Source organism: Misgurnus anguillicaudatus, chromosome 21 (assembly GCF_027580225.2).
Source record: "Misgurnus anguillicaudatus chromosome 21, ASM2758022v2, whole genome shotgun sequence".
NCBI lineage: Eukaryota > Metazoa > Chordata > Actinopteri > Cypriniformes > Cobitidae > Misgurnus > Misgurnus anguillicaudatus.
Genome location: NC_073357.2, coordinates 45,577,973 through 45,650,061, shown reverse-complemented (window position 1 = coordinate 45,650,061; position 72,089 = coordinate 45,577,973). Strand labels below are relative to the sequence as shown.

At 37.4% G+C, this 72,089-nt stretch overlaps 5 protein-coding genes across 8 annotated transcripts in view; 2 read left to right on the top strand and 3 right to left on the bottom strand.

The window, feature by feature from the left end:
• Positions 1 to 27,872: 27,872 nt before the first annotated feature.
• apip (APAF1 interacting protein) lies at positions 27,873 to 30,300 on the bottom strand. Of its 2 annotated transcripts, none has more exons than XM_055209277.2 (7): positions 30,098 to 30,300; positions 29,800 to 29,891; positions 29,633 to 29,681; positions 29,418 to 29,535; positions 29,209 to 29,344; positions 28,876 to 29,043; positions 27,873 to 28,784 (listed from the first exon to the last, which is right to left on the bottom strand). In XM_055209277.2, the coding sequence occupies exons 1-7, from the start codon at positions 30,149 to 30,151 to the stop codon at positions 28,685 to 28,687; spliced, it is 717 nt and encodes a 238-aa protein (XP_055065252.1). In that variant the 5' UTR covers positions 30,152 to 30,300; the 3' UTR covers positions 27,873 to 28,684. The 2 variants fall into 2 exon arrangements, with proteins under 2 accessions (XP_055065252.1, XP_055065248.1); XM_055209273.2 differs by having other exon boundaries at positions 29,800 to 29,897; positions 30,098 to 30,299.
• Positions 30,301 to 31,592: 1,292 nt separating this feature from the next.
• Positions 31,593 to 37,748, top strand: cd44a (CD44 molecule (IN blood group) a). Its single transcript, XM_055209268.2, has 7 exons — positions 31,593 to 31,819; positions 32,703 to 32,868; positions 32,997 to 33,136; positions 35,426 to 35,794; positions 36,500 to 36,574; positions 36,664 to 36,742; positions 36,847 to 37,748. Exons 1-7 carry the CDS (start codon positions 31,750 to 31,752, stop codon positions 37,028 to 37,030), a joined length of 1,083 nt encoding a protein of 360 aa, XP_055065243.2. The 5' UTR covers positions 31,593 to 31,749; the 3' UTR covers positions 37,031 to 37,748.
• Positions 37,749 to 37,872: 124 nt separating this feature from the next.
• slc1a2a (solute carrier family 1 member 2a) lies at positions 37,873 to 49,190 on the bottom strand. 3 transcript variants are annotated; one of them, XM_055209257.2, is made up of 12 exons: positions 48,666 to 49,190; positions 47,068 to 47,198; positions 44,349 to 44,501; positions 43,446 to 43,696; positions 43,205 to 43,337; positions 42,991 to 43,117; positions 42,522 to 42,755; positions 42,167 to 42,361; positions 40,595 to 40,729; positions 40,199 to 40,418; positions 39,571 to 39,626; positions 37,873 to 39,399 (listed from the first exon to the last, which is right to left on the bottom strand). In XM_055209257.2, the coding sequence occupies exons 2-11, from the start codon at positions 47,195 to 47,197 to the stop codon at positions 39,609 to 39,611; spliced, it is 1,596 nt and encodes a 531-aa protein (XP_055065232.1). In that variant the 5' UTR covers position 47,198; positions 48,666 to 49,190; the 3' UTR covers positions 37,873 to 39,399; positions 39,571 to 39,608. The 3 variants fall into 3 exon arrangements, with proteins under 3 accessions (XP_055065232.1, XP_055065228.1, XP_055065223.1); XM_055209253.2 differs by having other exon boundaries at positions 37,873 to 39,626; XM_055209248.2 differs by lacking the exon at positions 39,571 to 39,626.
• Positions 49,191 to 58,725: 9,535 nt separating this feature from the next.
• Positions 58,726 to 66,424, bottom strand: pamr1a (peptidase domain containing associated with muscle regeneration 1a). The gene is made up of 11 exons (XM_055209227.2): positions 65,981 to 66,424; positions 64,855 to 65,031; positions 64,570 to 64,695; positions 64,345 to 64,459; positions 63,952 to 64,169; positions 61,526 to 61,717; positions 61,137 to 61,328; positions 60,983 to 61,049; positions 60,671 to 60,900; positions 60,160 to 60,500; positions 58,726 to 59,945 (listed from the first exon to the last, which is right to left on the bottom strand). Exons 1-11 carry the CDS (start codon positions 66,114 to 66,116, stop codon positions 59,361 to 59,363), a joined length of 2,379 nt encoding a protein of 792 aa, XP_055065202.2. The 5' UTR covers positions 66,117 to 66,424; the 3' UTR covers positions 58,726 to 59,360.
• Positions 66,425 to 71,973: 5,549 nt separating this feature from the next.
• The window catches only part of fjx1 (four-jointed box kinase 1), a 1,498-nt gene continuing 1,382 nt past the window's right edge, over positions 71,974 to 72,089 (top strand). The window contains exon 1 of the mRNA XM_055209262.2: positions 71,974 to 72,089. This exon is cut by the window's right edge and continues 1,382 nt beyond it. The gene's annotated coding sequence lies outside the window, so the exon portion shown is untranslated.

The window sequence follows — 72,089 nt, the reverse complement described above, 5'->3', positions numbered from 1 at the left end:
ACAAACACTGGACAACCACAATTAAGAATGGAAAATTTTGACATTCATTTTAACATGTACGGAAAAAAACAAAACATTTAAACAGCGGATAGAAGAACGAACAACGACAAGACACAGAGAGCTTACTGAGACTGAACTTGACAAAATAGAGCATGACAGCTACGAAGCCAACACACAAAAAAATACAGAATGGGCATTAAAACTTCTCAAAGACTTCTCATGCATAATCAAAGTTTACTGGTAAGGGAGTGTCTTGCGTTTATTTTGTGAACATAAGCGTCTCTTTTATCATAAACCATTTTGACGCGTGTGCTGCAGGCACTTACTTTGACAAAACAGGTGATGCACATGGTTTAAATGACGCAACAAACACATATTTTGAAAATGCAAGCAACACACATGACACTCCAAACACTTATTTTGAATAAGCGCCCCTCGGATGAGCAGTCACGAGCCGCCATTGGTATTCAGTGTGCACGGATTTGGATGAATTTAAAGAAAATTTAATTTTGAAAGGATGTCTGACTTTATTTATTTGTGTTTTTGCTGATGTTTTGTTATTTAAAGGTCATTACCAAAGTGGCTAGGTTTGAAAATCTTTTTGTGTTTTTTTTCTGCATCTGACAAGCAGCTGCTATTGAGATGTATGAGCATGCTATCAGATATTTATAACTCCAGATATTTGAAATAACAAACATATCCCTGTGGTGGTGACATCGAGGTGTATCACTCTCTGTCTCTTCCCCCCTAAAGCAGTGAATAAGCTTCTGTCTAAATAAAGCAGTAAAGGAGCCTCACCGAAGAGCTGAATCAAGATTCAAACTGAGAAATGACTAGCTAGAGCCAAACCATACTGCTGATAACAAACAGATATCAAATGAATGTCAGCATACTTTAGAGAAATAATGAATATCATCACTTAATTGTGTGAAATATTGCCGCATTATTAGGCTTACCTGCTCTAAATCTTTGCTTCCATTTAAGAAAAGCACACACACTGTTTGCATTTGCAATTGAATAAAAAGATATTTTTAAAGACCACTGTTCTAGATCCCCATATAGTCAGACATCAGATGAAATAATATTTTAAATAAATCTCTTGGTCTAAGAATACAAATGTTGAACTGAAATTTTATTCACATAGAGTACCTTAAAGGTGCCATATAATTAAAAACGGTATTATGCATAGATGAGTAATAAGAGCTCTGTAAGGTAATGACATATTGTAAGCCTCAAACATTATTGTTTCCACCTTCTTATCTAAACCTCATGCATGCAAAAGCACTGAAAAACAGGCCAATCTCAACATAACACCAACTGTGACGTTACAGTTGAGATGTACGCCCCAACATTAAATTACAAATTAAAGTTTTGACTGCCGAAGCTAGTTTTAGATATGCTAGTTAATGCTATATGCTAGTTCTACAATTGGCGTTGCATTTGCAGGTCCATACTGAAAAACACATACTAGTAACCACTGAGAAACGTCCATTTTCAATCTCTGAATAATTAATTATTCCTCAAAATCTGTATCTTCGTCTGATACAGGCTCAAACATAAGGGGCTCTATCATACACCCGCCGCAATGCGCAACGCAAGTGTCTTTTGCTAGTTTCAACCCTGCGCAATTATCATTTTCACGTTTAGCGCCACGTTGTTTAAAAAAGCAAATGCATTTGTGCCCACTTTTGCGCCCATGGCCGTTCTTATCTAAAAACTAGGTGTGTTCAGGCGCATTGTTGACGTGTTGCTATTTTGAGGCAACAAAAATAGACTACGCCATTGACCAACAAAATATGATTTTTGTTATTTAAAGAGCGCAGTAACTTACAACAACGCGGGTTTGCTTAACACATACATGAATGTGCAGCAGCACAAAAATGCTTTTAAATATGAAAGATTAAATGATTGAATGTAAAAGATTATTATTGAGTCTGTTGGACATAAATGAGGACTAATTATGAGACGTTAGAAGGCGCAAAGAGCAGCTTCACCTGTAGCTAGCTGGTAAGTAAATAAATGCTTTGCTTTAAACAAATGCATCTATTTTTAAATGTTTTTAAATGCTACCTTACGGATTTATTGTATATGATGACTCTGTACCTGTGGATATGGTGAGATGAGAAACATTTTAAGTAATGCTTTGTAAAAATCCCATGGTGCTGTTCGAGTGCTGAAACGCTTCGGCTCTCCGTGCGTTTGTAAATTCTTTATCTCTTCTTTGTATTTTTAGAGTACAAACCTTTTCTTCCACATTTGCAAATTATTTTATGTGATTACAATGATTATGTGGGATATCAATACATTTACAGCAATTAAAAAACTGCTATTTGTACTTCTATGACTGAAAGCAAACAGCTTTTAAAGGTTTTAATCCAAAAAAATTAAATTTTAATAAAAATGAAAACAACACATTTTTTAACATTATTCTTAAACTGAGGGTCTTTTTCCTCCGCTTAGTTTTTCAGTGTACAAAGTTTGTCATGTAAATAGGGATTAGATATAGCGGCAACGCAACTGGCTTTTAAAGGGGATGAGAGATAAGACTCTCATTGGTTTATTGCACGTTACGCCCAAAATACACCCATTACTCATTAGGGAAATATGAAAAACCCTTTTCGACCATGCGCTCGGAACAGAAACCACTTTTCCGGTTGTTAAATTAGCAAAAGTGGTATCAGACATGTCCATTTAAACCGTGCGCCATGCGCTTTAAACAATGTGTTTCGATCGCTAAAATAGGGCCCAAGGTCTGTTTGCACACACACAGAGCTAATGAAATGACCCGCTCTGAGAAACAACCAATCAGATCAAAGCTCAAAATTATTATTCATGACCCTTTCAAATTCGGTACTGTATAGACCATTTCATTCTTAAGACAAATCCTAGGATTGTAAATTTTTGCACTTAATAAAGTCCTTCATATTGGTACCAAAATATATACCCTACTTTGGCACTCAAGGTGCCAAAGTATGCACTTATACAATACGTTACATATGTTCTCATGTAACGTATTGTATAAGTGCATACTTTGGCACCTTGAGTGATTGTTTCCAGATTTCTTGCATTTACATTTTTTATTGACATTTATGCATTTGGTTGAATGCAGCACATTCAAGGTATGTTGTGATCCCTGGGAATCAACCTATGATCTTGGCACCACTATGCACTATACCAGCTGAGCTACAAACTCCTCATGCACCGAAATAAAGGTACAGTATAAAAGGTGCCAGTGGGACAGTATCCAAATATGTACAATGTAGGGTATATATTTGGTACCAATATGTATCTTTGAACTATTATGCACCCTTGCAGTTTTTTTTAAAGGGTACCACCCCACCTCAGTGAGTCAGTGACAGCTTTTTACCTTCTCTTCTGAGAGTATTTCATTTAAAGAAAAAGCTAAATATTCAATACAGGAATACCATTTGTGTAATGGTATAAGCATTCAGCCATTTTCATTTGGATTAAAAATAAAGATGGATGTTGAAAGAATGAAAGAGTTCCTGAAGATTGCCAGAATGGTGAACTTGAGGAGAAGTGGAGGAGACAGAAAGCAAGCACGTAGGACCTCCCAAGGACAAAAGTTGTTTAAAGCACATATCAGTTTGTGGATTCGACTGTGATGCTGTGACTGAATTACGACGTGACTGCGTCTCACTGCTGTGACAACAACCTTTTGCCTTTGAGACCACAATTGTGTTAGGAGCTGTGCTGAAGTCATTGCTCTGACAGAGTGGAGGGCTTCATAGTAACAAAGCAGGACCGAAAAAAAGATCTCCACAATACCAGGCGGCAGCATTGACAAGCCTCAGTAACAGCCATGCAAAAATGACAATAAGGGATTTTATGCACTGCCTTTGAATCTGTGGATCAAGATGTCTCAAAACACTGTGTGCTTTGCAGAAACATTGCATTTATTTTGTCAAATTCAGCAGCCAGTGCTGTCTGGAGACCACGCCTGCAGGGTACTCTTCATTTTAATATGTAAAACACAGCTGTTGGGTCTGGTCCATTGGCTCATGTTAAACAATTTCACAGTATAAGCTGAGCTTTCCCAAACGTTGAGCAGAAGATACATTAGTAAATTGTAGAATGAAAAATGAATCAATTAGTATAATACAGTTAATTTGTTTTCCATATTCAGCCAACTTCTCAGGTTTTACATACAGTAGATGGTTTACGATCAACATCCAGTAAAATATGTTGGTTGCCAAGCAAAGTTTACCCTGTTTATCCAAAGGCTGACAGACTGAGCAGAGGGCTAATTTTAGGAGCTTGTCTGAGAGCTATTCTGTTCAGAAAGTCAGCAGACAGGAGCACAACCTGTCCATTTTAAAAGACTAAGCAGGTAACATGATGTCTAGGATGGTAATTTGTGCACAATGCCCTATGTCATGATTTAATCCCAATACGTCAAAGCCTTTATCTTAATAAATGGTAATGAAAAGATGCCCAGGAGAGAAAAATGAGCACTCATGCTTTGATTCACTTTGATTTTTATCTGTGAATGATAAGCTTTCACAACACAGCCGCATTTCCCAGATGGAGCCAAATAATGGCCAGATGGGAGCTTTTTGATGACATCATTGGATTTGGTTATTTAAGTGTGCTGATGTCATGCGCTGAAATGATCAAGAATTAGTCAAATTAATAAGAAAAATCTTAGCACACCATCAACATTCTCCTGTATAGCTCAGTGGTAGAACATTACATTAGCAGCGCAAAAGGTCATCATGGGTTTGAACCAAGGGAACACACATGCCAATTAAAAAAAGTGTAATGTAAACATGCAAAAATTTATTTAAAAACTAATATAATTTAAATTAAAAAGTCCTGTTATTCCTATAAAAATCTGCTATATCAAAAAGGAAGAGCATTTAAAACATACATTCACCTAAAGGATTATTAGGAACACCATACTAATACGGTGTTTGACCCCCTTTTGCCTTCAGAACTGCCTTAATTCTACGTGGCATTGATTCAACAAGGTGCTGAAAGCATTCTTTAGAAATTTTGGCCCATATTGATAGGATAGCATCTTGCAGTTGATGGAGATTTGTGGGATGTACATCCAGGGCATGAAGCTCCCGTTCCACCACATCCCAAAGATGCTCTATTGGGTTGAGATCTGGTGACTGTGGGGGTCATTTTAGTACAGTGAACTTTGTGACATGGTGCATTATCCTGCCATCAGAGGATGGGTACATTTTGGTCAAAAAGGGATGGACATGCTCAGGTAGGCCGTGGCATTTAAACGATGCCCAATTGGCACTAAGGGGCCTAAAGTGTGCCAAAAAAAAAAACATCCCCCACACCATTACACCACCACCAGCAGCCTGCACAATGGTAACAAGGCATGATGGATCCATGTTCTCATTCTGTTTACGTCAAATTTTAAATTTACCATCTGAATGTCTCAACAGAAATCGAGACCAGGCAACATTTTTCCTTCATCTTCATCTGTCCAATTTTGGTGAGCTCGAGCAAATCGTATCCTCTTTGTCCTATTTGTAGTGGAGATGAGTGGTACCCGGTGGGGTCTTCTGCTGTTGTAGCCCGTCCGCTTCAAGGTTGTGCATATTGTGGCTTCACAAATGCTTTGCTGCATACCTCAGTTGTAACGAGTAGTTATTTCAGTCAAAGTTGCTCTTCTATCAGCTTGAATCAGTCGGCCAATTCTCCTCTGACCTCTAGCATCAACAAGGCATTTTCGTCCACAGGACTGCCGCATACTGGATGTTTTTCCCTTTTCACACCATTCTTTGTAAACCCTAGAAATGGTTGTGCTTGAAAATCCCAGTAACTGAGCAGATTGTGAAATACTCAGACCGGCCCGTCTGGCACCAACAATCATGCAGCGCTCAAAATTGCTTAAATCACCTTTCTTTCCCATTCTGACATTCAGTTTGGAGTTCAGTAGATTGTCTTGACCAGGACCACACCAATAAATGCATTGAAGCAACTGCCATGTGATTGGTTGATTAGATAATTGCATTAATGAGAAATTGAACAGGTGTTCCTAATAATCCTTTAGGTGAGTGTATTTATAGTTGTCTTTATGGTCATTTATAGAAAAATCTCCATGTCAGTTCTTTATAAACTTGAATTTTATCTTCCTGGTATTTAAAGTGCAGCAAGCCTGGACGACATGTAGACGACAATGAAAGCAGTACTGTAATAATATGGTATCTTGTTTGATACATGTTCACTAGTTATTGTTGCCGAATATCCATTTGCTTTAGGCATTCATCAAGAGCAGGTTTATTTTTTCTTCCAGTCTGCCAGCATCTGCCTCGACAAACATCGTCATTAAAGTTTGGCTGAAAATGGTCTGTGTGATTTTGGATTAACATGAATATGTATTTAACCATTTGGCCTGTCAAGATGCTTTTATCCAGCCTGACGCATAACATATTGAGCCATTCATCAGTACTCTGTTAAATGAAAATCTGCAAGGACAATTGGTTTTTTATAAGTTGTCATTTGATTTGGTTAATTATATGATTTACACATTAAGTACAATTCAAACCATACATGCTCAGATTCAATCCATAATAAGTTCCTGTAGGAAAGTGAGGAGAAGATAAACAAAACAAAAGAAAAGGCTGCTGTCTACATTTTAGCCCGGATGTGTCTCTGGAAAGCTTTAGGCACATGCTTTTAAGCGCCCCAAAGATACAGTTTTGATGGAACACTGTTATTTCCTAGTCTCACCATGTTCCGTGTCAGACACTGTTGCTGTAAATCTAGTACAACAGGGTAGATGTTACACTGCAGATATTGCCACGCTGTTTGATCTGTTGGCATGGTTGCTAAACAAGACCTGGAGCTGCTGCTTTTTAACTCTTTTGTTAGCCAACAATATATTTTGAAATATGGTTTATGTAGGAACAAAATGCTACTCATTTATTGCATGTTGGGGGATGTTGTCACACTATATGGGTTAACATACCATTAGTTGTAGTAATATGTACAGTAATCTTCCCCCATAGATCCTTTTGTTGGCTTTTTACCTACATTTAAGCAATAAATAAATAAATAAATGAAATATTACATAACAATTCTGTAAACAGAACACATATCAAATATATACCACCCAAAAATGTGACCCTGTCGGGGAAAGCTAGGTTTAAGTCTGATAATCTAATTATAAGATAAGTTTAATTCCTATCTTTGACATGGTCTTACTCAGTCAATATTAAAAAAGGTTACATATTCACAGATTGTTCTTTATATTATAGGATGATTTTATGTAGGAAGCAGTAAATCACAAAAAAATGACTTTAGCTGGATTTTCACAGAGCGGGTCACAAATACCAAACCACTATTTTGATCAATACGAAGTCCGCTTGGCTAGATCTCACATTACTGAAAAATATTTAAAATCATTATAGCGTATGTAACTTTTTGCTAAATATATAAATGTTTTTATTATATTAATTTGTTAAAGGAACAGTATGTAGGATTGTGGGCAAAACTGGTACTGCAATCACAAAACTTGTGGCTAAAACTGGTACTGCAGTCACACAACTGGTGGTCAATACACAAAATGACAACATAAACATCAGTTGAGGGCTGCAACTCCACTTTTTAAATGACAATATCCTGGCCAGACCACTTTTGTGAGTGATATAAGTATTTGAAATGAAAATGATTTCTTAATGTCTAGTGACATATTAGCTCAATTTTATGATTAATTGATATACATTTCTTACATACTGTTCCTTTAAAATAAGAACAAAATATAGCAAAAAATTTACACTTTTGGATAATTAAACAGGGTTTCCATCTCGACATAGTAAGCAATGGCTGTCATTTTACGTCTAGGTTAACTATAGACCTGATATAGTCCGGCATTGAGTATCCCACTTCTAGCCAAAATAAACTTGAATTTGGTTGCTTGTTGTTTTTGTCAAAATAGCTTGCAAGATATTTCATCATGTAGGCAAAGTCAAGGTGTATGACTTCATTTATTTATTTCATTTCATTTATTTTTGGGCTATGGTTTAATGTCTATTAAAGGCCAACTATGGTCTGATTCATAATTTAACATTCCTTTGGTTTGTAGGTGTGTATTAGTACAAGTTAACGATATGCAAAAGGCAAAGTCGGAGTGGGACTCATTTTCAGCCCTGGAGTTTCATGTCTTAGACCGGCACACTTTAGTTCACGAATCACGACTGACTATATTGAAATAATATAATTAAATCCTCTGTAGTTTATAATTCTGCAATAGTGCACTGTTCTCTGCAGCCTTGCAATTCATTGTATTTTTCAAAAATATCATTTCCAATTCAGTGCAAATACAGTAGCCTAAAACAATTTTGATTTTTGCCATAATCGTGCAGCTCTACCATAAGGTATTTAAATATTATTCAATTAAACTTATTCAACAACTTCTGAAAAGAAACAAATGTGTTTGTGTTTTCCCTTATATTTCAATTTGTAATAAATGGTGGGTCTTGAGATTACCTGTTGGGTTGAAAAAAGTTTGGAAACCCCTGATAAAGCAAGATTTATCAAGTATGTAGCAGAAAAATAAAAATCCTTATCTTAATCTGTTTAGTAGTACGTATATCCTTTATATTGCCAAATAATGTATGGTAGGCCTCTCTTGTGTCAAAAAGAACAAATATATAATGGACTTTCAACATTTTACTTGAGAAAACATCATATTGATATTAAAAAAAAAATCCCCCAAATAAACTGATGAGTTTTCCATGAAATAGATTTGTTACTCTTGAAATAAATAATGAATAACTATTCATACATGATTCATTGTTACATCTATAACTTAGATTTAAAAAAATACGATTTGTAGATCATTATCCTTCTAGAGGCCGTTCATATCAAGTCGCGCTAAAGTTTATTTTAAATATAAAACGTGCGGCAAGCGCACTCATATATAGACGCGTCTGAACCAAAACTCATGTTCACAGGCACGCGCTTTGAAAAGCAAAAGAAAGCTGCACATCCTTTGTTGTCCGTGCGTTTTAGATGTTTATGGACCCTAACACAAGAATTACTCCATGGTCGGGAGTCGGGGCACAGTCAACTTGGGCATAAAGCGGTGGGGATGTATACCAACCGCAAATTACGCCAATGGGGCTGCTGTGAGTGCTGTCAGCATAGGGACACAGCAACCTTCAACCTGGTGGCATAATAACACAGCCCCTCGTTGCCAAAAAACAGACAAACAATCCGGGCCTGGCAAAAGGTCCAACTCCAAGGTAAACGATATTGTGAGTTAAGATTCTCTAAGCGAATCTGTGTGTTGATTTTTGAAATGTGTTTTCAAACAAACTGAGCGTAGTTAACTCCTCCCCCTCCCCCTCCCTTCCGTGCTTTCATGAACGCGCCCAAACCCAACCCCCAAATCCTTCTTGGCGTTTATTGGTTAGAACACTTTGTTATGGTTTCTGGTGTAGGTTTGGCCAGTTTGTTATTATTGCAGTTTGTGGAGGCAAGGCTGTCTACAGAGATCGCGTTTTTGACAGTTTGATCAGCGGACAGGAAGCAAGCAGATAGTGAGGAGATGTTTGCTGTATGTAACAAAAAATGTTTTATGGTCTAAAAGGCGTGAATTCGCTTAGAGAACCTTTAACGTTTCCAACATAAATTTCTTTTCTTGGACTACAACAAAAACACGAATTGTAGACAACAGTTTTTCTTTCTGGGCCTGTTGACTAACAGCCTGTAAATTAACCCCTGTTAGCATATAGTGAGTGAATCTTTTAAACATGGTAAGGAGCGTCATATTTCCGGCTGACGTCAGAGGTATTCAGGGCAATCACAACAAACTGATTAGCTGGCCAATCAGGGACACAGCGCTTTTCAGATCGGTGAGTTTTGTACAAAATCAAAGCGTTTGAGGAAGACAGGATATCTGGAGCTACAAAAATGTACGATATGTGAAAAATAATGTGTTTTTTTGTACCATAAACCACGTGAGCACATTGTATTATACCAAATACACAAAATAACATTGTTTTTAGCAATAAAATAGGTGTCCTTTAAAATTTCCATTACAGCCCAAATTTTGCCTTTTTTAAACTAGACGTCTGGTCTGTGTTTGGATGGCTATTAGACGTCTTTTAGACATAAAATTGCTTGTTGGGGATGTTCAAAACACATAACCACTGCTAGAGTAAACACACCTTTGTGTAATTGTCACCATACCAAATGGTTAGTGAAACGCAGCACCTGTACATATGCATACTGAGTAGAACGAAGCATATGATTAAATATTAATATTATGATAATTGTATTATTAATTTAGTAAATTTCTTTACCATTTGTGGGCCCCTATTAGCAAAGCAAATTGAAGTTAATATAATATTGCGTGTGTTCCTTTGCTTTACATTCACATTTACAAAACACTTCCTCTGACATTATGCACAATTACTTTTTTTGTTAGGGTTATATGAATATTCATGAGATCCCTCACTTTCAATCTTGTTCATGTCAGTCAGATGTGAAGCTCAATGATTCACCGCTCGGAATATGATAATATCACAGAAATGAATATTCATCAGTGTGGCGAACACACGTGTTTTATAAGCGGAGGAACCGTGTCAGCTAAAATTAGCCTCCTGTGCAGGTAGCCAAAATCCTAAACTAACAATATTAAATCAGGTCGCTCGTGTTCCCTAATGTGAGCGAATTTGCAAGGCTTGTCTACTGCTTGTCATGCGAAGTGCACTGTCCCTTCATCCACAAATGACATAAATTCACATCCGCAAGTATAACAGAGCACAGACTGCTGGAGACTCAATCTTCTTTCCTCCCCCACAACAGATTTTCTTGACTTATCTAGCTACTCAACAGTGATATGCACCAGTGACTTCTATAAAGCCCCACCACACAATGGTCTGCACCACATTAGTATCTCATTTGAAATGGAGGCACAATGAAAGAGACGCTGTATGAATGTGTGTGTGAGGATGGTGCCGATTCAGAGATGTTCTCCACCATCAGCTGAGGTTAGTGAGTGTTATAATAGCGTATCCTGCAGTGTTTGCACACAACCAAAAATTAAAGCAGTAGCATTGTTGTGAGTCAGGACATGCAGTCCAGTTGTTGAGGACATGATTATAGGTAATGTACTTCTTTCTTATAATACATTTTAAATTAGCTTGACTTTATATTTGATGGATTTTCATGATCTCTGACAGCTCTGTACTGGCTTCAAAGTAGTAGTTCAACCAAATATGAAAGTGATCTTATTATTTACACACTCTCGTCCCATCTCAGATGTATTCTCTACCTCCTGTGGAATTCTTTACCTCAGTCACATTGGCAGTGTCACAAAATTTCTGAATTTAAATCATTACTCAAGACTCATCTTTTCTCTGAATGTTATAATCTGTTTTCCTAGTTTTGTTTGTTCTGTCATGTGTGAACTATTTTTTCTCTTTGCTTTATTGTCCAATTATTTTTGCTTGTTGTTTTTGTCTGTCATTTTAACTTGAGCTATATAAATATCACTTATTATTTTTATTATTAAGTTCCAATATGGGGGGAAGTCAATATTGTGAAATCTCATTGGTTTCTGCGAGTCTTGTGATGAAACATGTTTATGATAATTGGTGTTATGACCAGTGTTGGGGAAAGTTACTTTTAAAAGTAATGCATTACAATATTAAGTTACTCACCAAAAAAGTAACTAACTGCGTTACTTAAGTTACTTTTCATGGAAAGTAATAATTACATTACTTTTAAGTTACTTTTTCTTACTTGGCTGAGGCTTGATCTCTTTCAGGCCTTGCAGGTGTTTTTATGATCGCAAATGATCTCCATTTCTGACTCAAACTGTTCCTACTCAGGCGCACAGATTGCATAATTTGTTAATATGATTAGTTTAATTCAGTACATTATTTTATTTTTAATTTGAATTAATTAAACTAAAAAAGTAACTCCCATTACTTTTTAAAAAAGTAACTCAAATATTAATGTGTACATTTATAAAGTAATGCGTTACTTTACTCGTTTCTTTAGAAAAGTAATTTTATTAAGTAATGCACTTTACTTGTAATCCGTTACCCCCAACACTGGTTATGACCACTTTTTAACCTTTAAGCTAAGTACAACAACCTCCCAGTTGGCTTTCGTGGAGGTTTTGAGCGTCGACTGACTTTTTTCAGAGTGTTCCACATCATCGACTTAAATAAATCATGGTCACCTTTTTGGGGGTGATTCAGCATGTCGAATCTGTTGTGGTGCTCATCTTGGAATAGGATATTTCTGATTGGCTGTTCGCCATAGCCAACCAGTGCACAAGAAGAAAAACAAAGTGACGAAGCCAACAAACAATGAAGTCAAGGGTCAATATCATTTTTATCCATATCCCCATATCATATTTTATGCTCTCCCACAGGACCCATGGGACTCGATAAGGATTCTTGTGGTGCGGGATTCAATTTCCAAATAAAAACGGTAGCGGTCAGAACTCTGGTGTACTTTAGAAAGGAGCGGGCGATCTGACAATAGCCCAATCCCGACATCCTTTGACAGAACAGTGTATCTACACTTCATTCAATCTAACTGACCATCTGTACAGCCAGCTCTGAGGAGCAGTTGGGACTGAAGCCGTCGTCAGTCAACAACATTCTTTTTTTTTGCACGGATGTTTAAAATAGTTTGTCAAAAAATATTGCATTTGTCAGTAGGCCTGGCCAAGTATCTAGTTTTGGTTTATGTCATATATTGTTTAGAAATTTGAGTGATATGTCCTATTTAATTTTTTTTTCTTTGTTACGTTTTGCGTTGACTTTTTTTATTCTGCCCTGTAAACCTGACAAGATGTATCTGCATCCCGGTGTTCCAACGCATTCAGCCATCATGGTTGGTATTTGGAGGAGAAATGCTAAAACGGTTGTCTGCACATTCTTTTGTTAAACCGATGTCTGTTAAATAGTTAATTTCTCTTTGCACTATAGTTACAAGCCAACGTTTTCCTTCATTCATATTTTGCTAATAATTTCAGTGACAGACGTCATATTTTATTTATTTTTTCTGTGACATTTTTCTCTATTCTGCGAACAGTACAATATTAAAATATATTTTATATTGATGAATAAAGATAAATAATGAATAAAGATAACAAAAAAAAAATGTTGTGTAGCGTACATTTTATATTTGTTATACACATCTAAATTTAAATGTGAGATTCTGAAAACGAGATCAAAATTTTACGGGATCCATCAGGTCGGAAAGAAGAGAATTGTAAGCACATAGCGGGTGAACACAAAGCGAATTTTAAGCAGGTGCGGAAATAATAGAACCTTGCGGTAGGGGATGAATAAAACAGTCCCGTGCAGACCTCTAGTCTGTGGTGAGAGAAAGATGTGTGTGAAACTGGTAAGCAAACACTGTTTTATTTATGTTTTGTATCCTATAGCAGTCATTGGCATTTTCTCAATGTCAAGGAACTATCATCGGAAGCCAGAATTTCGAGGACGCTACGTTATTGACATCCGTCGAAGGACTGTTCCAATGTTGAGGATCCTCGGAAATCCTATGCGCGCGCAGCAATGAAAGCACACATTTTTACTGACGTAATGATGTGCACTTGCTAACCTGTTCCATTTACGTGTTCTCCAAATCAAATTCTAAAGAGGAGCCTCACCTAGCCTCTGAAGGAAGTGACTTGTAAGGACTAGTCCTGCCAAGGAGTATCCTTGACATTGAGAAACGGCCACTAGCTCTTCCAGTTTCCCGTTTTGAGCAATGAATCTCACTACTGCCACCTGCTGGTATGGAAATCTATCTCATCTTATAGAGGTGCAGAAAGGAGGTGCTACTTGCCTGTTATCCCTTTAAAGTGTCATCAGTTCATCATGTTAAAGTTTCATTGTAATGGATTACTGGAGACCTACTAAAGAATTGCCTAGCATATAAATGTTAATGTGGGCCTTAATCAGAGAACTAGTCGAAGAATTTCAGAAGATTATATTTCAGTATCTCATATTCTGCGGCAAAAAAAGTTGTGGTAACACTTTACAGTAATGTATAGTAGTACCTTAAGATGAAATTAATCCCAGTCAACAATTTGAGTCACGATGAGCTCACAAGATACTCATAATGTTGTAACAATGTGTGGGTCACAGTGATCTTAAAGTGTAACCACACTGCATACTCACTGTGCGCTCATGCTATGGTCACTATATGAAGTCATGGTACACTCACTATGCGCTTATATCATGTTCACAATGTGAGGTCATGGTACACTCAGCAGAGGTGTAAAGTACTTGAGTAATTATACTTGATTACTGCACTTAGGCATTATTTTTGGGGATTTTTACTTTACTTGAGTGCAGTTAAAAATCAATACTTTTACTTAATTAAATTTATTAAGAAAAAAAAGTACTTTGTACACCTTACAGTTTTGTTTACAGTCAAAAAGTACTTATTTTTTTAGAGATCACTTCATTCATTTTCCCCTGCTCTTGCCAAACCAATTGAATTGCGCTGATGGCCAGTTTAACGTAAATGTTATTTATTCTGGGGTCCTTTGGACCACACTAAGGAATTGGCCAACAGTTCATCTGATGATGAAGATATTTTCACTTCTTTGAAGCCGACAACACACAAAGTGTGTTCCTGTGTGACACGTTCCCTGCTATTTGCAGCCTCTCTATCAAGATTAAGACCTAGTTCACACTGTCAGTCCAAAACTGATTTTGGTGCATATCCAATTTGACAGATTTGCTGTCCATATTGTATATCACAACTGTTCAGATCCGATATGTGCGTCCTGTTCCGCCATTTTCCGGATTATCTGCACCGTTTCTATGGCAATGACGTCGTGCTGGCACGACAATGTCCCTCAACGTCTGACGTGTTTACGTTTTACGTAACGCGACAGCACAGCGCAACCGAAAGCTACACAAATGCAATCAGGGCGCTCAGACTAAAATGGATTTACAGAAATGCGATTTAAAAAGGATTTCAAACCACCTCTGGATGTAGCCTGAAACGTATTAGAAAAAAATGGATTCCACGTGGTTTTTGGCCGTTCACACGTTCTAAATGTGATTGGATTCCTATCGGATATGCACCAAAATCGGATTGAAAGTGTGAACAAGGTCTAATACACCTCTTCCTGGATCGGCTGCCAGTGAAAGGCTTGATAGAGCTTGAAATTTAAGTTAAATTTTTACAACTTTGAGTAGCATGTTGCATACTGAAATTAGGTAGTAGTCTTATAGTTTGATAAATAAATACTATTAAATACAAACAGTTCTAAAGCAGTATAAAACCTTGTGTGTGATTCGTTCACTTCATGTTTTTAGAGATTAAAAGCTTAAAACAGAATTTCTAGTTTTCATTCGTCCTGTACAATTTACACGTCATACTTTTTTTTAATTTACACTCAGTACTTACCCTTGGATACTTACCCATATCCAAACCCCATATCCTTTCTGCAAGGCACGGCCTGTTCTGGTTTAATAGTCATTTAAGTCAAGGAATATGCTTAAAATCAAGTGTAGATAAAAAGTCATTTATTATTTAATCATTAAATCTGCACAGTTAGAGGTTTATAAGGTAATAAGAGCTAAAACTGCTTATCTGTGTCTCTGACTCATATATCATCATTCCACACCCACATTTACGCTCATGACTCCATCCATATTTGTTAATTCTCCTACTTACTCTGCACCTTTTGATCTGTTCCCTCTAAATTGGAACAAATTGAATCCAATTCATTATTTGAAAGAGAGAATATGTCACAAGCCAAAGGATGGCACCAGTCCTAAATCCACAAGCTTTATCACGTGGCTGGTCTCACCTCACTGAACAGGAAGGACAGTAACAGCGGTACAGGTCTGTGACCCGGCTGCGTGCACAGCGTGAGTTTAGAGGAAAGCATACTGCTTTCTGATTAATGAGAGTGATTTGTCAGCCTCTCTTGTATTAATATTTTCCTTGCTTTTTGCTTTTTTACACTTTCCTGTTTTAATAATTGGATAGAGGCTTGCTTAATGTGCAGTTGTGATTAAATTCCTCTCAAACCTGTTTTGATAATAACAAACTGTCCTCATTGTCCTCCTACGTTGAAAGCTACCCAACCGTGGCAAACATGAGACGCTGGTCAGGCTCAGCGAAAAAGAGGAGAAAGGGTTCGATATAGTTAATATTCATGTGCCAGTGTCAAAGACAATATGCCTGTCATAAGCCAAACGAGAGGCTCTGTGAACAGCTAATCTAATGTTGTTTATTATCATTCAAGCTGTTTAGAAAGCTGAGATAACAAATGCATATGGAACAGTCATTTTTAATCATTTCACTTGATGTTAGCTGGTCTCATTTGGGTTGCAAGTATCTAAGGGTGTGTGCCTGAGCATCATTATTTACAACAAATGAAGTAATTGAAAAATTATGTAAGCTCACTGGCTCATCAAGGACAGGAAATGGATTCATGCGAATTATCTTCTCGCTCGCTCCTCTCCAGCATTTGATTAGAACGTGCTAAGAGCTGACACAGAAGCAGATGAAAGTTGGTGAGACGGTTGCAAGCACTACATGGCCATGCACCAAGTTGCATCATGAATCGCCAAATACAACTTTCTTGCAGACCCGAGTTGGTCGTTCCATATTTTATTTAGCTAAATAGCATTCAGAGGCTTGTTATCCTGGAATACGCAAAACCCTGACTGGGACATTTTTGGGGACAAGTTCTGATAAGAAGCGATATGGCTTTGAGGGATATGGCGGAAAAATATATTCGCTCCGGCCTTTTCTGGCGAGATTAAGAGAATGAGTCCCATGGTAAGCAAAAACAAAAATAACCACATGAAGTGGACATAACAGTAAGTACAAAAACTCCTTTCTACTGTCAGTAAGCACTATCTCAGGGGGCTCGAGGGGAGAAATGATCTGGGCTTGTAATTCATCTTGAGGTGACGTATTTATTTTCGTTTGTGCTCTCTGTTTTAAGCTATGAAAACACACGTAACGGATCGTCTCTTGGGCTAGAACCAAAGTCAGGGAAGTCGTCCTATCAGATATTTATCACCGCTATACTATATATCAAATGGTTCATTTTGCTCAATGTGCCTATGGAATTAATTGCCTAAAAAGTCATTAATTAAACGGCTTAGTCATCTCCTTACTCTGTTGGAATATGCATGATATATTATTAGAGAAAAAATGCTGACTTCAAGGATACTGTGGTGTCATTCAACATTTGCATTTCAATTTCTTTTTCTCTCTTGGGAAGTTTATTAAGATGTCCTGCTGATCAGAGCATTTATGCATGTGCAGCATATAGGAGGACTGTTCCATCTTTGATATGGTGTACATGAATCTCAGCATTTTAGATGCAGGACTATGTTGCAGAGCTGTGTAACAGAACTCCCCAGAAGGCTTTTTAAGTAAATATGTGGTGATGTGGTCAAAGGCTAATCACAGTAAGGCTATATCAATGCTCCTGTGACACTTCTTCTATGGACTGTCTGATTTACAAGGCAAAATGGAGGAGCTCTCTGCAGGGGCTTGCCCATGTAGCCATTCCTTCATGTCCTTTCAAATAACAGAAGGGTAATGGCTTCCCAAAGCATCTCTGTTTCGTCTGATTAAGACTTGGCAAACTACAAGATCTAGGACAATCTATTTTCCCGTTCATAGCACAAGACTGCATTAGGGAGAAAAAAGGGGGAGATAAAAGAATGTGGTAAGATCAACAACAATAACGTTGTATCTGCTTAGCGAGGGGCTCTGATCTCTCTATTGCAAGAGTGATATCCGTCTCTTTTAAAAACGAGAACAATCTGACCCATTAAAAGACCTACGCCACTATATGGGATGTTGTTAAAAATAAGGGACTCTGGAGGGAAGCTCCCAACGGAACAAATAACTTATGTCACCTTCCTATCACTCAGTGAGTTCCCCATTTTTCACAACCTGCTAGTGCAATTTGCCGCAGGCAATAACTATACTTGGCAAATACTGTTGCTGCCAAAAGTCACAATGCAACTCTGTTGCTACACAGAGATTTCTTAGTAATCCAGCAGTTCAGTAATGATTTGCTGAAATGTTTTAAATTCATGATTAGTAATAAAGGAATGTTGTGCAACTAAGATAAAAGTCTTGAAGTGCATAAAATTCCAAACATACAGTCTTCAGATCAATATCTTATAGCCAGATCTTTGAAAATCAGGATGAATACCCAGTAGTCTCAGGCCAAGGAAGTTGTTTTAATGGGAGACAAACCACACTAGATTTTTGCTATCTGGAAGGGTTAGAACCAGAAATTGTAATTTATGATAATTCTTGAGAAAACTAAAGCTAGGGCAACACCAAAAGATTTTTAAAATCTTAGAAATCAAAAACATGATGAAAAAAATCTACAATTAAGTTTTGTTCTTATAGCGTGTGGATTGCCGCTATGGTCATGACAGCACCTCACACATCTTAAAATTTCCTTAACAAACAACAAGAGTCTTGAAGGTCTCACAGAATCTTGTTGTCCTCGAGGTTCCCCCCACACAACAGGATTTCTGATAAATATTCAACATGTCGAATATTTTTGATTTGCGATCGGAGCGCCTCCAACGTGCTTCCGAGCAGATTCAGACGCTGGTAACACAATGCCCCTACAAGAAAACCTGAAAAAAAATCAGTTCAACCATGAAGACCATTGGGAATTTACCTGAGATTGTTGTAAGGGGGAAAATCTTGCAATTCAGCCCATATCTTTTGGTGTGTGCCAGGCTTTTGTGATCTTTCATCAAAGGATTACACAGCGTTCCAAATGATTATGCACATGCCATTTTTGTTTATTTTTCCAACAGTCAGTAAGTTTAGAAATTTTATTTTTCAGTGCCGCATCCATACATATTATCTACAAGTCTCGGACTATTGATCTATGGGTTGTGATAGGTTACAAGTTTGCGATGTACAATAGAAAATCGATTTCAGAATGAGACTGTGACCAATTTTATGTAGAAAATACTCGGCAATGGTGTTGAATGATGAATTTGCACATGGTTTGTCTTAAAGGATATTAAACACACCACATAGACATATAAACAACAATAAAAACTAGATTTTTACCACAGGGGGTCTTTAAGAAAACCACTTCTAGTCTAGCATGCGGGGAAAACGCACTGTTAATGGTGTGTGCAACGTTTCAGTAATAGATTGCAGCACAAAACCTACATGAAATGCACTTCTGCGCTTTTCATATGGAGGAAATCTGCTCATTAATGGTACCGAATTGAGATTCTGTCAGGGCACCTGCGTCCTTGTTAAGAAGTGAATAGCAAAACTAACAGAACATCATGAACAACAAATTGGAAGGCAGGCGCAGAGACAGAGACACCAAGACTTATTTGTCTGATGTTATGTAACACACGGTTTATTTCAATCCTGGTTTATTTCGGTGTCTGGAAAGTCATTGCAAAATGAGAGTGGTTTCCTATCCAAGCGCCAGGACTCGCTCTTGCGGCACACAGTAGCAGAACACTGTGAACACAAACTGTGATTTCTGTATGATGCAATGACTCTTTATTGAATAACACAAAGGATAATGAAATACCTTCACAGAAATATTGAGTTCTGTGTAGAAAAAGATTAAATGCAGAGATTAGCTAAAGACATTATCTTCCACACGGATATTAATTCAAATTTATAAAAAAGCTCTTCTTCCCAATGTTGCATACAGGGGTGAAAAATACGTCATCCCTGTGAGTGCCGCAGGGATGAGGTATTTTTGTAGGCCAATCCGGAAGTTAAAGGACACGGCTACAAGAGAACTACATCCAGATTAGCTAAAGACATTATCTTCCACACGGATATTAATTCAAATTTATAAAAAAGCTCTTCTTCCCAATGTTGCATACAGGGGTGAAAATACGTCATCCCTGTGAGTGGCAGCACTCAGACATTTTTAAACCATATATTATAGTATTGAAACACTATGGGCCTTTTTTAACGATTCTAAGCGCACTGTCTAAAGCGCACAGCACAACGTCTAAATGGGCGTGTCCGATGCCACTTTTGCTAATTTAACGATGGGAAAAATGGTTTGTGCGCCGAGCGCATGGTCGAAAAGGGTCCTTTTTTTTAATGATTAATGGGAGTATTTTGGGTGTAACGTGCAATAAACCAATGAGAGTCTCAGCTCTCATCCACTTTAAAAGCCTGTTGCACTGGCGCTATATCTAATCCCTATTTAGATGACGGACTTTGTATACTGAAAAACTAAGTGAAAGAAGAAGACCACCAGTTTAAGATTAATGTTAAATAATTGTGTTGTTTTTGTATTGAAATTGTTTTTTTAATTAAAACCTTTAAAACACGTTTTCTTTTAGTCATAGAAGTAAAAAAGCAGGCTCTCCGCACGTTTCAGCACTTGGACAGCGCCATACTTTTTTTAAGCATTACTAAAAAATGTTTCTCATCTCACCATATCCACAGGTACAGAGTCATCATATACAATAAATCCGTGAGGTAGCATTTAAAAAAACATTTTAAAACAGATGCATTTGTTTAAAGCATTTATTTACTTACCAGGCTGCAGGTGAAGCAGCTCTTTACGCCTTCTAACGTCTCATTACGCCTACTAACGTCTCGTTGTCGTCCCGTTTATAGGCGCATATTACTAATGCGCTCTTTAAATAACAAAAAACATATTGCGCCATTGACTTTAGACCAGGTTTTAGTTGGTCAATGGCGTAGTCTATTTTAGTTGCCTCAAAATAGCAACGCGCTAACAATGCGCCTGAACACACCTCGTTTTCAGACCAGACCGCCCATGGGCACAAAGGGGGCGCAAATGCATTTGCTATTTAAACAACGTGGCGCTAAACGTGAAAATGATAATTTCACAGGGTGGAAACTAGCAAATACACTTGCGTTGCGCATTGCGCCGGTTGTAAGATAGAGCCCTTTATATCCAAATTTCAAAAAAGTTTCTAAAATCAATGAACAGCACTAATAAAGCCACATTCTTACAGATCATTAACTAAAAAAAGTTGGTTTAGGGTTTAGTTACTCTTTAAAGCTTTAAGCAGTCCTATGTGGTGGTGGTGGTATTATTGATGTGTTTTGTGTTGTAGAATAAAACATGAAAATATCTTGGGCTTGTGTTAACCCAAGATCTTATTCAAGGTGTTTAACTTAAACACTATTCAAAAAAGCCATTTATTTCGGGAAGATGGAACAGGAAGTGCTAAAACGCTAACTCGCTCCAAGGTTTTGCCTATAAAAATACGGCATTTCTGTGAAATAGTCTTTAAGACTGTTGCTGTGCCATTATACAGTAATTAAAGCTACAGTACGCTCTATAAACATTGGGACATTAAAGACAAAATTGCTCTGTTTGCTGTGGAGACAAGAAATTTTTAAGATGAATGTGAGACAAAAATACAGAATGTCACATTTGACTAACACATACATGCTTTTCCACCAAACAACAACAACATCATCCTGACTTATGTGGGTTGTCACCAAATGCACTGCAGAAGCAATGAATCAAACTGATGCTACACATCCTCTGCTTTTAATGGGTGAACAATAAATGCATCAAGACACAGTTCATCAATTAACACGTGTAAGCCAATGTGATTACATTAGATTAAAGAAATACAATCTAAACATGTTGTTCTGTTGAGTTGGTAAATGTTAAAACAGGTGAAAAATAAAATGTGATATTCTGTACTTTTGTCATATATTTACCTTTTAATGTTTAAATGTTCAAACTTTTGGCTTTATTGTCCCGGTACTTACACTCTAAAAACAAACGGTGCTATATAGCACCAAAAGTGGTTCTTTTCTCGTAATCATAGAAGAACCGTTTTTAGTGCCATATAGCACCGGTGAAGCACCTGTGTAGAACCATATAGTGCTATGTAGAACCATATGTGGTGCTTTAGTGGTGCTATATGGCCCCTATATGGTTCTACACAGGTGCTTCACTGGTGCTTCACCGGTGCTATATGGTACTAAAAATGGTTCTTCTATGGTTACGATTCAAATCAACAGTTTTGGTGCTATATAGCACCGTTTGTTTTTTTAGAGTGTATAAAGGGCACTGTATATTAACAGATTTTACAAAACCCTTAGCTAAGTCGATGTCAGCCAGGAAGCAAACTAACAGGGCGACAGCGGCAAGGAACCAAAACATCAATAATGGTGAAAAAAACTTGTGAGAAACCAGACGTAGTGAGGAGGGCCGGCTGCAAGCTGTAACTTTTGGTTAAAATTGAAGCTTAGTGATTTTTAATTTTATATTAAAACTGTCAGATCTGATTTTGTGGAAGATGTGATGCAACTGAAGAAGGATTTAAACAGAGATTGTGATAGAGGCGTGAAAGGCATAAAGTAATAAGTTATACATTTATTTTAAATTAAAAGTATCTGGTCTGATATTTGAGGTAAATGTCAAGTGGTTAAGGAATGTTTAAACAGAGATGATGAAAGAGGCATAATGGTACTGATTGCAGCTATAACATCACACTGCTATTACGAGTAATCCTGTAAATATTGTTTTGGAGAATCTAACTTGGCTGGAAGTTTACACAGAAAATTAAAGCAACCAGGCAGGCAAATTTAAAAGATTGTGGAGAGATTAATAAAGAAGTCTCATATTGCTATTAGTAATTTAAACATCACTCAATTTCTTCTCTCTGATGGACTAACCTTTCTAAATGCCCTTTATTATTATAGCTTCAAAATATTCACCCCGACAGACGCTAAAGAAAGCAGCGGACTCTTTCAATAAGCTAATATTAGAGCTGGAGCCAAAGTCTCATTGTTATTCTAGGTGTGCTCTGTGTCTCCCCTCAGTTCAAAACCTGTTCTGATAGGAATCTCCCAGCAATAGCCAGCAATTTCTAAGAAATACAAAGGGAGCGGCTAGGGAAGCAATGGGCAGGTATAAGACAGGAGATAAAAGAAAGAAAGAGAGGAGGAAAAAGGCCAGTCACCAAAGCACACAGTTTACTTGTCAATTCAAGTTAATTTGATTAAAATACAGAGACGTTTATTGCAGTCTTTACTGTGATATTAACTTTTGTGGTATAATTTTAGTGTGTTATTTTTCTTAAAATAAATAAATAAAACAATTTAGTGCATCTTGTCTAGTTGCACAGTTTGGATGGATTCATTCAAATGACTCATCAGAAACATGAAGATCGAATTTGGATTAAGAAAGCCTCAAAGCTTAATCTTAACATGATTCAGTTGTTTGTTGTGTCTCCATAGACAGCATGTAAAATACACAATGCAATATGAAACAGATCTTGATTTTTCAATTACTTTTTTATTTTCTAAACCAGGTAAAATTTTCACATACTGTTGATGCCAGGATGTCTAAAGGCCACATGGCCAAAAACTCAGGTGTTGTTTACAGCACACATTGGGATTATTCAGTCTGATCGTATAAAACATGCTGCCTTGCGCGCAAATTTATTCAAGCTGCAAGTCTAGCATGGAAACCATGGACCAATTTTTCCGCTGAAATAGGGAACCAATCACAGAACGGGGAGGGGCATAAGCTGGTGAGCTGGTTTTAGCTGGTCCCCAGCTTGGTTTTAGCTGGTTTTGCTGGTGTAGGAAGCTGGTTTTGCTGGTGTAGCAAGCTGGTCTAGGTGTGTTTTGGTCACATTTTAAGCTGGTCTAGCTGGACTTAGCAGGTCATGCTGGAATACCAGCTGTCCCACCAGCATGACCAGCTTTGTCAGACTGGGAGGACCAGCATAAACCACCTTAAACCAGCTAAAACCAGCTACCAGCTTATGCTGGTTTTAGCTGGATTTTTCAGTAGGGTATGCCTGTACTGTGGTCGTCACAGTGCCACTAAGATTGCTTTTCAATATCAATATACAGCTATACATTTAGTTGCATATTGCTTTCAGCTGTGTGTACACGTACCCGATAAAAGATGTTGACGCTTGAATTTATGTCGCTCTACATACATCATCTGTTATATATAGTTGAAACAATTGGCTATGAGCTATGTACAGAGGCATTTGATAGACATTCGTAGCACCCAATAAACTGCTCTGGGCATTCATAAACCACGCCTCAAATACGAGAAAATGAGCACGTGTCGTGGTCTGGTGTTAGCCAGGCTAACAAAAACATACAATTATCATTAAAAAAGAACAACTATAACGAATACTCACCCCTATCTCGCCCCTTAGCCCGTCAGAGGCAAAAACAAATCATACAAAAATATATGAATGTGGTGGTACGATTTAGCCCCCTCGTAAAATACATACAAATTGCCATGAGATAGCACTGAGATATTAAACTCGATGTGAGCAATGAGGATCACCTGCAATTTGACTGCTCTGAGAATCAGAGTCTCAGTGACAGATTTTTAATAAAATCACAAATCGTGAGGATTTGAGATTGTTAGTTTGCATACTTATCTGAACAGCTTTAATGATCCGTGTTGTAGCTTGTTTTACTTTTGTGATACTCGGGATAAAAGATGTCACTCTTTTCTTGTAATTGTGAGGAGGACATAGCTGGTTAAATCAAGGCTTTGAATCGATGCAACCTGAATCAATCTGCAAATGAGCATGTGTGCAAAACAAGCAAAGCCTTTGGAAGAACCTGGGATGATCAATGTCTCTAGAGACGCCGCTCAGCGAGAGCTGAATACTCGATTTTCCACTGCTAGGCACTGACGAAGCATAGCCGAAAACGTATCGTGATTATGCCATTAGTGCATCCCAAAGCCTTTGCCTGATGCACCAAATTTCTATTTTTTTTTTATAGCTAAACACAAGATGACCCCATTAGAGGGTCATTTCCTGCTGTATACTGTATTTATTGTCTACCTTGCAACTTGTGAGACATTTCAACACATTTTAAAATTGCTAACAAACCAGAAGTACCACTCATTTATGCATAGATACTATATTGAAGTAAAGCAGGTATATATACATTATATTCATTTACCAGAAATTATAGATTAGAAGAAGACAGGCAGAATCATAAGCAGTATGCAGTAGTGAATAAACTTAAAACTTTTTCAAATGTTATTCAGACTATTTACCAATGTTTAGAAGAGGCTGTAGCACACATGCACTTCAGGCCATTCAGAGCTTTACCCCATCCATAAACCTACTCTCTATACAATTCCTACATTAAAGGTATAGCGGAAGATTTTCGTTTTCCCGGTGGATCACCACTGTTATTGGTCATCCCAGATGTCTATCATTCTGATTATATGTTGACGTATAACCGTCGTACGTGCTCGCCTCTAGGTTCGCTTTCTGCACATGCGCACTTTCACGTGTATGTGTGTTGTGCTACAGTTTCAACCATTCATTGAAGGTCGCGTTCTCACTGTTTTTTTTTTTAAAATGTCTGAGGGTCACAAGACAAAAAAGTGTCTACGAATTGTATGACAAGAAGAGAAAGGACTATAAAGAAAGAAACAAGACCAGAGTGTTTATGGGAGACTATTTCACACGCTGGCGTGAGCTAAAAGGACAGGTTGGGCTTCCCACGCGAAGTTTCTACTGGAAAGGTACATTTTGTCATGCTATTTGGAGAAATCCATTTAAAATCACTGCTAGTAAAAGTTGATGTAAGCTATGATTAGCGATGCTAGCCCTGGCACAAGTCACGAACCGCACAGACACGGTAAACATGCCGACAGCAACTTGTAAACAGAGCGAAGAGAAAAACTGAGCTCCTGCATGCTCTCTCTCTGTCTCTGTCTCGTGCACGCGTTTAACAGGCGTTCCCTCTCGGGAGGAAGGAGAGTTGCGTGTGCATTTTTTTTAAATATCGAGGGGCGGTTCTTTTAAATAATTCGGGAAAATCTTCCGCTATACCTTTAAATCATCCAAAAACTTTCAGAGAAGGTCATGTGCTCAGATCAATAGAAACAAATTGTCCAAATTACCTGCATTTACACACAGTCAAGTTGGAAAAACACAGAGGAATTAAGTGGCTCAGGGTAACTGCAAGTGGCTCACCATTTAAGATAATTTTTTGTTTCATTTCAACTCACAGCAGACATTTTCAGCCTGTTGATATACAGGTTTGGTGGTCTCATAATCTCTTGGCCAGGATATTCAGGTGATTAGCCACATTCCTCCTGCTTGGATCCATTCAACAGTGCAATTTTCCCCCAGAGGAAAAAAAAAAAAATATATATATATATATATGAGAGAGAGAGAGAGAGAGAGAGAGAGAGAGAGAGAGAGAGAGAGAAAGAGAGAGAGAGAGAGAGAGATTCATCTAGATAAATGGTGCTCTGTGGGAGCTACACACAAAAACAGAAAATCATGCTTGACCCCCTGATTGCCTACAATACATCCTTGCTGTTTTCAACAAGTGGAAACATTTTCCTTCATCTCTGTAGTCTGAAACCACCATGCATGTTCAAGTATCAAATCTTATTTTAAGCTGGATCTAAATGTGTTCATGTTTGGATTACTCAGATAGCAGAATAAATATAAAAGAAAAGAAATAAAAACTCTTAAATATGCCAACCAACCCAAATGCTCATTTTGTTCTACACCTGTTTGAGTTTCTTTCGGTTTCTGTTGAACACAGAAATATTTTGTCACACACATTTATAAAATACATTTTCTTTTTGGGTTCAACAGAGTAAAGAAAGGGTCAGTAACTGATGACAGAAATTTCATATTATTTATATACTGTAGAGACTGATGTGCAGATTTTCATTTTGACTCACTCTAAATTCTGCTAGCTTTTTTAATGTTGGGTTAGAAATAAACCTATGCTTGGTTGTTGTTAACCCAACCATGAGTTGAAAACCCAGAATTGCATTGAAACAACGCAGCATAGCTTTATATATTAACCAAACATGTATTCTGTCCAATATTTACCCAGCATTGAGTTAAAAATAATCCACCAGAATTTAGAGTGCAAAGACAATTCAGAAAAATGAAAATTGTGTCACAATCTCATTTTCATGTTGTTCCAAACCTGCACGAATTTCCTCTTTCTAACGAACACAAAGAAAAGATACCCCGATAAATGATGGTAAGAACACAACTGATTATAACCACTGACCTCCATAGTAAGAAAACAAATATTATGGAAGTATTGTAATAAATGATGAAATGTTTTTGATAAATGACAGTAAGCAAGCAAGTTGACAAGACCCATTGAATTCCACCATATTTGTTTTTTCTACTATGGAAGTCAATGGTTACAATCAGCCGTGCAGTTGCATCATTTATCAAAATATCCTCTATTGTGCCCATCAGAAAAAAGAAACTCATACATATCCAGAACAACACAAGAATGAGAAAATTATGACACAATTTTCATTTTTGGGTGAACTATCCCTTTAATGTTTTTTGGTCTTAAATGATGTAGTCATTTTAATATTTTTAATGAGAACTGCGATATGATTTTACTAACTCACATTGTATCCTTTAGGTCTACAGGACATTAATATTCTTTAACTCTTTCACTTTTAAATCTCAATCAAATCAGTGCCAGTCTGCTAGTACTGCAAGGAAAGTTCATCAATTGTGATCACATTTTGATTGCATTGATAAAGCTCATATGTGACTGATCAAACGTGCTTAATAGCAACCAGCACTCCTTCAGAGATGTTAACTGCAGCTGCAGCATATGGAGGAGCCCATGTAGCCACTCAGGCGTCTTGTATCACCAAAGCTATGTTCAGACCTAACTGGTCTTGAGCAGGCACAGACAGCTTGTGTTTTAAAGGACCTTTGAGAATAATGTTCATGCAAATGGATGAGTAGAAGCGTGGCAGAAAATGCAAGGCTGTAAATATATGGTTGCATTTGCTCCCTCATATAGAAGAGAGCTTTAGGTTCCTACACTAACACAAAATACCTTGTCTAATATTCAATTGGCATGTATGTTTTAAAATATGCTCGTAGTAAATGAATGAGTAATCTTTAAGGTTTTATTTGCATCAAGCTCTTGTGCAAGAATTTTTTCACTGTAATAAAAAGTAGCTGAGACAACACTGCCACCTCCTGGCAAGAACTGTCATTGGTTTGATTTTCACAAATGGGTGCCTAGTAAAAGCTGTTCCTGACACAGTGTGCAGGCAAACCACGCCCTTAAATGTGTGATGTGTAGGGTATTGTGTAATGTTGAGTGTGTAGATATACAGGTGGTGAAATAATACAATCGTGCAATGACTGAGATATGGCATCTGGAAATGTTATGCAATGTTTAATGTTTGCATGTTTTTGAGCGTAACTGCATGGTGGTTGTTAAAAGGCTCATGGTATCCGTGTTGACTTGCCATTTTGACTGTAAGGGAAATAACTAAAATTTTCGAACACATTTTTAAATCCTGTCGACGGGCATGTTTGCAATTCCAGCTGGTTTAAATGGTAACGTGTTATATTAGCAGGTTACTGACATTGTTTAAAATTGAACAAAATATATTGTATTGTTGTAAAGCTCTCAAAGCTCCAATGCTTTGCAAATGTTTTATCTTAAATCACACACTAAACCCCACATTTTCAAAAATATGGTGAAAATGAGCCCTCAGCATAAAAAAATAGTAGATATAACACATGATAACAGAACATTGTCCCTTGCACGTATCTGCACAAAGCAGCACTACTGTATACATGTTGTTTGATAGGTCTGTGTCCAGATGTGGTTGTTTGTACTGGAAACTTATGTTTCCCAATCATATTTGGTAACACAGTGCTTTCTGATTTTGTTGTCTGAAGTGATTTATGTGTCAAACAATGCCTTCAGCTTCAGTGGGAGGAGCAGAAGGGTCCAGGCCACATTGTTTCATTTTAATTGCTATGTCAAATAGGTAGTCATAACATTCACACCTGAAAAATAATACACACTGCAATGTAAATTATGTATTTATTTACACATAAAATACAGCTATGATGTGTGCATTTCACTTTTACAACTCACATGGTTTTTGCTTTCTCCCAGGTCTCTCCCCAAACGTAGACCCCGTGTCTGCGTACAAGGACAGCGCAGGAGTCTGGGTACATCTCCATGGCTCGGGCCATGCGCTCTTTCAGGTCCTTCTCCTCAGGTGTGTTCTCAATAATAGGAACAACTAAAGTATCATCATACCTGAATGAAAGGATATATACAGTAATGTAAAAGCAAAGTTCTTAATACTAAAAATAATGCTTTTTGGATGCAATACTTTATTTGACAAGAATAGTTAAAAGCAATGCGAAAATTCAAAAGTGGTATAAATTGCATGTAAAAAAAAATCTTAGCAGAAAGTCTAACCTGTAGTTTGTGCCTGAGTTTCCTTTTCGAATCCCCTTTATCATTTCCTGATGTGTGATGCGAAATTCCTTGCCAGGAAACATAAGTGTTGCCATGACAGCAGCCTTCGAGTGTGTATGGATAACAGCCTTAGCTCCTGTGACAGAGATGACGGTTTATTTTAAATACACTACAAACTAAAATCAACAACACCGTGTGTGGATGTTTACCTCTCATTGTGTAGGCATTCATGAAGAGGGGTGTGCATTGGCTTTTCTTAAACTTCTTATGCGGAGGTGGACAGCTGATATCCTTCTCATCTATGTCACACACAAATAAGTCTTCCGGCTACAAAGAGGACCAGAATTTGTGTTATTAATGAAATTTAGTTCTCTGCAACACAACAACACACGTGATTGTGGTCGATTAATAACAAAAGTCTTACTTGTATTCTCTCCTTCTGAACACCAGAGGGGGCTATATAAATGTGCTCACTGAGGAAAGAAATTATGACATTTCTTAAGATATTTCAATATATTTTTTAGCACAGATAAGTGTTGCAGAATAAGTGTTGCAGAACACGATTTAATTATTTGTATTAAATTGACTAACCCATGCCGCAGGCTTATTCCTCCCCCTGTACCAGTCACCCATCCCAGTTCATAAAATAGTCTGCAGAGTTGTGGGATGAGCACGCGTGGATCCTGATCCTCAAAACACAATAACAAAAGATCTGTTACTGCACGTCTAAACACCTGACTTTACACATATCATGTTAATTAAATCTTTAATGGTGTTGCCTCGACAAGAAGGAATATTAAAAGCTTATTCGATGACAATGAGAGCGCTTTAGGGACTTTGTTGCATTGCAAAACAAGACACGAGAATAACACGTAACTTGTGGTTGTACCTCTGTATCTTTTCCGTTGCAGTCCTCGTCAACAGTGCCAATGAGCGACGACATATTTGAACACTAAAACAACACCTGGCATATAAAAACAAAGTATGACACAAATTCTTAAATACTATAATTAACTGTCAAATGTTAAGGTTTTCGGTGCTAAGATTGGTAAAGCTGACGCGCCGGAACAGAAACCGGAAGTGTTGTTGTAGCTGCCTTTATGTGATAAAAGTCCTCTAAAAGCGGAAAATGAATCGTTTCGTTTGTGTTTTAGCTTTGTTTGTGGGATTATACATATGAATAAATTCCTAAAAATCAATGCGAATATACATATTTTATGTAGGCTGTAGTAAACAATTTTAAAAGTATTTCTGTTAAAATTGCATGGTAAACATATAGTAGTTTCATGTTGCAAAATCGTTTTCAGTAAATACCCACTTAAAATACTGTAGGCTTGGTAACCGGTTATGTTTTAGTATTTACAACCACATGGTTGCTGTATAATGCAGTATATTATAAGAAGTACTACTTTGTTAATACTATAGTGAATTGATAAACTAGTAAAAACTATAATATACTTTACAATTTACTTCAGCAAGTTTAAAATACTATAGTATCCATAGATTTAACTACAGTTCACTACAGTAAATACTTAAGTATTTTTCCATGTAAGGAATACTCAATATCAATTTAATTAAACTTTGAATATCCCCACACTGGAAACTTATTGTAAACTTGCTTATAGTTTACGATATACTTAGTTTATGATAAACATGATTTAAAATTTAAATGTATTTTAAAAATGTATGTTTTACTCATTGTCATGGAACTATTTTTATGAGGTTTATTTCCCCAAAATCAATTCTATTTAGTCCTAAATGATGCAAGTAACCTATTATGAATAGACTACTTCTTCTTTGCTTTGGTTCAGCAAGGTCCAACATGAAAAGATACAATGTAATCTGTGATAATCTAACTCTGCGGCCACCTTGCCTTTTCCCGCTTGAAACAGGAAATGGACATGTATCAGCACACATGAGGGCGAGGAAAGTTTTCACACACCTGAGTCAGCCACACCACTGCAATATTCACAGTGAGTCATTACACTCCAGGCGGCGTTTTCATTGAGCACATGATCAATAATAAATGAACATAGCAATATGAAATAAAACACAATATGCTTATCTTTGTACTTTACACAGTGTCTTACATAAACAAATCTTGGTTTAATAAACGGTCTGATGTTAAGTCATAGACACAGTACAAATAGTGCCACCAAACAGCATGCACTTACAGGAAGCACGCAAAGCAAACACAAACTGTTTTGTATGTCAACTGAGTTTTGTCACTAGTGCTGAACGTGGATTTATCTTTAAGGGCATGTTGTGTGTAAATGTACACAGAATGTCAATTCTGGCTGCAAAAAGATACAAAGAATAAGGAAGCACGAGAGACAATAAAGAGGGTGTGAAGGTGCTTCATAGCCCCACCCATCATAGCTCAGACTTAAGAGTGTGTCACCAAGGACTTTAGTCTGAGTATATAAAAGCAGTGAAGCACGTTTCAGAAAATCAAAGAGAACCAAAGCATTTAGTGACTCAACATCGACTCCAACAATCAGAAACAGCTTCCTTTTTCGGTCCCTATACACAGCACTAACCATGTGGACTTTGCTACTTTTTATGGTTGCCATTGGTTTACCAGCTTTATTTCATACAGGCCCAGTTCATGGTGAGTGATGCTGAATATATTACCCCTAATCTCAAGATTAGATTTGGTGATTAGATTTGATGTGCAACTTTACAGATTGTATTCCTGGTTAATATTATTATATGAGGTTAAGATTGAGGTTTTATAGTATAGAAATAACTTGCTGTGGTTGCAGGAAATATCAGTGATTTACTGTTTTTTTACATAAAATCATCCAACATAAGTGAAATCAATGAGTGATATCAAACTTCGATGCTCCTAATCGCATTATTGAATTACATTATTATTGGATTTCACAGACAGGGTTACAAATGGCTGTTAATGAATATCGGTACATATTTGTTTTCTTTTTGTTTATATTTTGTGCACTATATTATTTGTACATAAATTTGGTCATGGTTTTGAATTAAAGCCAACCTTGTTAAAGCCAGTGCACATCTCTAAATGCTGCTGGATTAAATGTGCATACAATTAATAACGTGAACTTTGCTACAATGTTAACATGTATTTTACTATAAATAACTACTTGCATTTCAGTAACTATATTTAGTCCACCTCTAATGTTCATCTAGATGCGTATACTGTACCTTACATCCATATTCCCTGTACACCATTATCATTTGTTCCACGGATAAAGCACTTTAAAATGGCTACAAGAATTATAGTAGGTTATTTGAAAAGATGTGTTACAGATGTGTCCTTATGTCTGTAAACGCAATGAATCATTACCCTATTAAGGTATTTATATAATGATACATAATAATATGTTGCTAGCAAATTGCTCTTCCTTAACTCACATCTGGCCCTCATTTACCACGTAATCTTTGGTTTGATCATACATGGAAAAATCGTATGCATAAAGATTCCTGTTTATGAATATTCACATTAATTTCTCTCTTGGCAGGGCAGGGTGGCAGATACAGTTTTGCTGGTGTGCTCCACGTTGAAGGGACGAGCAATTATTCTTTGACTTTCCAGCAGGCCTTGGAATTGTGTCAGAGTTTAAACTATAAACTGGCAACACTGGAGCAGGTCATTGAAGCTTATAAAAATGGGTTGAGAACATGCAGGTAACAAAACTGTATATGACAGTCTTAGCCCAGAGCGAGATAAACTGTCATGTTCAGACATAAAAGTATCGCATTTCAGATTGCCTCATGGGAGTACTTGATTTATAAACGAACTCACTTTTGTTTAGATATGGTTGGATTGACGGAAAAGTGGTGGCATTTCTGCCGCACATTAATGGTCCAAACTGTGACTCCAGTTCAACTGATGTGACCGTCCATTCTGAAGCAGCAACATATCTTTCTGATGTTTACTGTTTTAACCCATCAGGTGAGTGTGAAGAGGGTACCGTGTAAAAATTCTTAATCCGAAACCATGAAACAAGAAAAAGCAGATTTTATGATTCTTTAGTAATATCTACCAGTGAAAATGTGTTTCCAAATAAGTTTACTTCTCTGGAAAGTCAACAGTCACAGTGCTTTAGTTTTACTGGGAAAGGACTGCTCATCGTACGTTTTAGGGGTGTGTTTCGTCCTCAAGCAAGTATGGAGACATACACTTCATTGTTCATTATCCAACCTCGCCTAATTCAGGAGATTAGTCATACCTTTAATGTAACCTCATACATTGTTGAGACACCTTTGAACTAACGGCAATGAAGCAGGGGTGTATTCCTGAAAGCGGGTTTAACTTACCATCAGTGAAACCCTGAACTTTTTCAGTTAATTAAAACAAAACCTGCTAACCCTGATCATGCCGGTTCCAAAACATCTGATAAGAGTTAGTTCATTCAACTTCCTACTGGTAACTGAGAGTTAATGCACGCACACTGGGGATACATAAAGGCAGTTTAAATTTCAAACAAATCCGGGTATGTCCCATAACCAGCTTTCTGGAATACCCCCCGAGCATTGATTATCGTTTTAAAGAAAGTGATTTCTTGCTTTATTGCTCGTCCGACTTGATTTTGACTTGACCTGATTATACACACTATGCCAAGGGTCTCCAACCTTTTTTGTGAGCAAGGGCAACCACAATGGATAAAATAATCTGTAGGGCTACTTTTTAATATATAGTCTACTCAAAACGTTTTTGTTTAAAGGGACACTCCACTTTTATTGAAAATAGGGTCATTTTCCCAGCCCAGTCTCACGAAATTTCGTTATATAGTCACAACATTTTTTGATTCTTTTTTCGTGATATTATCACAAATGTTGAGTGTATGGCGAGTTCCTGTTTTCGTGTGATTGTTACGTGTTGGTTGCTCAACTGTTTTGTCCTATTTTCTTACCATTGTCGTTTCGGTTAAGGGTTAGATTTACATAAAATGACATCCCTACCCAAACCCAACTCTAACCCTAATACCAGGCGACATATAAAGAAATTAATCAGAAAAAATATGCAAGCACCAAATCTAACCCAAAACCGAAGCGACAATGGTTTAGAAGTGGGAAGGGGCAGTTGAGTGGCCAGTGCGTGATGGTCGCACGAGAACAGGAATTCGTTATACGATCACGAAAAAACGCGGAAATTTGTGATAATATCACGAAAAAATGGTTAAAGGATTATGTGGCTATGTCACGAACCCTCATGAGACTGGGTAGCATTTTCCAGCTCCCCTAGAGTTAAACATTTCATTTTTGCCATTTTGGAATCCATTCAGCTGATCTGCGGGTCTGGCGCTGGCACTTCTTGCATGGCTTGGCATGGTCCATTGAATCTGATGGGACCATTGGCATCGTGCTCATAACTGACCAAAGAGTTCAGATATTTTATTAATGATATTACGCAGTGCCCGAAAATAGTCCCCAGCTATGAAAAGTTACCAAAGGGACTATTTTCGGGAGCTGCGTAATATCCTGCCATGGTACGACAGCAAAGTCCTTCGTTATTATGCCGGAAAGAGAGTATAGTTCCTTGGAAAAATTGCAACTTTTAATTTTCCGTCGGTCTTAGTACACGATGTAACTACAGAAGAGTCAAGTTTTAAATAGGAAAAATATTGAAACTCTTTGGTCATTTTTGAGCGCAGTGCTAATGGTCTGATCAGATTCAATGGATTATGCTGAGCTGTGCTGGGGGTGGTACCGCCAGATCCGGAGATTAGCTGAATGAATTCCAAAATTGTAAAAATCAAATTTTTAAGCTGGAAAATGAGCCTATTTTTTTCTTAAATTGGAGTGTCCCTTTAATGTTTTATCATTGTTTAAAATGTACATACAAACATACCTAAAACAAGATATTATATAAAATATATTGAATTAAAAAATATTAAAATTGAGGCTCATGATAGAATGTGCTTTGGCGGGCAACTCACAGACTACATGCGGGGAAACATGTTGGAGACCACTGCTCGATGCTAATGAAGTGAAACCTATACTGTAAAAAGTCTTTGCTGTTATTAAAGAGCCATTTAGACCATACAGGTTTGAAAAAACATAAAAGATGTGTAGATATTTGGGTAAACTATTCATTTAGCATTCAAAACTCAAATTTCTATACTTTGCTTCAGTGAAAAACATTTTAGATACAGTACATAAATCATATTTTATTTTATTATTTATATATACCCACTTATGATCTCCGGCAATAATCTTTGGTGTTTCTTTCTTCACAAAGTTGAAAAAACAAATGAAGATGTTCTTGAGGAAGCCCTGATTGAAGGCTTCCTAGTAGAATTGGAAAAGAAAACCAGAAATGCGGCAAAAGAAACAATGCCCGTGGCAAAGACAGACTTAGAAGACACCACAGGTTCTACAAACAAGTTCCGCTTTAGGAGAAGCTCTGTTGTTCCCGTTGTCTTATTTCCTGAAGAAGAGGGCAGTGGATCAGGATTAGATCCTCGGAAAATATTAAACGATTCCGAGCCTCAATTTACAACAACGCTGCCCACCACAGAGACAGCTGTGACCACAACCATTAACGAAGAGGTACTAAAAGAGGTTGCTGTGGTTCCAGAATATAAAAACGATCCAACACTTCATACAGGTGAGGATCCAAACAGAACCACATGATTTTGCTTTAAAAACCATCATGATATCAGTGTAAAAAAAATATGGGAGTTGTGTCTGGATTAGGATCCATTTTTACACATTTAGTTCCACACCAAAACATACCCTACTGATCATTATTTGAATATTTATTTATTTTATGTAGCCTACTTCTAGTTAAATGTAATGTGTAACATTTTATTATGGGAATTCATATGTATTTTATAAAGTGGCTAATTCGTACAACCCCTTTTGTAAGTTTTTGTACGATTTGCTTTCGCCCCTGTGACATTAGGGTTAGGGGCGTGATTTGGGGAGTGGTTTCATTTTTGTATTTTCTGATAATCGTATGTTTTTGTACAATTCACCTTGTAGAGAATCAGCCAATGTGTATACATATCCGTGAGATCAGGCTAGACTAGACCGTCTAGAGTAGACTGTCTGCTTAAATCTACTAACACTGTGATGATTCCCCAACAGGCACTCTACTGTCTAAAGTGTAAGTAACTTTACAACTACATGTCAACTTATTTTGCTAACCCTACTCTACCTAGTACTCTAAGTTAGTTGACATGTAGTCGCAAAGTTATTTATAAATTGTAGAATGTCTAAAGTGAACTATCGAAATATAGTATAACCATGTTTAAAATTATCATCATCATGTAGTACACGACTTCTAACAAAAAAAATGTATCTCCCAAAGAAAAAGGAGGACGAAAGATTGATTTGGAATATTTACCTTCAACACCATCCGGTCATCAGGGGAAGCGAACACCAGGCAAGTTCATTGCTCTTCATTTGTCAGATGTTGTATAAATTTGTTAATTGATCTTTAATTATTTATCGTCATAACTTTTCCTTCTACAGCCTGGTTGGTAATCGTTGCAACCTGTGTGGTTGTTGGGGCCATACTCTGCATATTTGCTGCTATTGCCACTAAGGACAAGTAAGTTTGCTTAGTTTTTTTGTTCTTTGAATACACGTCTGTCATCAGCCATTTTACTCTGGCTTCAGTTTAGTGAGTTTACTGTAACTCCTTTCTTTTTGTAGGTGGTACGGGCCAAGACGGAGCAAAAACATCACGCCTGAAAATTACAGTAAATCAGCTACTTTGCCACTGTCAGAGAAAGAGAAGGAGATAGTGACATTGATGAATATTGCAATCCTGGATAATGATAAAACTCAGGACATTAAAGCTAGTCTGGAGGAGCACGAGAAAGAGTATTTGATGTAACAGGTGAGGCCATTGGAGGAAAATGCTGGACATGGGAAGCCTGAGCTTTGACTGAACTTGAGAACTTGAGTATCAACTTGATACTGTGTACTCCGCAGTACTTTCTAATTGCACTGATGTTATGTTTTTCTGCCCAGAGTCAATTTTTAGTGCAATTGCATTTTTCGTTATGTTGCCTTAGTATTTTTTATCCTTTTTTATTTCTTTTAACTGCAAGGTCCATTTCTAAGGTGTTATTTCTCAATACATAATTTCTTATTTACTGATGGTTATGAATAATGTGGTGAGAAAACATGCTGATTTTATGGTGGTTTTCAACCTGCACTTGTAAGTACTATGTACTGTGTGATGATTGATTTTTGAATAAGGTTCAGAGAATTTCCCCTTTCTTCAAGAAACGTCCGATTTGTATTGTCATGGTAAAATATATTATAAATCTTTCCATTTTTAACAGGCATTTCATATTTTTTTAAGAACATTTGTGATAATGTAATGTATTACAGATGGTAAAGATTCATTAAAAATACCAATGAGTTATATATTACATATTTTAATAATGTAACCATTATATATTTCAATGAACAAAATAGCGTTTTATAGAAAAATGGACAAAAAGACATTTAAAAAGTGAACACAATTTCAAGATGTACAATGTCTCAAGAAGTGTTGCACAAATTAAAATATCATGGTGGACAATTCATCTAAATATAGCTCACAATAGTCAGTTGTTGTATCAATTTGTTGTACTCTGGCTTTATTGTGTGTACTTCTTTCCTTCTGCACTCTATACAGAGCAGTTACATAGTGTCATTATCCCAGCAAAACATTTAACATTTAACACATATTTGAGACACAATATCACAATGAATTGAAACAAATGAAAAATGTGCTTGCATATATATACATACATTTTTACTTATCAATCTATGGTTTCTCAGTATCTGTTCCATGTGATTGTGTACAGTATATTTTAATTAATGTATAGCTTCTTAACATGTAAATTAGTAAACTACTACTTGCCTGTTTTATAAAACAATAGGCAAAAAAGTGATGAAAATCTATACTATTGTTTAGTTTGCATGAAAAATATATCTAAAATATGACAATATATGTATTTATTTACACAAGTGCAAGGAGGCACTTTAATAAAAAAGATACTGATGCAAAAAGTGGAATGTTGATCAAGTAATCTACCAAATAAATCAGGGACTACCAAATAAATCTCATCTCCTTCATTTCAGGGCATCGGCGCCTATACAAAAATACTTATCAATCCATTCAACTTCACTTCTGAGTGGAATATCTATGCAGGAGAAATTTGATAGCATTTAATGTTAGTCATACAAGAATGTCATGTAGTTTTCCATCTGCATAGTTCTGCAGTGTGTCTTCAAGGCAAGATTGTAACTTAATACATAAATAAATTATAACATACACTGAACACGCACATAACCTACACAAACTTACAGTAAAAGCATGCAAACATATACAACAAGTTCCTTCTTTCAAACACAAACACAGTTCCCTTGAAAATGATTAGATGTGCTCTGACATGCATGTACACCTATAAATATATAAATGACAAACCTGCCTGTATTTTATAGATTTGCATAGAAATGTATAGCCCCAAGAGGTTCTACTGTATATAAACCGACTGTCCCTGCAGATAAACAACAACCTCAATGTCATACACTCCACGTTGTGTTAGTGCTGACGTTGAATTTACGTCCAACAGCGTTTAAAAATAAATGCCAGCATTTGAAGTAAAACCACTATTTCAGAACCTCTAAGTACTTTGGTAAGCTCTTATAAGTGGCTGATCTGGAGTGATGCCATCAAGGGGTTAATCCAGTCAAAGTGTCTTGAGCAAACAAACTGCACTTCTCTTCGTCTTCCACAAGCGGTCTATAGTATAGAGTCAAGTAAGTAAAGTCTATCTGGGGTCTCAGGCTGAATACAGTAAGCCATTCTGATCTTTCATGTTTTGCAGAGGCCTTAAGGCAAAAGGTTTCAGACTGATCATCGAACCCAAGACCCAGTAATAATGTGCTTTCATGCCGAGACCCCTTCTGCCCATTTTTAATCCTACTCCAGCTAAACCACCAAGAGAACTGCTCCAATCTAAATTCCCTTTGTGAGATTTTAATACAAATGTCAGTGCTTGTGCGTTTGAAAGTTTTGTGGTAACGTCTGACTGCTCATAATTTGAATGTAAGTATAATATTTGCATTTGGTTTTCACCCAAAGGATAAGCTCGTGGGAGTCAGGATAAGGCGGAGCTGGATCTGTGTGCTGTGTTACTCGCGTATCCATGGTTCCTCCTCAACAAGTGAGAACTCGACAGGCGAGCCATTTGAGGTCAGGGTTACCTGAAAGCAATTATTAGGGACAACTAACTGTTGGACCAAGGCACAGTTATAATGCATCAAAGCGTTCGGTCCTAACTAAACTGTTTATGGTTTGGAGCAGAGAGTCCAAGTTTTTTTTATATATATATTTAACAGCACAATTTATATCCAAATTCACAGAAATGTACCCACCACAAGACAGATCAACAAAAAAGCTTCAGCGGGATTCCTTAAAGAATGCTGAAAGACTGAATACAGATAGAGAAAATCATTTTGATTATACTTTATATCTATGTGTACTATATATAGATATAAACAAATCTCTGCCCAAAGCTAATCTTCTAAAGGGTGTTGTTCAAAAATTGCATGCTTGCTATCACACAAACCTATGCATTTGTGAAACACAGGGTTAAAAGTCTACTTATATGCAGTGAAAAAAAGATATGGAATTTGAAAAAATAAAAAGTTACAACAAATGTAGTTTTTACAATTTGTTCTACTAGCAGCCTTTGTCACCCGAAAAATGAGGCGAAGAATGTTTCATTTTCAGCCATAAACAGCTTTAGTACTAAAAATGAGAAATAGTCTACATATTTGAATATTTGGTAGGATATGGATACTGGAGGAACTGCTATTTCACCAGCACAAATAAATAAAACCACATTTATGCATTAATTCCTTTTAAATAATCTCTTTGATATCTATTGCATCCCCATCAAGACCAGAATACAAAAGTATAAAAAAAATTATGATACATGCTTGTAAGGGAATGAAAAAGCATCTACATACAAGTTTCTATGTCTGTGAGACTGAAATGTACCTTGCAGTCATCTACTGGGACCTGCTGATAGGAGTTGTGTGATGCATATACACCATGGTTAGTGTTATTCTCAAAAAAGGATTGTGTCTTGGCCATCTCAAAGTCATCTGCCCTCAACTGCTGGGCATCGAACATGTCGAGTTCATCTTTGGAGAGGTGATACACAATCCCAGCCCCGTATGAATCACCGACAACATTGACTGATGTTCGAAACCGATCCCTGCAAAAGGGAAACAAAACAGGTGCCACATTGCTTAAGGCTAAAATACTCAAAATGCTATTAGGGCTTGTACTATCATGATAAAAATGAACGTGTCATAAAATATAAAAGTAGAAACAATTTATACCCCCGTGCCAACTATTATGTATGCATGGTTAAAATAACAATTAACTTACAGTAACCAGTCAACTGCCACTAGCAAACTGATGTCTTCAGTTGGTAGTCCCACAGCAGTCAAGATTAGTAGCATAGTCACCAGGCCAGCACTGGGAATACTGGCTGCTCCTACACTCGCAAGGGTAGCTGTAAGACTGTGGAAGAATAAAACACATTTAATTTGACTACAAGCTTTAAGAGTAATACATAATAATAAAATAATAAAAATTGTAATCCTCTGTTAGAAGTATAAATGGGTATAATTGCCTGTTTTGTTCATATTTGTGATTATCAACCGATAAGCCAAACAACAGGTACATCTGACACATCTGTATTTTTTACATTAAAGGTAGGGTATACTACAGACCCCCTAAGGGGACATGGAGAAAAATTTAAATAAAGTTTAGTTTTGCGTGTGCATGTGAAACTATCGTGTCAATACAGCAGAAAAGTTTGCCATTCTCCCTTTGTTTACAGACAGGAGGAGAGCTCACGTGAACGCGCCAATGACGTTTGCTGTCTGCGTAAACAGGCTGCACGGTGGCATTCAAATTACACTTACAGTACGGATGATGTTTTTGGATCAAATCAGATAACTACTGAGCCCCTAAGGTGACATTGGAGTAAAAAAAATCTAAAGTTTAGTTTCATGTGCTCACATGAAGGTTTCGCGTGAGCACATGAAAGTTTCACATGAGCATGCGAAAGTTTCAAGTTAGCACGCGAAAGTTTCACGTGAGCACATGAAACTAAACTTAAAATTTTTTTTTACTCCAATGTCACCTTAGGGGCTCTGTAGTTATCTGATTTGATCCAAAAACATTTTTTAGTTATGCTGGTTAAAAGTCTCCTCACATCCTTATATCAGTTAAATTGTTTAAATGTATCTGTAGAAATGTATGTCATCTGTGAGAGGCGTAGGACCAAAAAATCATCCGTAAGCATAATTTGAATGCCACCGCGCAGCCTGTTCACACAGACACCATACGTCATCGGCGTGTTCACGTGCGCTCTCCTCTTGTCTGTAAACAAAAGGAGAATGGCAAACTTTCCTGCTGAATTGACAACCTGCACAGGAGCCACAAATAGAAAGACATCTTTTAAACAACAACAGCCAAAACTGCCTGGATCAGCAAAGAGCAAAAACTCAAATTAACATCAGTACTGCTTTACCACGAGATGCAAACAGCTGCAGGAGGCAAAGGGTCTGAAAGGGTCGTTGCACTGTTTATTTTGGTAAGGTAGGTACGCGATACAGTATGTTTGTATGTAGATGGATTCAGATGATGAAACATTGTGTTGCTTATGAAATTTGTGTTCGTTTACGGATTAGCGTAACGATATACTACGTCTACGCAACCGAAAGTGTGCTTTAACTAATTCTGATGTTAAACAGTTCTTTATGTTGTTTTTTTTGGTAATGTTATTAACTTTGTACTGCAAAGTTTTCTCACTGGTGAATGAAACATGCGTGTGCATGTGTTTTGGAGGAGGCGTGACTTTGAATGGCGATTTTTTTTCCAAAATTAGATACCCTGCCTTTAATATGCATTTCTGTATTCTATGTACAGTTTCTAAACATTTGGGTATACCTGACGGTAACAATCTGTCCCGGATCAAGCTCTATTCCATTCATCTGGGCAATAAAGATGGCCGCCACGGCCTCGTAAAGCGCGGTACCGTCCATGTTGATTGTTGCGCCAACAGGTAGTACAAATCGAGTTACTCTTTTGTCAATTCCAAGGTTTTCCTCCAGACAGCGAAAAGTTACAGGTAATGTCCCAGCACTGCAAAAGAAGCATATCAAACATCTGAAATTTTCTTGTCATAAATCATAACCCATTTTCCCACCTAAATGAATGATTGAAGTGCCACTTTTACCTAATTTACTTAAATCCTACTCAAAGTAAACACAAAGTGTTCAGAGGAAAATATTCTATCATTTACCTAGACGCGGTTCCTAAAGCAGTGACCCAGGCCTGGAAAATTCCAATAAAGAACGAAAACGGGTTTTTCCGAACAATTACAAAATATATTAATGGTAGGAAAATGCCACCGTGAATGATAAGTCCAATGATGACAGTGACCATGTACATTCCCAGCTGCTTGGCAACCACCTCCAGATCATTAATGGAAATAATCTTTCCGCAGATAAGACATGCAATACCAACGGGGGAATACCTGTTACAGAACAAAGACGTAGATAAAATGTATCAGGTAAATAAAAGGTAGAAATGACTAGGCCATTAGATAAGACATACTGTCATTCATGGTAAATTTACTTCATTTACACACTGATATAACATATGTTACAGTCAATAAAATCAGCCAATATTGGGATTATCAACATTACTGAAGGTAGATAACAGCCAGTTCATGTAAACTACTCTAGTCATTATGAATCATAAAAGCTGACCACATGATCATGCCGACAAGCTTCATAACAATTTCATTGAGGACGTTGAAGAAGTCAAGCATCAGCTTGGCTCTTTCTCCCATCTTTCCCATGCAAATCCCAAATGCCACAAAGAACCCAATGAGACCTATAAAAACACATATGGATGGCACGTTAACATGCATAAATATAAATACAAATTGCATTTTCATGCAAAATCAAAACCTGTTTTTACCCAAGACATTCATGCCGCCTTTGAATTGTAAAGATTTCTTGATCACATATTTTGCTGCACCCTTGGTGGCATTTCGCCCAAACCGAGTTGGATGTGGAGGAGTAATGTCTACCTTATTAGTAACAGTCTGGATCTACATAACCAAAAGAGCAAATTAGGCAATGGGTGCTTTACAAACAATTTACAGTACGGTTAAAGTGTTTGAATTACTTTTCTTGCTCGAAATTAACATAGGAAGTACCTGCTGAAAGCAAGCCTGAACGAGATTCTCCGGAAACAGATTTCTGATGAGATCGAAGAAGGCATCTAAACTGGACACCTCGTCGTTCTTTTTCCCTTCTCCCAGGTTTGCCTTTAGTTTGGGGTTTCCAGGGTGGATGAGGAGAACCAAGATCACCCCCAACACGGCTGCGATGATAGTGGTAGACATGTAGTACACCATGGCCCTTGTTCCCAGACGACCACTAGACTTTGCATCCAACCCTGCTAATCCTAAAAAAAACAAAAACTGTTACAAAATAGCATTTCTTAACATGCATTTGATTTTCTGCTATTTTATCACATTGCTATATTTTGTAAGGTTTACCAGCATTAGGACAATAAAGGCAAGATTGCTCTGTTTGCTGTGGAGTAAATACATGTCTAAACACTGAAAGGTGAATATGAGACAGAATGTCACATTAGATTTTTCACCTGTTTTAACATATTCAATTTACCAACTCAACGGAACAACACATTTGGATTTTAATTTCTCATTTCTAACGTAAACATATTGAGATTTTGTCTCCAAGTGTTGAGTGATGAGCTGTGTCCTGACACATTTATTGTTCACACATGAAAAGCAGAGAATGTGTAGTATCAGTTTGATCCATCACTTCTGCATTCTCAGTCTGTGACAACATATAAGTCAGGATGAAAGGTTGTTGTTCTTTATTAGAAAAGCATTTATGTGATGAAACATAATCAAATGTAACATTCTGTACTTTTCCCTTCTATTCATCTTACAAATTTATTGTGTCCACAGCAAACAGAGCAATTTTCTCTTTAACGTCCCAATACTTATGGAAGGAACTGCATGTAGGATTATAGCTGTAATGTGTTGCTAGGATGGTTGAAAGTGTTTAGCAAAGTGTAATAACAGTACCTGTGATCAAACTTGAGATGATTAGAGGCAAAATCACCATTTTTAACATCCTCATGAGAATATCACCAGGAAAGGCAATGATCATAATGATATCAGCGGGGAGTGGAGATGCATACCGCAGTAAAATACCAGCTACTGAGCCTGTAATCACTCCTGAAGTACACACAGAGAATCACTACATTTAGATACAGCAATTGAACAGTTTACTAAAAATGTCAAATATAACTGTGAACTTTGACAAAGTAATAGAACAAACACAAATGTGGTTGGGAGTGTGAATGCATGGTCATTGCTTTGTGGATAGTGGGTATGAGCTGGCAGCACAACCACTTTTAAAAAAAAAGGTGCTTAAAGGTACAGTGTGTAATTTTTAGAAAGATCTCTTGACATAAATGCAAAATATTATACAAAACTATATTATCAGTGGTGTATAAAGAGCTTTTATAATGCACTGTTATGTTTTTATTACCTTAGAATAAGATGTTTTTATATACATACACAGAGGGTCCCCTTACATGGAAGTCGCTATTTTTTGCCGCCATGTTTCTACAGAAGCCCTTAACGGACAAAGTTTTTTACTAAGTTGTCTCCGACGATGACATGTTTGTCCGGTTGTGGCTAACGTAGCTCCTCTATGTGTTTCAAAAGCGAGGGGTGAGCAGTGGACTGAGCCGTTGGTTGCAATGCGCAACCTCACCACTAGATGCCGCAAAAAATGTACACACTGCACCTTTAAAAAAATCTTCACGGTTCCTTCTTTAAAGAACCATTTCTTTTATACATTTTTATAATCTGAAGAAACTTTTTTCATCTTAAAGAACCTTTTGGTTTTGGGTAAAAGCAGTGGCGTCTCGTGACTGCTCTTTCGAGGGGTGTTCGGAGTGTCATGTGTGTTGCTCGTGATTTCAAAATATGTGTTTGTTGCTTCATGTAAACCAAGTGTCTGCTCCACACGCGTTAAAACCGTTTATGATAAAAAAGACGCTCACGTTCACAAAATACACGCAAGACACTCCCTTAAAAGTAAACTCTGATTTCGCACGACATTCTGCGAGTATCTGGCAAACACGAGCATCTGTTTTATCATAAACACTTTAGACGCATCTGCAGCAGGCACTTATTTTGACAAGACACGTGATGCACACAGGATCTCTCGACGCACAGAACACATATTTTGAAATTACGAACCACACACATGTTGGGCTACATCAGTGCTTCTCAAATAGTGGGACGGGACCCCCAGGGGGGGCTCGAAGCGACACCAGGGGGGGCGCGTGAGACCCCGGGGAAAATACTTTTTCTGGAAGTGATTTTTTCTCACCGTCACTTAAAGATATTACACCCCAAATACGCTGATAAGCCGCTTGAGTTTTTTATTATTAATTATTGGTTATATTTAATTTAATTTTTCAGTATCAAATGGTCAAAAAATATACTGTAAATAAGGATTAATTTTTTTATTTCAGGCAAATTGATGCATTTTAAGTCTTTCCTGTTACAGACCAAAAAACAATGTTAATAAAGTTATTCTTTGTTGTAAGTTGATTGATATTTCTTTTTTTGTGTTTTCTTTAATGTTAATAAGGATACAATGCTTTGCAGATGTGTCATTTTATAGACAAATTATACTATTTACAGTCGCGGCGGAGAGTTGGGGGGGGCGCGAAATGTTTACTTCTTCCTAGGGGGGGTGTGACAGAAAATAATTGAGAAGCACTGGGCTACATACATGTTGTGACCAGTGGCGGTGACTTCTTTTTTGGAAGCGCATGATGTGAAGTTCGTGACAACATGTATGTAGCTTGTCATGTGTGTGGTTCGTAATTTCAAAATATGTGTTCTGCGCTTTGAGAGATCGTGTGTCCATCATGTGTCATGCCAAAATAAGTAGGCATGTGCTCCAGAACATATTTTAACCTCTAAATCAGGGTTGTGCACAATTCAGAATTGAATTGAGAATGACTCCTAAATTCCAATTCAATACTTGAATTTGAATTGAATTTGAATTGATGTCAAAAACAGGATCTAGAATTACAATTCGAATTTGAATTAAAGGATTGCAATTCAATAGAAATTCTAAGAAATTAATAGACATATTATACAGTAAGTGAAGTGTTAAAAATGAAGCTTTCAGTATATGTCAGATATGATTGCATTACATATTCTAAAAATTATATTAGTTTGAATTACTTGTACAGATTACATTAACAGGAAATGTTTTCACCCACCAATTAATGTTCAAAACTCTAGTCACATAACAAATAATTAAGTTAGATTTTTTAAATTGTAATTTTTTGGAACACGATGGAACATTACTTTATTTCCTGGAATGCTTTACGTTAACCAAGTATTTCAAATGGTTGCCAAACAATTTTCCAAAGTAACTTTCCTAACACTAAATTCAACTTCCTGTAGGGCAGAGTCAATTCAATTCAAATTCCAATTCATGAATTGAATGGAAGCTAATTCTGAAATTCAGAATTGTGCACAAGCCTGCTCTAAATATTTATGAAATCTATCCTTTCTCTTTACAAATGCAAATAATTAAACACTTTTCAATCTGACGCCTAAGGCGGACAAACAAGTGAAGTGAATTAACCTGCATACTGAAAAACAATGCCAAAAGGGTACCCATGCGCTTAAAAGTAATTGAGATGGGTGCTGAACAAACGTCAATACTGTATGTGAGTTGGGAGTGAGAACATGTACAGTAACTTGCCAAGAATTGTGAGTGTTAGTAGCAAGTTCTTTATGAATTTGTCACAGATTCCTCCACACGTGGATTTCTCACTTTCTGGAGGAGGGTCCAAATGACTCTCATGCATTCTGATCTCCACCTGCTTCTGCATTCTGTTAGCATAGGTGCAGAAAAAAAGCATACATGTTAATATAAAACATCTAATCGAGCACAAGTATACAGAGCAAGGTATGTTTGTGACTCATTTCTAAATTATTTCATTTCATAACATTTTGCATAAACATTTTGAAGTTACATCTAAGGTTTTTAATGGCATGTATTGTACAGTTCAGTGCTGATGAACCATAACTAAAATGTAAACTACAGAAAAGTGCTAATGGAGCAACAGGTGAATGCTTGTTGGAATTTTGAGTACTTGGGTAGAGATGCATGATATAAAATAGTAATCACGACAAAATGCACCAAGATACTGACATGTATTCTGGGCAGGTGGCATGGTACTATCATGGTATTTATGGTACCTTGAGGTTTGTGTGTAAATACCATAGTGCATGACCGTTCTGTCATTACCTTTAGTTGTCCATCAAATACTAGGCAGTCATTCACATGACATGAGTAGCTTTAGTGCAGTCTGGATTAAAAGGCTTTTTAGAAATCAGCCCTCCCTCCCCAACAGAGATAACCTTGTTTGGTTGCATAACCTCTAGGATTGTGGTAATTAAGCACATGCATAATGCTGATGTCAACCAGGTAAATATCTACTGAGTTGTATATATCTTGGTGCAACGGTGCCATAACACATATGGTTGAGCATTATATAATATATATAATGTGCACAGCAAAACCTATAAACACAACAACCACAAGTACCAACACAAAAACCAACAAAAAGAAAATATACTGCATTGACATAATGTCCTGTATTGTGGGTGTACATTGTGAACTGTTAGTGTTGGCATCAGGCTCATCTGAACAAGATTAAAAAGCTAAATGATGCCAAGGAAATCAGAGGCTGTCTGATATGATCAGCCTGCTAACTGGTTAATATTAGCCATCTGAGCTCTGCAGTCATTGCAGTAGTCAAGATGTTTACTAGTGTTGACAATGTAAATAACAGCATTTCTGCACCTTTTAAATGGTTCAGACTCTTGCCAACAGCACACAACAATGTAAAAGTCCTAATAATTCTACTGTTAAGGCTGCAGATACTTTGCACTTAGGCTATACATAAATAAAAACATACATCACTCATATTGGTGGCTACATTAAATTTATCAATAAAGGCCTACAACAGCAAGGTTTCATTGACATTGTGTCAGTAATTTATAGACTGTTTGCTTGCCCTTGGTTCTTTATAGAAATCAATTTTAAGTCAATGAATTAATGTAGCAAAGTTTGAAAAATAAAATGCAAAGAAATACCTGAGATGTTGATACCTGCAGTGTCCATAGTGTATTTAATATGGACAAAGTTAAAAAAGTATAGCTTTGCAGACGACACTTAACAATAAAGTTTAAAATGGATTAGGTATCCATAAGGGTAAAGCTAGTCAAAAGTTCCAAAACAAAAATGCTTACATTGCAACAGCTGTTATTATGATTTAGATCAATCCATCTTACCTGTTGTATTGCAGTTATTAAAAAAAAAATAGTTTTTCAAAACAGTCTGTTATGCAGCCATGGGCTGTGTGAATGGCTATGGATGAAATTGAGACTGTTGATCTAAAGTTTATCCATCAGGGAATCCAGTCCAGGTCATTAGAAATTGCAATTTGAAAAATCCAAGCACAAGATGGACAGCAGTACAATAAGTGATTACTCTAATGCAATCACCGAAACTTGCTTGCAAAGCTGTATTTAATCAAATTGATGGATAGATGATTCCCGTTACAATCCACTCTCTTTGAATTGGTCTTATCCCACCATTAGTACTAGTGAAATGGTAAAAGAGGTGCCGACAATGGCTTCTCGGTGCAATAGCAGGGAGGAGTCTTTCACCCAGATTATGTTTAAGTAGCAGCTAATATGCTTGAGACTCCTCGTTCTCTCCATCTCATTGTTTCACCCTCCTCTCATTCCCTGGGGTCTGATCTTCACTAATGATCTCTGAAATGAGTGAATGAAATCAAAGACTGATAAGTGACAGAAATGCAGATTCAGACAAGCTGGCCAGCAATATTCACCCAAGTGAATTCACCCAAGTATTCACCCAAAAGAAATCGTCTAACAAAGCTGAAGATGCATGGGTAAATTTAACATTGTAATTGAGATCTCAGTTTTACATTTACATTTACGCATTTGGCAGATGCTTTAAAGGTGACTACACTTGGTTTTGCAAGTCAATTCAACCTGTTTTGGCTGTGAAAAGTTGACATAACTTATAAAATCAAGTTGAAATTGTTTAACTTTTTTTAAAGTTAAAGTAACATAAAAATATATGTTGATTTGACAAAAATGCTGCATATTTTTTACAGTGTACCGTGCAGTACAGTGGTATAATTTTTTTTATTACTATGTGTGTTCCATGTGATCAATCCATGTGCTTTTGTGCTGCTAATGCAATGCTCTATTAACTGAAACACACTGTGTTTATTCAATCCTGTTTCACGAAATTATGTACCTAGTTACAGACTTGTGGGAGTGTTTTCCATGACACTAACATGTTTTTCCACCTTTTTGCGTGAACATGTCACATATTTCTGTGAATGTGTCACTGTCACGTATTTGTTACTCAACTGTTTTGTCCTATTTTCAAAACATTGATGCTTCCATTTAGGGTTAGATTTGGTGTTTGCGATAGGATATCACTTTAAGTATTGGTTTTTTACCTTTTTTTCATGATTAATTTTTTATAATTTTTGATTTTTAAACCATTGTCGCCTGGCATTAGGGTTAGAGTTTGTTTGTCATTTTATGTAAATCTAACCATAAACCGAAGCGACAATGGTAAGAAAATAGGACAAAACAGTTGAGTAACAAATACGTGACAGTGACTTCACTCTAAAAAAACAAACGGTGCTATATAGCACCAAAACTATTGATTTGAATCGTAACCATAGAAGAACCGTTTTTAATGCCATACAGCACCGGTGAAGCACCTGTGCAGAACCACATAGGGGCCACATAGCACCACTGAAGCACCACATTTGGTTCTACATAGCACCATATGGCTCTACACAGGTGCCCCACCGGTGCTTCACTGGTGCTATATGGCACCAAAAATGGTTCCTCCATGACCACGAGCAAAGAACCACTTTTGGTGCTATATAGCACCGTTTGTTTTTAGAGTGTTGTTCACAGAAATACGTGACATGTTCACGCAAAAAGGTGGAAAATCGTGTCAGTGTCACAAAAAACGCTCACAAAATTACGTGACTATATACGTAATTTCGTGATAATGGGTTATTTGTGTATTTTATGTACTTATTTCAGTTGCAAAACCCAACTTTAAGAAGTGGGATGCAATAAATGTTGCTTACTTTATTTTCTAAGTTTCTATGGTTTAAACTTTGCGTCATTTACAAGAAACACAATGTTGTCTTACAGTATGCTGCCCTTTCCGTTGCAAGCATGCAGTAACTGGTCCAGCACAGGAGGGGTTTCTAATGACCTCTAAGTGTTAGGCTTTCGTTCAACTACTAGATCCATCCAATCCAAAAGCCAACATAACAGCGTTTCTGTGGTCTTCAGGTTTGTAATAATGTTCAAGTCAACTGAATGATATGAAAGCAATTCAAACGTTTTTATGAATAAAACTGGTCTGTTATTTCCAGGCCATATTTAAAAATAGAAAAAAAGTCATATTTAGATATTACAAACATCCCTGCATTGGATCTGTGGGTCAGTTACCCTCTCACTAGAGTATATTGTGATTGTGAGAGAGAAGGCGATGTGTGGCCACATGCAGGGAATGTGCCAGGCACATGGCATCACATCTGCTGTCATGCTGGACGATGTCGACTCCTGTCCAGTACACTCTTCAAGCTCATCCACCTGACCAGTCGCTATGCTTAGCAGACAGGTGTCTATAATTAACTAATCTGTCCTGAGCCTTTCTAATCCCACATACAGCACATAAAGTTAGTTCACATACACTCGGTTGAGTACTTCATGTACACAGTCGGGCACTTTAAAACCCTGCATAAATGAGGGGCACAGATATAAAATATATTTGTATGCATAACATTGCATTGAAAAACTAAGGCTTTGATCATCTGGCCTTGCGTGCATGTGCAATGACATGCATCTACTGAAACATTTGCTGAAAAAAACTGATTGGATAATAAATTATCTACTGCCAACATTTCTCTGAATGTTTCTGAACAGATCAGAAAATACTGTCAAATCCATAACAGATTACTTGAATTAAGTTCTGAGGAGTATGTTTGCAAATGTGACTTGATTAGGTAACACAAACATGTGGTGACTTATAAGCGATGTGTGTATGTTGTCTTCAAAAAATGTTAATAATAAAAATAATAAATTATATTTCTATAGCTTTTCTCGAACTCAAAGTCGCTTTACAAGGCAGATAAAAAAAACAAAAAAAGTGGGGGGATATGGCAGAGGCGAAGAGATGGGTCTTGAGGCGAGACTGAAAGATAGGGTGCGGATCTCAAGGAGAAGGGAGTTCCAGAGCCTTTGAGCTGCCCTTGAGAAAGCTCTGTCCCTAAAACTGCAGAGCTTGGACTTGGGGATGGAGAGGAGACCGGCTGAGGTGGATCTTAGAGACCGTGAGGGTTGGTAGGGGGAGAGGAGGTCAGTGAGGTATGATGGAGCCAGGTGGTGGATGGCTTTTTAGGTATGAAACAGAATTTTGTATTTGATCCGGTGGGAAATGGGAAGCCAATGCAGTTGTTTTAAAACTGGAGTGATGTGGTGCCAGGATTTGGAGCGGGTGATGAGTTGGGCGGCTGCGTTTTGGACCAGTTGTAATCTTGGAGCTTAGACCAAGGAGTAGTGAGTTGCAATAGTCCAGTCGTGAGGAGATGAAGGCTTGAATGGGTCTTTCAGCAGCAGGAGGTGTAAGTGAGGGTCTGATTTTAGCAACGTTGCGGAGGTGAAAGAAGGATGTTTTAATGACCTGACGGATGTGGGGCTCAAGGGAGAGGGTTGAATCAAAGATCACGCCAAGGTTGCGTGCCTGGGGAGATGGGAAGACAATGGTGCCGTCAATGGTGAGAGTGGGGTTATTGGTTTTGCTGAGTGTGGATTTGGAGCCGATGATGAGGAATTCTGTTTTATTGCTGTTGAGTTTGAGGAAGTTCTGTTGCATCCAGATTTTAGTAGCTGACAGACAGGAGTTGATGTGGGAGAGGGGAGGATTGTGGGGGGACTTTGTGCTGAGGTAAATCTGAGTGTCATCGGCATAGCAGTGGTAGTTCAGGTTCAAATGGCGAAATATCTGACCAAGGAAAAGAATGTAGATGATAAAGAGGAGGGGGCAGAGTACAGAGCCTTGTGGAACACCTAACGTGTAATGTTACATGTTATACAGCAAAATTAAAGCTTTCATGCTTTTCAAATGATTTAGGATATTTTAATAAATATTTTGGTAGCAAAATATAAATGTCTCAGCACCACAGGTCAGTTATTTGACATCTGAAACAGATATTGATCAAGGAGCAACATTCCTGAAGTCAGTTCAATGATAAAGGATCATCTTATGTTACATACAGGTAATTAATAAATATGGTGAAAAACAAAAGTTGGTAACCATTCACATTACTTAAAATATATGCATTTCCTTACACAACAAGAATTTAACATAAAAAATAGTTAATAGATTTTAAATAATTTCTAATATTTCTTTTTTATTTATGACCTTGTATGTGAAATCTCTATAATTTAATTATGAGATTAGAAGCATCAAAGTTTGATTTCACTTTCACTTTAATGGTCTTAGTCCGTCAATATTAATAAAGATGTCAATGTTATATTTTCTGAGATTTATATTATGCATTTATGTAGACAAATCACAAAAAATACTTTTTTCACAATCTGGGTCACATATATTCATTAATGTATCCTGCAGCCTTTGGAGGGATTTCAATGAAGCCACTCCCTTGACCTCCCACACTACAAATGTTTCACATAAGTCATCACATCAAATGTCAGCATTAAAAAATTTCCAGATTATTCACTGATAATCAAAACTGAAAAAGGACTTCTTATCTTATACAGTTTTCAAAATTTTCAACAAGTGCGTTTTAAAAACTATTAGTGAGGCATGAATCAACCAGGTATATAATTGTAAGCACGTTCAAGCAGACCGCTGTGCTATTTTCAAAAGGAGGCAGATGTGGGTAATGCCATCATATCTCCATTATAATAGATCAAATTGGTGACTCACCTTCATGATGAAATGCAGTTGTACAGAATGCAGGTGCACAAAAAGAACCTTTCAAGTTGGATCTGTTGGATAAGTTAATAAATCAATCTTTTAAAAAAATCTTTTATTGTTCCTCTGAATTATCTTAGAGGAAAGTTTTATCAACAAACTGGTTTAACCAAGCATCTTTGCCCAGACTTGCTTAGCTTCAAGAGAAGTGTTTTATAACCCCCCTTTCACTATTAACTATCACTTTCTGTAAATAGGCTTCGTAACAACAGCAAACAGAAACACATACGAGCACCCACGGGCATGAGGTCAGTATATTTACCCTGCAGGGCACAGGTAGTAGCAGATTAGTGGGTTTCTCAAAATCACGGAGGAGTTTTGAGTCAGCACAACTCAAGTTTCAAAGTTGATACCCAGCATCACGTTGCTACACTTTGTGCACAAAAATGTTTTTATATGGGAACCTGCAGCTACTTGTCTCACAGTATTTGTCACAAGTACAATATGTCTTGGTACAATTATATAATCATGTGAAACCATTAAAACAATTTAAGCATTTTTAGAGTGCACTGTTAACCCAGATATTGTCTGTACTTAAAAAAGTAAACATCACTTAATATTTTGATTTCTGACATATACTTAGAAAATCTTAGTTAAATTAACTTTTAAGCATATAAAATTCATTAACCCTTGTGCATCAATTAAAAAAAGTTACACATAGGTTCACAGGGGACAAAAATGTCCATGTCCAAAAAGTGTCATAAAAATATTATAGATTAATATTTTTTTTCCACTTTCACTGATGCCATTTTACATCAGCTCTAATCACAATGACCAAACATTCATTAATTTTCAGGATTTTAACCCTTTAAATGCTGGTTTGTTTACACAATGCCACTGCTGTTTTTTTATGAAAAAAAGAAAAATTGTAATTATTTTCAATGTACTAAATGCTAAGCAGATTTTTTTTCTTTGAGTATTACAGCCTTGGATATGTCAATGATTAACAACAACATTAATTTTTATGCATTCATATTTTTTATGCAGTATCAGATTAAAAAAAGTTACCTCTCAGGTCCATAAAGGACAAAAATGCCCATGTCAAAAAAGTGTCATAAAAATATTATAGACAGCTGTCTTGTCAATCAAATATTGAAGCGTGAGCGCTCTTTTGCTGTTAACTGTCACATTAGCAGAAACTTTAAAAAGAGGGCGCTTGCTCTGACCTTGTTTGAGGGTGAGAGGTGCACAAACAAGCAGGAGAGAGTGAGCAAGTGGAGTCCGGTTCTTCAAAGCAACTGTAAACTTCCCTCACCACAACGTAAGGCCCGCCGCTCCCCTCATTCGATTGGACAATGGAAAGATGCGAATGACGTTGGGCGCTTCTCCGTCCTCAGCGTTCCTTCAAAAACGCGTGCGCGGCAGGCGGCTAAAAACCGCAAGGCGCTCGGCGCGCATAAACAGCGCGCAAACGCGCCCTGCCCATAGAATATCATTCAAAAAAGGCGCCTGCAACTGCCACAAACACTTTTGGTGTGACTGGCCCCTTAATGGGTTTCAATGGGGACATTTTTGTCCAAAAGGTCCTGAGGGGAAGTATTTTGTGTACCTAGTAGAAAATAGATTTTTTTAAAGGAAATGAAGGTGAAATATTAAAATTCCAATAAAAATGCACATTTGTGGCAAATTTTATGCAGTTAGCATTAAAGGTGCAATTTGTAAGATATTTGCAGTAAAATCTCCAAAAACCACTAGGCCAGTGTTATATATTTTGTCCAGCTGATTACTATCAATATCTGTAATGTTTTCAACTACTTGTAAATCGTGAGAAAATTTCCATTCAAAACATTGACACGGGGCAGTGCAGTCTCCTGTCAATGACGTTAATATCCATGTGACCCTTTGTCACCGCCTTTACTGACGTAAACCACATGACCACACTGGTCGAGCTCGAAAAAATAAAATGGCGGCCAAGGAAGCGGCTGGAGCACAAATTTAGTGAAAATAAACGTATATTTTCACTTTTTATGCATTTTAGTTTCATTTCTAGCGAGAAATTAGTATTGTAGTTTTCAAATATGTGATTAGTTATCACAAAGGCGCTCTCTGTTTAAATTTCAAACACGCTGCCTTTGAAGTGCGTCGGAAAGCCTTTCTCTGAGCGGCCTTCAGGCCTCCGAGTCCGAAGTCATGTCCTCATGAGGCAGCGAGGCAAGTCCTCACTGCCTTGAGTTTTCGGACGCAGCCAGTGTTGTGGACAAATGCGGAACTATGTGCTTGCTTATGGACTTATGGATATCTCTGTACCGTCTGCCGCTGGTTGTGTCAGCTCATGTAAGCGTACGGGCCAACCAAACGACCCAAGAAGAGTTTGGAACAAAACGAGGGAGGATCAATTTGGTGTTGCATTATCTGGATAGAGAGAGCTTCACGACAACATTTAACTAGACCGAGATTCTTATCCTGCTTGTGTTTTACACGATTGGTGAGTTGTTTTGATTCGTAACCCTTCAAAAAACGTATGCTATTATATTGAGGACAACATTAGTGTGTAGACTGTAATCAGCGCGTCTTCCCGCGGACGATATGCACATCAAAAGGTATTGTACAGCAATATAAATGGTCATTTTAAGACACTTAACAATAAGATTTGTACTGTCAATACATTATGTGAAAAATCATTGTAGATTGTAAGTTGAAAACTTAACTCTGAGCTGTGTTTACCATCGAATTTGGACTAATACTGTAATATCAATATGACTAACAATTTCGTTTTGAACATCACATATAAACTTACATAATGAAATAAACGATGTCATCACACACAACATTTATAAGACATGATTACCTTATCCATCAACGTGATTTCTCGTTCTCGTCTGATTGATGGCTAAAGTTAAAGACTACAAATCCCATAATTCCACGCTGCTTCAGAGCGTCAGTAAACAACATCATTGTTTTTGTTTGATCTGGCGCCATCTTTCGGCGCATAAATACAAATTGTATCTTTAACGCAGGCAAAGTTATCAAAAAAACAAAACTGAAAAAGACAAAAATGTCCTCAAGGATGCACAAGGGTTAAACTACAAAAATTAAGTAAAATGAACTTAAAATGATCAATATGGAATACCCATAATCTAAATTGCCTGAAATTTTTCATTATTTATGCTTTTTCTCAGAATAAGAACTGATAAGAATTTTACTTAAATATTTGTTAATAAAATGTCATAGAGGTTTAAAGGACAAGTTCGGTGTTTTGCACTTGAAGCCCTGTTTTCAGATTGTTTATGATGGAGTAGAACGGTTTTGACTGAAATTTCAGCGTGTGCGGCTGGCCCGGGAATTTTCGGTTTCTGTTGTGTCGCCCCACACCTCTACGGTGGCTGCGGGTGCACTGGAGCAATCCTTCCTAGGGTGCATTGAACTTTCGTTTACAAAGACGTGAAACTCACCGAGTGTTCAGGGGTGTTCACTGATATGCTCACACAAAAATCACTGCAAAAGATGCTTTCCAACAGCTGTTTTACCATTTGTTGTTAACTTGTGGATCTATTTTTCCAAACGCCTCACACCCGTATATTCTTCCGTTGAGAGCTTGAATAATAAACACTACAGCCCAGTTGTAATCCACCTTTTGCCAATTGCAAGAATTCAAACAACGTTCCCGGCGCAGAGTAATACCGTACCTCACAGCAGATCTAATACAAGTCAATGGAGTTGGACAAAAACTATGATAAAACCTGTTGGAAAGCATCTTTTGCAGTGATTTTTGTGTGAGCATATCAGTGAACACCGCTGACCACTCGGTGAGTTTCTCGTCTTTGTAAATGAAAGTTTAATGCATTTTAGGAAGGACTGCTCCAGTGCACCTATCCAGCCCCTATAGAGGTGGGAGGCGACACAATAAACACCTGAAAATTCTCGAGCCAGCACCACATGTCCACATTTCAGTCAAAACCGTTCTATTTCATCATAAACAAGCTGAAAACAGGGCTTTAAGTGTAAAATACCGAACTTGTTCTTTACGCTCTTATATTATTAATGATGTTTTGTTGAAAATTATAATATGCACTGTAAAAATACTTTGCTGCCTTAAATTTTTTTGTTAAATCAACTCGGATTTACAAGTCATTTCAACTTACTATTATTTATCTTGACTAGAGATTAGTTGTTATAACTACAGGTGAGTTGTTATAACTTATAAAATTAAGTTGACTTTTCTCAACTATATTTTATAAGTTGTGACAACTCATCTCTGTTGACATGACTTGTAAATCTAAGTTGATTTAACAAAAAAAATTTAAGGCAGCAACGTTTTTTACAGTGTGATCAAGTAACGGTTCTGAGGCCTCATTTATAAAATACTGCATTGAAACCATCCTACATTTGATCTTACAATCATTTTTCAAAAATGTGTATGTGTGATTCATAAACCGAATGTACGCGCGTACCCCTTTCTTTCAGATGTGAAATTTATAAATCGCAAATGATCTTGAACTTGTGCGCAGCTGAGCAATAAGCTTGTCAATGTTTAAACCCAATTTCCAGCAGCAAGAATGGATTATATTTCCAAAAACTTGCAGCAATCAGACAAACAAAAGTGCCTACGTCTGCTCAGACCCTGACGTGGCGCTAAGCACTTTTCCACGTCAAAGACAGTTTTTATAAATATGGACTTTGTCGTGGATTTTTGCGTACGCACACTTTACGATCAAATCTGTGTGTACGCACGCTTTATAAATGAGGCCCCATGATCAGTGTTTACTTACATGAACCCTGTTCAGCACGTTTTATAGTTCTCTCCACAGTACTGAGAAATTTTGTGTTATGATACCATTTATACCACTTAAAGTAATATAAATTAATTAAAAATGTTGGACAGGACACTTGATATTAGGCTACAAATTATTTAAGGTAAAATCAACTTAAAATTAAGTTGACCGAACCAGAAATTTTAAGTTAATTGTACTCTTGTTTTAGTTGACATTACTTATTTTTTTAGGGCAACAATTTTCCTCCATTTTTTTAATAGAAAATTCAACTTGTGTTAAATAAGAATATTTGGGGCAGTTTCCAGGAAAGTTCTTATAGTCCCAGACTAAAATGCATGTTTGAGCTGCCTTAATTTGAAAACTGTTTCAAGATGCACTTTTTATTGTTTTTTGTAAGGTTTGTTTGTAAAACTAACTTAAATGTCCTAATAGGCTGTATTAATCTAAACCCTATCCGGGAAACGGCCCCTTTATATAATAAATTATTTTATCCAAACTAAAAATCCAATATCTTTTTTATTTGCTATACAGCTGGTGGTTAAGCAAGAGAACAATAAAACACACAGTTATATTTTTATATATTTACACCAAGTTTTATTTTTGTACATAACAACTGGTTGCTGCGAGAAACAACCCAGATAGCAATCGACTCCGGCGCAGATCTGCCTCGAAGTGGATTGCTATCTGGGAAACTATGAGCTATCAAACTTTTGGCCTTGCACGTGGTTGGTCCGTCTGGACTACAAACTTGACAATTTGTTTAATAAAATGCCATATACCACATTGTATTCCCCAAAATCATATGAAATTTGTTTTATCTTGGTTTACACAAAAGTATATTGATCGTGTTAAAAAGTAAGTGCACTGGGAAGTAAAAGTAAGACTTGAAGAAAGGCGTACGGCAAGCTAAGGCCTGCAAACCTTGTGACTGAATTAAAGTGGAACGTTACCTCTGCATCTGACCATGCACAAACATATCCTCACATGCACGCATGGGCATAAACTAGTTGTGAAATCTCAGGTTTCACACTTTATCATTGATTTGTTTGTTGTATTGTGCTATGTGCCATTTGATACGCCCTAATATTACTTCATAATAAATCAATCCTGTCAAATAAATGAAAAACATCAAATGAAAACGGTATAATCTCCATTCTCCCTGATCTGGAACAAGGATATAAAATCTCTGATTGATATAAAGCTCTATGTAATGTTCTTCTCAATCCAAGTCTTAAAGTTGGCTACTCGTGTGTAGACAGTAAATAAACTTGGATCACATCCCTGTATATCATACCCGAAGCTCACTAGCCCGAGCAGCTCCCAATCGTGATGAGAATGATTTTCCCCTGCTCTCCTGGGATAAAGAGGCTGCAGTTCTAAATTAAGCTGGGTATCAGCGGAGGGTGCAATGATGATTCCTCCGGTTTCAGAAGGACAGATCGTGGAAGGACTGAGTGGATGCTGTCGTCCGCATAGCATGTTATCAGTAATACTGATTGTGACCCCGTGTTTGGTGAACTGTTTTTCGCATTTTACCACATCGCCAAATTCTATCAGCCCAGTCCGAGCTACGTCCGAGTCTGCGTTCGATGCTGACCCGTGTTGGCCTGCTACGGGCCAACCAGTGAGGACGGCCTGTTTTGTGGTGACCTCCCCACCCTGCAGATGTGGCAAGCAAACAGGGGACACGTATTCACTGACTCGAGCTTTGTCCACCAGCTTTAATAAGGCCAGGTCGGAGTCTAACACATGGGGATCGTAGTTTGGATGGATCAAGATCTGGGAGATCTGTGTGGAAAAAGTATAGTACATGAAGGGCTAGAACTGATAGATGGTGTTTAGCAATAAAAAATCCTAAAAATGGCAATGCATATATTTAGTATCAATGTATCTTTGGGGTTTCCAAGAACTCAGACTTCTTAAAAATCTCAGCTGTTATTAACTGAAATATTACATACACTAAATGTGCGTATCAGACAGCCTAAACTTGCTTGCTTGTTACCTGTATGTGCTGTAGTGTCTTGCTCTCTCTGAGGTCATGTTTTCCCATGACTACACTTAGTACATCTATACTGAAATGTTCTGTTCGTCCAGGCTCCGAAACACAGTGGGCAGCCACCACGACCCAGTGCTGGTTCACCAGAGCTCCACTACAGACAAGCTGCCATTTCTGGTCCTCCTTTACCTGCTCCTCATCCTCATCTATGACAAATGTGTCACCCCGTCGTTTGGTCCTTCCTATAAGATGACTGACATGGTGTAGACGAGTATATATGGCAGCATGCCACGGCCAGGAAATCTCTGTTAAATTTTGGGGACTGGCAAGTGATAATTTACCGCATACTGGAACAGAAAAAGAGTAAATTTCATTCATTTCAGATAAAGTTCCGGCTGGTATAAAATAATTCAGTGTTATTAAAAATTTTAACCTTTTCAAATCTGTTATTTATCAAATGTGGTTATTGAATAGAAAAACATGTACTTGACGCAAAATGTGTTGGTGCTGCCCCCACCTGGTGAACAAGAAAAATGACGACCACTCCACTTGCCAGACTTCAGACACGTGCGGCGAGCACTACCAGAATGCTTGTACAGTTTTGAGACACACTCATATTCTATACTGGTATAGAGATGATAGAAAGTTGGTGGCAAGTCCAGGATGACAGTGGGCTCTTTCTCTTGCACGCCTGCTTCTGTCCCTTCCTGTGCTGATGCTGAGTATAACTTGTGGACCGGGCTTTTCCTGCAATTTTAAGGAGATAACATCAGGGTCTAGTATCAAATGAAGCCAGCATAATAAACATAAAGAATTTTAAAATGTCTACCTGGAAAGAAGTTGGTATTTTACAACCCTCTGCCGCACAAGTTTTGAAACTTTAGGTTCTTTACAAGCTGTAAAACAATGAGATTCTGAGTCAGATGATAGCTGGCAGGATCTAATACTGGATTAGAAATGTATTCATGATATAGAGGTGATACCTCTGACACACAGGGGCTGACTGCCAGTCCAGGTCCCATTCGTCTGGCACGTTCTTTTTGAATCGCCACTGAGAATGTAGGTATTGTTACAATGAAATTTCACATGTCTGATTTTGCCATCAGAGCTTGTAACATCTGTGAAGTATCCATTGTGGAGTTGCGGTACAGCTGGACAGTCTTTTATGATCAATTCTGTAATTAAACCAGAAATTCAATGTTACAGGTTAGTTAGCAAACATATGATAGGTTACATACATTTTGCATGCATTTTAAAGACTTGGAAGACCACAAAAGTAGCAGACAATCTGTAATCTCGAGTTCAAAGAAGCATGACTCCCAGGCATACAATCACACCTGGCTCTGACTGTAAGCAGCTACCATCAGCCTACCTTTTATGCATACAGGAGCAGTTCCACTCCACGTGCCACTGGGCATGCACTCCCTCCGAGATGATCCCTTGAGCTTGAAGGGTTTATAGCAAATATACTGCACTGAACTGACAATGCCTCCTTCTTTGTAACGGAGGAAGAGATCTCCGTTTGCTGGTTTCTTTGGTGTTTCACACAGAGGTAGTGTTTGGCCTTGTGAAAAGCAGTGAAATAATAAGATGCACAAGGTAAGCATTTAAAAATAAAGGGGGATCTTAAAGGAATAGTCCATTTTCTTAAAAGAAAAATCCAGATAATCCACTCACCACCATATCATCCAAAACGTCGATGTCTTTCCCTGTCCAGTCGAGAAGAAACCATGCTCTTTGAGGAAAACACTGCAGGATTTTTCTCATTTTAATGAACTCCAATAGAGCCCAACACTCAACACCTAACACCCAACAGGTTTTTTCAACTGAGTTTAAAAGGACTATAAATGATCCCAAACGAGGCACAAAGGTCCCATCCAGCAAAACGACCGTCCTTCTTGACAAGAAAAACAAAAAAATATTCACTTTTAAACCACAACTTCTCGTCTAGGTCCGATCCTGTGATACGCCAGCGTGACCTAACGCAAATGCATAGTGACGTAGAAATGTCACGTGTTACATATATGAAACGTACATTTGCGGACCATTTTAAACAATAAACTGACACAAAGTCATTACTTAGTATCATTCCACATACAACAACGTTGGAACGGTCATCTTTCTCAACGCTGGGGCGTAGTTTCGCGTTCATCCTCTGTGACCTCTTGACGTGATGACGTATTGCGTGAGGTCACGCTGGCGCATCACGACCGTAGACAGACGAGAAGTTGTGGTTTAAAAGTGCATATTTTTTATTTTTCTTGTCAAAAATGATAATCGTTTTGCTAGATAAGACCCTTATGCCTTGTTTGGGATCGTTTATAGTCCTTTGAAACTCCATTGAAAAAAACTGCCAAGTGTTAAGTTATGTATTAAGTCTTGGGCTCTATTAAAGTCCATCAAAACGAGAAAAATCCTGCAATGTTTTTAAAAAAAACACAATTTCTTCTCGACCGAACAAAGAAAACATACATTTTTTGGATGACATGGTGGCGAACCAACTATCTGGATTTTTTGTCCAAGAAAATAGACTAATCCTTCAAGGAGTTCAAGAATGTTTCTGAGAAAGCACAGTACTTTAGGTGTCAATCGAAGGCTGCAGCCTCCAGAGCTCATGCAGGCTGCATACGTCATCAAGTCTGGTTTATTTAAAGTGATAAGAGAACAAATGAAGGTAGGATGAAACGGGGGTTTTTTTTACAGCGGAGGCTGTTTTTTCATTTGATATATTTTATGTTTATTTAAAGAAGATCATATTTTTGGAAGGCATTAAACTAAAACTGGGTGGCAACTTTAAAAAAAAAGACTCTGAATGGGAAAGAGTTAAGCATGCTTCCAAGCATATTTGATCACTTCAACAGTTATACTATATAAATGTTAATGTACTGTATAAATTAGGTGAATGTTGATTTAAGAAAATAAACACGCAGTCTTTAATCATATTTTCATTGTCTTTGCTGGGTCTGTGTTGCTTGAGAACTGCGTTCTGTGGCAACCACACTGGATTCTGAGGAACTACTTTGTTTGGCGGAAGAGTAATATTTGTACAAATATCAACTTATTTATGTTTTATTTTATGAAATCCTGCTATGCGAAGTAACCATTTTATAAAAGCAATAAGCCCCGCGAAGCAGTGGTGTTACAGTGCATTTTATAACAGCTAAGGGGATTTTAGTTTCGCTTCGCGTCGTGCCTAACAATGCCCCTTAGCTGTTATAAAATGCACTGCTTCGTGGGGCTTATTGCTTTATTATAGGCTATACAGTGATGTATACACAGCCTACAAATGCGTCCTCCAGAGGCTGCAGCCTTCGGAATGAGATTGAGAAACAGCCTGTATTTCAACAAAATTAACCTTATTATTACAAATTAATCAACAAGAAAAATGTTTTCTATAAAAAATACTTTGTGTGTACATACACTGGTCCTAAACAGGCGGTACGCATAAATAGTGACAGTAGCCATTTGTTGCCAGCATATTAACGTTAGTTTGGCATGTTTTTTTTCTTTTTTATGTCTTTATTTTTTTGTACATAATTCAGTGATCAAGATAAAACGCGCGTATGTGGTGCTGCACGAACCAGTGTATGACATCAAAGGTTCGCGACAGCGAATTGAAAAGCGTCTGCGTCCGAAATCGCATACTATGTGACAGTAAGTACTGAATTAGATGAACTAATATCACAAAATGACTTTTTTAAATCATGTAAAAATATACCGGTGTTATCATTGACTGTATAATAAATCACACCCATTGCTCGCATGGTACGGTAATGTGCTTAATATTAATAGATTTACTTGATACTTCCTGAAAAGTAGCAAAAAAGCCATCAAAGTTATTGTAGCCGTCGGACACAAAACGAATATGAAGAGAGCTTCCAGAGCTTCTGATGGGTGGAGGGCTTTTGTCCCCGCAGTATCTGCCTATCACAGGTGACTTTGGATTGTCTCCGTCTCGCACCTCCACGTAGTCATAGCTACAGCTATGGTCAGATTCCATGCTTATCATTGAAAACCTGAACACATGGTAATGTTGAAGACACTTAAAACGCATTTCCATGTAACATATAATAATAGCAATGTGTGTGTGTGTTGAATTAAAATGGTTTTAAATTCGAGTGAGAAAGGTCAAAATACTTTTTTTATCTAGAAATTGTTAGTTATCAGCTTAGCGACATTTACTACAAATACCTGAGATCAATCGTTGCTCCTCGGTTAACTTGTAGAGTCCATTCACACTTGGCATTGATTGGATAACTCTCCATTGTCACATGGCCATGTGGTCTATTTATAACTTCTCCACATGCTAAAAATGGCATAGAACATGTATCTAAATGTATTGTATTTGTGATTTTTTTTTTTATGTATATATAATATGTATGCATGTGTGATTCTGGAAAAGAATGAAAGTCTTACTAAGGCAATCTCCACCAGACCACCCTCGACGACACGCTGTGCAGTACTGGCCTCTAATATAGAAATCGTCCTTGGCCTGCCAGGTGCCATTATTGCAGCTCTTGCAGTTGTCAAAAATGCTGCAGCCTTAGTAAATTTAGAAACTCTTTATGACAAGGTTTATGAAGGCAGCACATGGTGAGTATAAACCACGTGCTGCTTGTATGAAAAAAGCATAAACACAATATATGTCAGAACTGATGCCCCATGCCTTTTTTAAATTTAGTTGGATGAGTTCCTTCTTACCTTGGTGTAGGATGCAGGGGTCACACTCATCCAGAGCATTTCGACAGCATGGTACAGTGTAACCCACTTTCGTTCCCTGAGATGGGCACTTACATGCAATCTGCTCATACTCACAGCAGGTACGGCACATGGCGTTCCACTGTCGGCCTGGGCACTTATCTTCCTGAAACCTAAAAACTACATCAAGTGCAGTACAGCTCAGCAATGTGACATCAGTAATGCCTTTTTTGAAATTCTGTTTGACTGATGTTAAATGGTTCTTTGTGCAAGATTTCTTCAGATGGTCATTAGAAGAATAAGTCACTAAAGTATAGTTAAGCTCAGTAATGGAAAATCATTATTTTTAAAAGCAGTCAGCAAATGTTGATGTGATGGAATGTGAGGGAATATTGTGCCAGAAGAAAATGCTTTCTTATCTGACATTTTGAAATGTTGTTTAGACAGCTATACATCCACCTTTAAGTGCTTAGCCATGTTACAACAGGTTCTATAATGCGTTTGTCATACATCTGTTTACCTTATAATTATAGTCTGGCATCTCTTATGACCCATCGTGACCCATCATGTAGTAGATAGGAGATGATGGTGATATAGGAACAATGGCATAACTTTAACCTGCCCTACTGATTCTTACTCTTAGTCATTCAGTTTAGTGTAGCAGACCTGACTGTATCTAATGTCTGTTTTTCTCATTAGTGTGAATAAAGGTATGTAGAAAGAGCTGTTTATGTGCTTTAAGCTCATGTTACTAGTTTTAATGATGGTCATTTAATGCATTGTAAATATGAGCCCTTTACCCCAAACATATACAGTATAAATTGTATTAGTTGTATTTTTAGTTCTCGGTCACCCAAGATAAACATTTAATGAGATTCACAATTCTCAGCAAGTCTCTACATACTTCTTAAGGAATGAATCTGTATGGCAGAATATAATGTTTTACAACATTAAGCTTTAAACATTGAGCTTTAAAAGGACTAAACAATCACATAAATATTTTTCCAGTTACTGTGGTATTTAAATTACACTGTACATCTCTATAACCGAGTCTTTGTGTGAGAGAAACAGCCATTATACACTTTAAAGAAAATTTTCCAGTAGAACACAGTTCTTGCAAAACTCTTACCATTTTGCCAAGATGCCCCGGTGCTGAAAAGCTGAAGAAGATAAAGAATGATAGGTAGCAAACAAGAGCGGTATCCACGTTTAGGGGACATCCATATCCCCGTGTTTACAGCCAGCTGGCCTGTGGGAAATAGCATTCTTCTGCCAACACTTCTGTTGTGTCAAATGAGCTAATGCAACATGAGGCCAGTGATTAGAACCCCCACTCTCTCTCTCTCTCTCTCTCTCTTTCCCCTTGCTCTCTCTCTCTCCCTCTCTCTAACACGGTTTCTTTTCTTCCTCCTTAAACTATTTTCTTGCTGTCTTCCTTTTCACTGTCTAATTTACAGTCTGTTGCACTGCTCTGACTGTGTTCTTCAGAAATGTTGGTATGCTGTAATAACTTTGCTTCAGAGCGAGGGGAAATCTTTAACCCCTTGTCCTACTAAAGTCATGTTTTTTATATTTGCTAGACACTGTTACTAAGTTACTTCAAAATATTTTTGTCTATACTGATCTGTAAACAAACCAAGTTATTGCAACAGCTTGAAACTGAAAGTGGGCTCTGAAACAGTCAAAGTATTTTATAATTGCTTACTTTATAATTACTTTTAAACGTTTGTGTATATGTAATGTGGTTTCATTGGTTAGATTAGGTTAGGTAGATAACAGAACGTAGAGATGTGTTATGCAGTACAAATGACTCACTCAAAGATCATGTTGAGAGCTCTTTTTAAAAAGATATCCCTAAACCATGCCTCTGTTTTACATTTCTTTACATACAGTATAGACTTTCATGCTAAAACATTTAATTCATATATGAGAAGAATGTTTAGTGCTTTACCTTTGAGGGCAGATTTAACTGAATGTACTTTAGAAGAATGGTTGTGCAGTACAGAGTAAATGGGAAAATATTTCCCTCATTTGTTTTGCATTGCCTTGGAGACGGAGTTTCCCAAATACTGGTACACATATTCTGTCTAAATGTAGAGAAGTGCAACACTTTAGATTGTGATGATTAACGAATGGATTATGAAATGGAAAAACATGCTTTTAATAATCTAGATGTTAAAACAATCGGTTAAAGAAATTGAAATTATTATTTTTTTCCAACCAGATCATTCTATCCCTGCAAAGCTCAATATGCGGTTTAGTTTTCTTACTAATTGTTTCCACCCAACCGAGTTAAAACGAGCCTTTAAAAGGCCTGCACACATCTATGCACACACAGCACATGCGTTTACATTATTCAACACTCTTAAAAAGTTGGTTCAACTTAAAAATGTAAGTATTAAAATTTTGAGTTAATTCAACTTAAGAATTAGCCTGGGTTTCCCCATGCTGCCCTGCGCGCAAATTTATTCACGCTGCAAGTCTAGCATAAAAACTATGGGCCTTTTTTGCCCCTGAAATAGGGAACCAATCACAGGGGGCCGCAAGACGATGACGACGTCTATGCGACACACCGAAGCAGTTTTGTTATTTGTTATAACACGGCAACAGACGCGAAGTTACTTTTCAATGCAGCCTTAGACAGTGTTCGTACTAGTTTTGAATGCAAGTTTATTTTAAAAAGAGCAACTTTTGGAGTTAAACAATTTAATATCCAAGAATGATGTTTGGATATGGCAAGACATGAAAGCTACAGAGTTTTATAGGACCAACCTACTAGGCATCGTCGTCGATGAAGTACAATTAACTTATAAATGGTAAGTGGTATTTAATAATTTCATATTGTCATTATGCCTGTACTGTGAATGTCACAGTGCCACTAAAATGTGTTGCTTTTCAATACAATATACAGCTACCGGTTTAGTTGCATAGCTTTCAGCTGTGTTCACACGTACCGATAAAAGTCATTTACGTTTGAATTGATGTCGCTCTACATACGTCATCTGGTATAATTAAAGCATTCGTAAACCACGCCTCAAATACGAGAAAATTAGCATAGGGTTCCCAGACGACGTCTCATGCTCTATGAGACTGGTCTGGTGTTAGCCAGGCTACTTAAGAATATTAGTTGACCAACAAATTGATATTTAAGTTGAACCAACAAATCTTTTTTAAAGGGCATGCTTGTTGATGATTGTAGATTAAAAAGAAATCCTAGTAGCTCAAATGGTAGCACATTGCATCAGCATTGCCAAGATCATGGTTAGATTCTCAGGGAACACACATACTAATTAAAATTCGAAAGAATGCACTGAAAGGAGATTTGCATAAAAGAGTCTGTCCAGTGCATAAATGTAAATGTAAAGCATCAACACTAGAAACAGTGCAGTAGAAAAGAATGATGTGAGAATAGAGCCAAAACCACATTTAGGAGGTAGATTCTTGTTGATTAATTTGTCCTCCCAATCTTAACAATGCGCTTAAAACCTTGTGTATGTGCAAATACGTTTCTAATGCAAAAAACTATATTATTAGAAACAGGAACCTATTTAAGGTAAAATTTTGTTACCAAAAACATATTATATCTGTTCATGGACAGCTACAGTTTATACAGTTCCCCATCAGTCACAGTCTAAATTTATACTTGAAATATGACAGCTGGGGACTGTAATAATGTAGTGAAAACCTAAACTGCCTCGGGTTGTTTTTGAACTAGTCAACTACTGATTAATAGCAGCAGCACGGCTGATGATGGTGTTTACTGTTTAGCATATTTGTGCGCTTGAGGGCAGTCTGAAGGGGAAAGGGCTTTGCTCTAAAACATTCATGGCCATTCTGGACCATGGTCCCAAAAACACGCTTTTACAATGGACCATGATGGCTGATCTAAACTGAAACTTCATTACTTTGGCACACTTTGTATGGTGTTCATTGACTATATTTTTTCTTTGATCATTTATTACTGTCCCATCTATCACACTGTTCTTAATTTTACATTTATTCATTTAGCAGACGCTTTTATCCAAAGCAAAATTTAAGAGTATTTAACATTTTGTCTAAGGAGCTAACAACAAGGGAGTTGCATCTAGGGAAGAACGATTTGTTTATATAACCAAAGGGAATGCAAACAAAGGTTAATTGCATTTACAAAGTAAAGCATATTTTCCATATTGATTGCCAAAATTACATAAAACCACCTTCATGTACTTTTATTTCCATCTTCATTATGATACGTTTTCACACCTGAGCATTTGTTTTGGTACCTTATGTGTTTTCTCCATTGTTTTGGTTTGTTTACGCATATGTGATCACAGCAAAACACCAAAACATTTGGTCCAAGGACAACTGAACGAGGTATTCTCCGCTCAAATACAAACTGGTTAACTGCAGTCTGAAGAGAAAAAACTTTTACAGTAAATTTTTACAGTGTATTTTTATTGGTTTTCTGAAAGAACTTGAAGCAGTTATTTATCAGATCTTTTCTATTACAGACGAACCTGCTGGATGACAAACAGTCTGGCTTCAAAAGCGCCCACAGAGGCTGTACTGATTTTCGTCACTGAATCCCCGCAGCTGGCGAGCGCTGCCTCTGGATTAGCCGTCCTCATTCTGCCTAACCTGTCTGCTGCCTTCAGCGGTGAGTCACCAGAACCTTCTGTCTATACTCTCTGTAATGGGCATCATGGGAACTACGCTTCAGATCCTTCAAGGTTCTTTGAAGGGCAGCAGTATCCATCTAGAGACGATCACTGGGGTTTCAGGATCATTGCGTCACTCTTCATACAGCAAAACCTAATTATTTAGACTATTACTTTTGCAACTGTACATTTGCTGTGTAAATGATACACTGAATCTACACAAACAAATGTTGACTTTGAATAAAAGCTAGAATGAAAGAACACCAAATGCGACTTAACCTAGGAAACCTTCTCGAGCCAACAGATCTCCCAGCCAACCTCACCATTCAGCTTGGTTCCACAACGCTAACAGCCTAATTTCACAGATCACAGTGTTCACAGCACAACATATGCTGGTCTTCTCAGCAGGTGCGGAGCTCAAAAAATCATTAAGGGACCGTTGAAGTGATGAGTGACAGAATGGTTGCTGGGGGAGGATTTAGACACAACACCTGCAGTTTTTCATGTTCAATGCCAGACATTTTGGGAACATGAGCTGGCCAGCTGTATGTCTGCAGTGCATTAAAGCAAAACACCACCCTTTTTCAATATTTTACTATGTTCTTACCTCAGCTTAGACAAATTAATACATACCTATTGTATTTTTTATGCATGCACTTAATCTTTGTACAGTGCATCGTGACTGTTAGCATTTAGCCTAGCCCCATTCATTCCTTAGGATCCAAACAGGGATGAATTTAGAAGCCACCAAACACTTCCATGTTTTCCATATTTAAAGACTGTTACATGGGAGTAATGCTGCGTTTACACCAGCTGTGGTAGAGGCGTCAAGCGCGAGTGATTTCAATGTTAAGTCAATGTGAAGACGCGTCGACACACGTCTGGAGGTCTCGGGGCGCGGATAAGGCGTTTAGTGCGGCGGGGTAGACGCAATTCCGCCTAATTCGCGCGTCTAGTTCACGCGAATGGTGCGAATTGAGTGTCTGGTCCGGTATGCGTGAATGGTGCTTTTTGTGCATTTTGCATTTGACGCGAATTTGCGGCTGACCCCCGAGTTAAAAATTTTGAACTTTGATGGATTTTCGCGCCGCGTTAACCAATCAGGACCCTGCTTGCTGCTGTAGCGTCAGCCCGACCTGGAGTCACTCATTCAGCATGAAGGAATGCTTGATATTGTCCACGAGCAGTCACGTGGAGCTATGCGACACAAGTTCTTACTTCTATAGAGACAGTAATAAAAAGGACATCGCTTGGAAGAGTGTCAGTGAGGACATTGGGCAACCTGGTAAGTTGTAAATACACATTTCAATTTTGAGTCACGTGACGTTTATCGACCCGCGCCGTTTATTTTACCCTTATAGTAAGGTGACCAAATACAAACCGGTAACTCTCTCGATGAATGAACAATCATCATCAGCCATCTTGCAAACAGACAGCATAGCACTTGCCCCTCCCACAAGAAGCGGATTTCGCCTCTGACACGCGTCAAATGTTGCTTTTTCCACGTGTCTACTTCGCTCTAGACGCGCGAATGTATTCAAAATGTCCAAGCGGCAAACTGGGCGTGGTAGACATGATTTTGACGCCTGAAACGCGGTCCTTGTCAGTGTGATTACCTACAATAACTTTATATGGAAGTGCAATTTTGTACGTAATTTTAACGTAAATGTATATTAAAGCAACACTAAAGATTTTTTTAAGACCTTAAAATAACGTTTCCAAAAAAGTTTCAGTCGTTCATCCACTCGAAACAGGGTGAATAGCACTTTCACATTCGCTTTGCAGCCCTTTGTCGGCCAAAACCGCACTAAAGAAGTTTTCAACCGTCGGGTCGCGGTCCTGTAGTTCTAGTGAAAACTATAAAAAATTGTTTTACGGCAGACCTATAATCCAATCAGAGCCAGCTTTGCTGCAGTAGGCTAAATTATTTACGACAGTGGTAATGGACAATTCCACTTCCAACCTGTAGGCGGAGCAAAGAGCAAAAATTCTTTAGTGTTGCTTTAAAACATGAAGTTGAGATGAGAAGATGGTAGATTTAAATAGCATAGGCTATTTCTGTGGTAGGGAGGTCATCAATATGCATTTAATGAGCATATAGTATACGTTTGAAGAAAGTCTCAACTGACAAACTAAAAGTCACTAAACAACCAAATTTTATTTTCATGAGGTCTTAACTATATAGGACAAGACTAAATAGTATGTATTAATTTCATTATCACATTACCACATGAGCTTGCAACAACAGCAACCTTTGTACTTGACATCCATTTCAGAAATATTTGTACTTTTTTTAAATGAATGCATTTGTGTCACGGAAATTTGGAAATATTATACGAAAAACACACAAGAAGAGTTAAAGACGTTGGTGCAAATATTTAACATCACTCCGCTCTTTGCTATTTCCTCTGGTAAATTAGAAAGGGCATTTGACAAGTCTCATGATTCGGTCACATGACTTGCATCTACGCAACTGTAGCTGTAGTGAACACAGAAAGTGTTGAGGATGAGAGGCAGGAGACGCAGTCCAGAAGAGGAGCATTTTACCATAATCAGCAACAATTATGATTATATCCAAACGATAATAAATTCAAAAGTTGC

Coding starts and splice junctions, on each gene's coding strand:
- apip (XM_055209273.2), bottom strand. CDS start 30,151: ATGTCGTCGCTCATTGGCACTGTTGACGAGGACTGCAACGGAAAAGAT. Junction 29,682..29,799: donor GGAATAAGCCTGCGGCATGG/GTTAGTCAATTT, acceptor TTCTTTCCTCAG/TGAGCACATTTATATAGCCC. Junction 29,536..29,632: donor TTCAGAAGGAGAGAATACAA/GTAAGACTTTTG, acceptor TCCTCTTTGTAG/CCGGAAGACTTATTTGTGTG.
- cd44a (XM_055209268.2), top strand. CDS start 31,750: ATGTGGACTTTGCTACTTTTTATGGTTGCCATTGGTTTACCAGCTTTA. Junction 32,869..32,996: donor AATGGGTTGAGAACATGCAG/GTAACAAAACTG, acceptor ACTTTTGTTTAG/ATATGGTTGGATTGACGGAA. Junction 36,575..36,663: donor TCAGGGGAAGCGAACACCAG/GCAAGTTCATTG, acceptor TTCCTTCTACAG/CCTGGTTGGTAATCGTTGCA.
- slc1a2a (XM_055209248.2), bottom strand. CDS start 47,197: ATGCAGAAGCAGGTGGAGATCAGAATGCATGAGAGTCATTTGGACCCT. Junction 42,362..42,521: donor GCTTTAGGAACCGCGTCTAG/GTAAATGATAGA, acceptor CTTCTTTTGCAG/TGCTGGGACATTACCTGTAA. Junction 40,730..42,166: donor GGACAGATTGTTACCGTCAG/GTATACCCAAAT, acceptor ATTCTTCCACAG/TCTTACAGCTACCCTTGCGA.
- pamr1a (XM_055209227.2), bottom strand. CDS start 66,116: ATGCTATTTCCCACAGGCCAGCTGGCTGTAAACACGGGGATATGGATG. Junction 64,696..64,854: donor CCCCTGCATCCTACACCAAG/GTAAGAAGGAAC, acceptor AAATTTACTAAG/GCTGCAGCATTTTTGACAAC. Junction 61,050..61,136: donor TCAGCCCCTGTGTGTCAGAG/GTATCACCTCTA, acceptor ATTGTTTTACAG/CTTGTAAAGAACCTAAAGTT.